The sequence below is a fragment of the Euleptes europaea genome, chromosome 10 (assembly GCF_029931775.1).
Source record: "Euleptes europaea isolate rEulEur1 chromosome 10, rEulEur1.hap1, whole genome shotgun sequence".
NCBI lineage: Eukaryota > Metazoa > Chordata > Lepidosauria > Squamata > Sphaerodactylidae > Euleptes > Euleptes europaea.
This window is the reverse complement of record NC_079321.1, coordinates 80,498,588-80,570,676: the sequence shown is the minus strand read 5'-3', so window position 1 is coordinate 80,570,676 and position 72,089 is coordinate 80,498,588. Positions and strand designations below refer to the sequence as shown.

General features: G+C 43.3%; 2 protein-coding genes across 2 annotated transcripts; one reads left to right on the top strand and one right to left on the bottom strand.

Annotated features, from left to right (window-relative positions):
- The first annotated feature begins 11,743 nt into the window (after positions 1 to 11,743).
- Positions 11,744 to 38,029, top strand: SLC2A12 (solute carrier family 2 member 12). The gene is made up of 4 exons (XM_056856518.1): positions 11,744 to 13,069; positions 20,678 to 20,800; positions 32,181 to 32,313; positions 37,912 to 38,029. The coding sequence occupies exons 1-4, from the start codon at positions 11,749 to 11,751 to the stop codon at positions 38,009 to 38,011; spliced, it is 1,677 nt and encodes a 558-aa protein (XP_056712496.1). The 5' UTR covers positions 11,744 to 11,748; the 3' UTR covers positions 38,012 to 38,029.
- Positions 38,030 to 48,728: 10,699 nt separating this feature from the next.
- Positions 48,729 to 59,575, bottom strand: TBPL1 (TATA-box binding protein like 1). Its single transcript, XM_056856668.1, has 7 exons — positions 59,563 to 59,575; positions 54,440 to 54,626; positions 52,357 to 52,439; positions 52,196 to 52,259; positions 50,480 to 50,583; positions 50,283 to 50,377; positions 48,729 to 49,261 (listed from the first exon to the last, which is right to left on the bottom strand). Exons 2-7 carry the CDS (start codon positions 54,572 to 54,574, stop codon positions 49,182 to 49,184), a joined length of 561 nt encoding a protein of 186 aa, XP_056712646.1. The 5' UTR covers positions 54,575 to 54,626; positions 59,563 to 59,575; the 3' UTR covers positions 48,729 to 49,181.
- Between the last annotated feature and the right edge of the window lie 12,514 nt (positions 59,576 to 72,089).

The window sequence follows — 72,089 nt, the reverse complement described above, 5'->3', positions numbered from 1 at the left end:
AGAACTGCTGCCATGTATTTTTTGTTTCTCTGAAGAGCATCTTTCTTTTAAATACATTTGAGCCCTCATGCTTTGCAGGGGGAATTTGCTCAGTCCCATTCTCCCCAGACACATTTTTTTCAAATATGTTTTCATTAAATTAAACATTGAGTAGGGGATGGGAGATACCAGTTTTTGAAGGAGACCAAGAAAACTTTCAGGTACTGTAGCTTACTAATATTATTCTCTTGAAAGCACTTGTGGTGGGTGAGGGCCCTTGGTTACTGTTTGCAGTTTTTTGCAGGGTTGGGAGTTCTGACAGCAAAACCCCACTGAAGCCCCATACCAGGGAGTCCCATAAGCCTGTGTAGAATGTGTGGTGCCTGTGTGTGTGTGTGTGTGTGTGTGTGTGTGATTCTGGATGCAGCAGGAGCTGCACCAAACAGCAGGAGGATTTTGGCTTTGATTCCTGAGCACAGCAAGATTAGTACAATTATTCCTAGAACAATAAAAGGCCTTGTGACCTTGTGACTGTTGCTTCACTCCATTTATCCCTTCCATTGTACATTCTTGAACTTCTAGTGAGTTCCAAAAGTAATACAGACACCAGACTACCCAGCGTTACCTATCCATTCAGAATGTGCTGATGCAGAGGTCGATGGTAATCCACTGATCTGGTGAAATTTTCCCATGACAACTCAAAGTGGATTGGGTCCCTGGCATGCTACTTTTGTGCAAATGTTGCAACGCCACAGTCTCAATGTAGGAGCTTTTTTCAGTGTAGAAACAACATATGAAACTGCAGGAGTGGATAATCCAAAAAACAAGTTAAGGCTGCATTCATACAGCAACTATTTTGTGTGTTCCTTCCATTGTGTTTAGAGTGGAGACCAGCCTGAAGGGGAGGAACACAAGAACGACACAGACACACCGGGCTGGGAGAAAGTCAGGCCACAAAATTATGGACTCCAGGTCCCTTGGGGGCCATGTTCCCGGCTAGTGTCTAAATGCCAGCAGCCAGTTGTGATAGTTAAGCCCATTCAAGAGGATGATCAAACATATGCACAGTATACACTTATGTTGGAAGGAAGACAAAAACCCACAAGGCCTGTTAGCCAATTAGAACCAAGGGTAACATTCCTTCCTGGCTCTATTAACCCCTCACCCCCTTGCAGATATGGCAAAGGTCAGTACTAACAGAAGAAATAAAATATGATAGCCTGGGTGATCGGGGGGTGGGGGGTTTGCTGGCAGGCTGCTCCAAAGGCCCAGCCTGCCTCCAGCCCTTGTTTTTTAAACATGTAGTGTGGACCAAATTGGAGCCTGACCATCAGGTCTGCTGGCCGTGCACCTTCTGCAATGTGCAGCCGGCTGACTTATAGCTGGCCAAATAAGAGTAGGCTGCAGAAACAGTGCGAGAACCCTTAGCTGAGCCAATAATGCTGGGCATGATTGCTCAGGATCTCCCTCCCCCTCTCTCTACCTGGTCACAATAATTGCTCCAGCTTAAGGTTGGGAGCAGGCCTTGGATCCAGAATGGGGACAAGCCTGAAAGGGTGGGAGAGAAGAGCAACACAGACACACTGGGCTGGGAGAAAATCAGGCAACATCTTTACAGGTTCCTCAGGTCTTAGTGCAGAGGCTGGGAACAACAGGTGCAGCTGACAATCTGACTGCTGACAGCAAGCCATTCCCCAAACCGCCTGTTGAGGGTAACCAAAGAGACAATGGGTGACAGCCTGGTGGGTGAGTGACAGAGAACCTCCCAACATGCCTGTTGTGGGTAACCAAGGAAAGACAGCTAGTCTAAAGGCCAGAAGTCGGGGAGGCCTCTGTTCCCATAGGTGTAAACTATTGGGGGGGGGGGCGCTGAGCCAACATGAGGGGCTCTGTTTCAATGGCAGCTGGAGCACAGTCCTGTCCTACCTTCCTGTTGTATCAAAGTACAAATTCCATGATTCTTTGGGGCTTTGTTCCTGTTTGCTAGTATGTAGTTGTGTGTATATTGAGAAAGGCACTGCTGACCATTTTAGCATCAGTAAGGTACCTTGCCTGTCAGGGCATTGTTCTGTGCAGTGGGGAGGGGCCATGGCTCAGTAGTAGAGCATCTGCTTGGCATGCAGAAGGTCTCAGGTTCAATCCCCGGCATCTCCAGTTAAAGGGACTAGGCAGGCAGGTGACAGGAAAGACCTCTGCCTGAGACCCTGGAGAGCCGCTGCCGGTCTGAGTAGGCAATACTGAATTTGATGGGCCCAGGATCTGATTCAGTATAAGGCAGCTTCATGTGTTCATGTGTACAGGCTCTTGTAAAGCATGAGGAGCCAAGAGAACTATATGTTCATTGTTTTGCACTTGTTGTGAATAGGGTCGTGCAAAAAAAAAAGAGAGGTAAATTTTGGGTTCAGGTTTATTGTGCCGAAAGTGTTTAAACACTTCCAGTAGGCAGAGAACATAACTCTGAGACACTTTTGCCCCACTAGGTGGATGTTAGAGAAGCTTCCTTACAGTCAGTGGATTCAAATTATAGGGTTGGTTGTTCTTTGAGAATGTATCACAAGAAAGGCCATGCTGGATCAGACCCAGGCCCATCAAGTCCAGCGGTCTGTTCACACAGTGGCCAACCAGGTGCCTCCAGGAAGCCCCCAAACAAGGCGACTGCAGCAGCACCATCCTGCCTGTGTTCAGTCACACAGAATATAACAGGCATGCTCTTCTGATCCTAGAAAGAATAGGTATGCATCATGACTAGTATTCATTTTGACTAGTAGCCATGGATAGCCCTATCCTCCATGAACATGTCCACTCCCCAAAGAAGAAGAAGAGTTGGTTTTTATATGCTGACTTTCTCTGCCACTTAAGGGAGAATCAAACCGGCTTACAATCACATTCCCTTCCCCTCCCCACAACAGACACCCTGTGAGGTAGGTGGGGCTGAGAGAGTGTGACTAGCCCAAGGTCACCCAGCTGGCTTTGTGTGTAGGAGCAGGGAAACAAATCCAGTTAACCAGATTAGCCTCCGCCGCTCATGTGGAGGAGCGGGGAATCAAACCTGGTTCTCCAGATCAGACTCCACCGCTCCAAACCCACCACTCTTAACCACTACACCACGCTGGCTCTCCCTTAAAACCTTCTGAGCAGAGATTTTGGGGAGGTAAGAATGCGGAACTGGGGCAAATAGTGGCAAAAAGGCAGGAAGTCCTAGAACGTCTACACAAACTACAAATTAACAAGTCACTGGGACCAGATGGTATTCACCCTAGAGTTCTTCAAGAACTCAAATGGGAAATTGCTAAACACCTAACAATGATATGTAACATGTCCTTTAGATCAGCCTCTGTACCAGAGGACTGGAGAATGGCCAATGTAACACCCATTTATTAAAAAGGGGAGGGGACCCAGGAAATTACAGGCAGTTAGCTTAACATCTGTTAAAGGTAAATTAATGGAAAGCATTATTAAAGATAGAATTGTCAAGCATATAGTAATAAATAAATAATAAATAAATTTTATTTGAGGCTAATAAAACAGATAAAACAGAAACTGACCATACAGAGTAGATGTTTACAACCAAGGCCAACAAAATGAGGAATCACCCAAGCATATAGAATGGCAAGCCCTGCTGAGCAAAACCCAACATGGCTTCTGTAAAGGTAGGTCCTGCCTCACTAACCTCTTAGAGTTTTTTTGAAAGTGAATATTTTTTTACATGCTTTTCTGCCTGATGGTCCTTGTCTTACTGACTTCACCATCTTGAGGTGCAGGAACGAGGAGGAAGCGCTTCCGAGGTGGAGCTGGGCGTGTGCACGGGGCCCAGTTTTTCTCAAGCAGCGTCATCTTTTCCAAGAAAATATGCCATTGCTGTAGGCAGCTGGTATTCCATGCACAAGCACTGGACCATTGGAGGCTACAGACATTAATAGAAACAGGAGAAATATTGGGGGGGGGGGTTCTGCTTCCTGCCGCCTCCCTCCTGCACTGTCACATGTATTTGCCTCTGATTGTTGCTCCATCCTCCCACGCTTCTGCTGGCGGTCTGCTTTGCTTCTGGTTATTGTCAAAGTGCCTGCATTGGTTGCTCAAGTAAAAGTTCAGCCATTTACTATTTGTATGGTTCTCTGTTTTTCTACTTTACAATCTTCTCTGACAATACATGGGAGATGTAGCTTCATGTCTGACAAAGGCCAACCAGTTAGCACTGTACACAGATATGTTTTGAAGGGGTGCAGGAGGTAGCGTCACAATTAAGACCAGGGCCAGCCAGTTAGCACTGTGCAGAGCCAGCTTCTCAGAGCAGAAAAACAGGTTCCTCTTCAGTCCCCTCCTGGGCAGAAAATGCCACATGTATTGCAAATGCAGTGAAATGTCATACCTCTCTACTCAGTCTTAGAGGCATTTTCACCCTGCCCCACTGCTACTGGAGTAGGCTGATTAGGTGTAGGGGCAGCAGAATGGGGGGAGGGCTAGGAAGTACAAGGGGCCAATCAGAGATAGTGGATAAAGGTGGACGAGGAAGCTGACCAAGCGGGGGCAGAGACAGACTTTTCTTAGGCTGGGGACAGCTAAGGCCTTGATCTGTGCAATACCAATAGAATGCCAGGAAATCTACATTTTTATAATTCCATGTAGGACTATATAAAGTTGATAGAGAACAGCAGGTATCTTTTTAAATTCCTATGAGAGGCCTTTTTAGATGGCCAATTAATATCTCACCTGTGATCACTATATTTTGTTCTTGCACATACAACAAGTCACACGAGTTGAACAAGCAGCTGGAGTTCACTGAAGCCTTGTGGTCTTTTTCTAATTGAAATATATAAGTTATAAATGCAGGTAAGGAATATTTTACTTTTTCCAAGTTTATAGTTTTTGGTTGTTAGATTTCATAGTATTTGTAGTCCATGTGATTGTTTGTATAATATTAACGAATCAATATAGACTGAAGCAGTTACCCTAACGAAACGTGTATTAGATCTGGATTACATGTCTCATTGATGGCTCTTGATGAGGGTCTACGTTCATTTACCACCTAAAAGCTTAATTGCTCCATCTGTCATAACCTCGGCATGATATTTCCATTCGAGTAGAACTCAGGAATCGCCACACCACGTTTTCAGCATGCTGCAGACTGATATAGTGGTTGAAGAGCACCACATGTTGTTTTGCTTCCAGCGGACTATATAATTGTGATAGTACTTATTACGTTATGTATGTAGGTTGTTGTTATGATATCTAATATGAGTTTCTTGTTATTGTCTCTGTTAGTGTAACAGTGTCTTGTTTATATATATTAGTAAGTTAGGATTCACATATATGCACTTAAATAGAAGTTAGATTATAATGTATGTGTAGTAAAAATGGAGCCATCATGCTGATTTCTTTATTTTCTGTCAGGAAATCTACATTAGCCATCCCAGACACCTGGGCTGAATCATAGAATCATAGAGTTGGAAGGGACCACCAGGGTCATCTAGTCCAACCCCCTGCAGAATCAGGAATTTCACAACTACCTCCCCCCCACACACTCCCAGTGACCCCTACTCCATGCCCAGAAGATGGCCAAGATGCCCTCCCTCTCATGATCTGCTTTAGGTCATAGAATCAGCATTGCTGACAGATGGCCATCTACCCTCTTCTTAAAAACCTCCAGTGAAGGAGAGCTTACCACCTCCCAAGGAAGCCTGTTCCACTGAGGAACCGCTCTAACTGTTAGAAAATGCTTCCTAATGTCTAGACGGAAACTCTTTTGATTTAATTTCAACCAGTTGGTTCTGGTCTGACCTGGAGCAACAGAAAACAACTTGGCACCAATCCTCTTTATGACAGCCCTTCATGTACTTGAAGATGGTTATCATATCCTCTCTTAGTTTTCTTCTCTTCAGGCTAAAAATTCCCAGCTCCTTCAACCTTTCCTCATAGGACTTGGTCTCCAGACCCCTCACCATCTTTGTTGCCCTTCTCTGGACATGTTCAGCTTGTCTACATCTTTCTTAAATGTGGTGCCCAGAACTGAACACAATCGAATCATAGAATCATACAGTTGGGAGGGACCACCAGGGTCATCTAGTCCAACCCCCTGCACAATGCAGGAAATTAACAACTAACTCCCCCCACATCCCAAGTGACCCCAACCCTCCCCCCGCCATTCAGGATCCCACAATCAAAGCACTCCCGACAGATGGCCAATACTCTAGGTGAGGTCTAACCAGAGCAGAGTAAAGTGATACCATCACTTTGTGTGATCTGGACACTATACTTCTGTTGACAAAGCCCAAGATTGCATTTGCCTTGTTAGCTACCACATCACACTGCTGACTCATGTTCAGTGTTTGGTCTAGTAAGACCCCAAGATCCTTTTTGCACATACTGCTGCTGAGACAAGTCTCCGCCATCCTATAATTATGTATTTGATTTTTCCTACCTAAATGCCGAACTTTACGTTTATCTTTGTTGAAATGCATTTTATTAGTTTTAGCCCAATTCTCCAGCTTGTCAAGATCATCCTGTATCCTGGCTCTGCCTCCTACCATATTTGCTACCCCTCCCAATTTAGTATCATCTGCAAATTTAATAAGCATCTCCTCTATTCCTTCATCCAAATCTTTTATAAAGATGTTGAACAACACAGGGCCCAGGACAGATCCCTGAGTAACTCCACTAGTCACTCCTCTCCAAGTGGATGAGGAACCATTAACAAGCACTCTTTGGGTGCGATCTGTCAACCAGTTTCAGATCCACCTGACAGTAATAGGATCTAAACCACATTTTCCCACTTTGTCAACAAGAATATTATGGGGAACTTTATCAGAAGCCTTACTGAAATCAAGATAAACTAGGTCTACAGCATTCCCCTGATCCAGCAAGGTAGTAACTTTCTCAAAAAAGGAGATAAGATTAGTCTGACATGACTTGTTCTTGAGAAACCCTTAATAATCTTAATAATCAGATCCATCCTTTCTAAATGCTCAAGGATGGATTGTTTGATTATTTGTTCGAAACCTTTTCCCGGTATAGAAGTCAAGCTGATGGATCAGTAGTTACCTGGATCCTCCTATTTTCCCTTCTTGAAGATGGGGATAACATTGCCTGTCTCCAATCTGCTGGCACCTCAACTGTTCTCCAAGACTAATAAAAAATAATGAACAGAGGCTCAGAAATTACATCTGCAAGTTCTTTGAGTACCCTTGTGAAGCAGATCAATTACTGTGATAAGTGGCTCGATTTTGTATTTCACTAAAAATGTTATCTTACTTAACCAGCCACCTCAAGTAACAATACAACTTTGAATTGTGTTAGAATTCTTTTTATTATTAGTGCTTCAAGATTATTAATGTAAAGGTATCCATTATCATTCGGGAGAATCAACCCTGTTAAAATACCTACTAGAAGACCCCTATTGGACCGAACGTTCTGAACGGACAATCAAGATAAAAAAGAAAATTGCCCACATAGGCATCGAACTGGACTCCCTGTTTCTGTCCAGCGAGAGTTATATCCTAATAAACCAAAGACTAGCCGATCACGAGTTCTAGCACAAATTTCCTTTAACTCCTCCAATTTGCTCACCTCAATACTTTGGACTTCCACCTAATTTCTGTCTAAGCTACCTGGACCGGCTTGACAATCCTAAATTCAGGAAAGTCTTTATGCAAGCTAGGACTAACACATTGCCTTCGACAATCCTGCATGGCAGATTCCTGAAACCACCTTACGCTGAAAGAGTCTGCAGATGTGGCATAGGATGTCCTGACTCCCTGTCTTATCTTCTGGACTGCCATCTTCTCCAAGAGGAAACCTCATAAAACCTATAGTTTCAAACTTCTCAAATAACACGAAAATACTTCACAAACTATTAGCTGATAAGAATCCTGAGATAACCGAAAACATGGCAAAATTTCTGACGATAGCAGTCAACCAATGGGAATCTAGTCGAAAGTAGAATCACAACATTAAGGAATGATTCATATTAATTTTATTTTCCTTTAACCTTTATCCTTTTATATACTGCAAATTGTACTATTCCAATAAAGGTATTTGAAATTTGAATGTAAAAGTAAAAAACAAACTAATATATATGGAATATATGAAAGTTAGATTACATGAAAAAATCTAACAATAATGACAGATCTGAATACAGTAAAAATATAATGAACAACATACAAGGATTACATACCCATTAATGTAACATGTCGGGAAAATTCTTATATGGACAGCATACTGGCAGCATGTCTGATAAAGAATTTCCAACCTCTTACAATTTTAAGTCTCTATATATACCCTTCCAGAGTGCAATTGTTACGAGAACCAGTGAAATATTGTTATGAGAATATTGAAATATTCTCAAGCATCAAAAGACATAAAATGTATGAATAAGACAAAATTTATCTTAACAAGCCTTTATCCTTAACCTTGATCTCATGTCAGATGAAGAGATGACATAGGAAATAACATATAAACATAGATACCAATATGCATTCTCAAAACAAGTTCTCAACCTTCAAAGTCTTTCTTCAAAGTCAATTAACCACAAAGACAAACAATTCATTATTAAAATTGTATATAGTTGCACTTATATTAAACTTAAAAGCAAGAGAAAAGGCTTAAGAAACCACAAAGGCAGAAAATTCCCCTCCCATTCTCTCACTGAGGGTGAAACTCACAGCCAAATGTTAAGGGTACTGCTTTTGATTATTTTTTTCTGCACTATGAAATATCAACAACCTTATCTCATTGTCTGGCTTTGTTCCCAGACTTCAGCTCAGCTGACTTCTGCTTTGTGGCTTTTCAAATTCCTTTTAGGCTTCCTTTTCTGTAAGCAATCCACTTTCTCAGGTGTCACTCTCCCGTGCAAACCCAAACTTAAGACCTTAAAGTTTAAATCAATGCTGCAATTTGTCAATATCTATTCTTTTAAGCCCTATATACATTGAAAACCACAACACTTGGATGCAACTCATCTGGCCCCTAGGACTTTGTTTCATTTAAAGTAACTAGGTGTTTGTACCCCAGTGCCAAGCCTCAGCTGCAAATCCTTTCCCTCATCATGTGTTCTGTTTATACCATGTTGAGCACCGCTTCCCTCACAAGAAAAGACTGAGGAAAAGTAGGCAATTTAGCACTTCTTCCCTCTCTTCATCTGTTATAATTTCACTTTCCGTTCCCCGCAATGGGCTTATCATGTCCTTGTTCTTATTCTTACTCTGTACATAGGAAAAAACCTTTTGTGTGTGTGTGTGTTTAGTATCTCTCACTAGCCTAAGCTCATACTGAGCTTTAACTTACCTAACACTCTCCTTTCAAGCACTAGTTATTTGTTTATATTCCTCTTTGGTTATAAGAAGCATAGAGTTGGAAGTAACCACCAGGGTCATCTAGTCCAACTCCCTGCACAATGCAGGAAATTCACAGTTACCTCCCCCATACACCCTGAGTGACCCCTACTCCATGCCCAGAAGATGGCCAAGATGCCCTCCCTCTTATGAACTACCTAAGGTCATAGAATCAGCAGATGACCATCTAGCCTCTGCTTAAAAACCTCCAGGGAAGGAGCACTTAACACCTCTCGAGAAAGCCTGTTCCACTGAGGAACCGCTCTATACTGTTACAAAATTCCTAATGTCTAGACCAGTGGTTCCCAACCTTTTTTTGACCAGGGACCACTAGGACTTTTTGGTTCGGTGCAGGGACCCCAAGGTTCAAAATAAAAATTCTGAGAATTTGAAAATAAACTTTAATCGTAACTGTTAGTTAAACATTAAACTTAGAATAATATTTGAATATATTTTTATAATAGAGAACTTTTAATTGAAAATATTATTATGGGTTTATAACTTTGTTTCGCGGACCTTAATTTAGTTCTCGCGGATCCCTGGGGGTCCATGGACCCCTGGTTGGGAACCAGTGGTCTAGACGGAAACAACTTATTTTCTTCTCCCTTCCCTTCAATTTTTTTTGTACTAAACATCCAGCCTCAACAAGAGTCCTGGAGAATTTGGAAATGTGTACCTTATATATAATTGTTGATCCAAGTAAAATGTATAACAGAAATTTTGCTTTTAGAATTGCCTTATCGGAGGTCCCAACTGTCCATTGTTAGCAATTCCAGTCACTAAATCCATGTTCTCACACGTAATTAATGTTAAAATATGAAAAATTAAGTTAAAAGCTGTTTCAACAAAGATTTTTTTCTACAGAAACACTAGTCTGTACCCATGACCTACCAAATTCCTTCAGGTTCTGTCAACTTTCACTCCACTGCCCAATCCCATGTTCACCATGCTTCACTCCTGACCCTCTATACTATGTGTGTGTAAAGTGCTGTTAAGTCGCAGCCAATTTATGGCAACTAGGGTTTTGAAGGCAAGAGACATTCAGAGGTGGTTTGCCATTGCTTTCCTTTGGATAACAACCCTGGCATTCCTTAGTGGTCTCCTATCCAATTACTAACCAGGGCTGACCCTGCTTAGCTTCTGAGATCTGACAAGATCAGGGTAGCCTGGGCCATCCAGGTCAGGTGCCTCCGTATTATAACTTGCTAGTTTTGCCCCCCACTTCCCAAGAAGATCAGTATTTTTTGAAAGCAAAAATCATCAGTCTTCATGCCTTATAAGTGCCATTTTGCCCTGACCCAGATGGCCCAGTCTGCCTGACCTTTTGAGATTTCAGAAGCTAAGCAGGGTCAGCACTGGTTAGTATTTGGATGGGATACTACCAATGAAGTCCAGGGTTGTAATGCAGAGGTAGGCAATGGCAAACCACCTGTAAATGTCTCTTGCCTTGAAAACCCTGTGGGGTTGCTGACGGCACTTTCCTTTACCAAGTGCTGTTTTGATAGATGTCCACCCTTTTAAACTTGGTCTGTTTGATCTAGTATACTTCTACCATTCCCTTCTTCCAAGTAGCTCAGGGCAACATACACTGTTTTTCTCTTCTCCATCTTACCCTTATTATAACCCTGTAGGGAGGTTAGTCTGGGAATGAGGGAGTAGTCCAAGGTTATCCTGCAAATTTCATGGCAGGGTGGGGAATTGAACATGGGTCTCTGGGGTTCCCAGTGAGATTCTGTAGCGCCCACCAGTACCTTTCAAAGTGCCAGCCGAGCATTTTTAGAACATGGGCAGAGCCAGATAGGGCTTTTACCGAGCAGGGTTTGTGATTAGCCATTGGAGATCTGCACAGCTTAAGGATCTTCACTATGTGACTGAAAGTAAGTTGTGTAAAGATAAAGGTCCCCTGTGCAAGCACCGGGTCATTCCTGACCCATGGGGTGATGTCACATCCCGACGTTTACTAGGCAGACTTTTCTTTTATGGGGTGGTTTGCTAGTGCCTTCCCCAGTCATCTTCCCTTTACCCCCAGCAAGCTGGGTACTCATCTGACCGACCTCGGAAGGATGGAAGGCTGAGTCAACCTTGAGCCGGCTACCTGAAACCAACTTCCGTCGGGATCGAACTCAGGTTGTGAGCAGAGCTTGGACTGCAGTACTGCAGCTTACCACTCTGTGCCACGGGGCTCCTGCAAGTTGTGTAAATGCAAGAAAATATTTTAAAACAATATGTTTATTTTAACAGGCATCCTCTGCATAACCTCCTGTGGCAGCCATTTTGCTGTTGTGCCTCCCAAACTATCAGAATCCCAAAGATGCCCGCAGACTCAGAATGGGTGGAAATCCCTGCCCTAGTCCAACACACAACATTGGCTCCCGACGGTGATGGTGACAGTAACGATGAATTAACTTGATTCTTTTCATTTCTCTTAATTCCAGGCTGTGGAATGCTTACTCTTCTGTCATCAGCCATCGCTGCTATCAGTGGACTTCTGATGGGTTATGAACTTGGAATAATCTCGGGAGCTCTTCTTCCGCTAACTAGCATATTAGCCCTTTCATGTCAGCAACAGGAAATGGTTGTAAGTGCTCTTCTAATTGGCGCTTTGCTAGCTTCATTGACCAGCGGGTTCCTGATAGACAAATATGGGAGACGAATTACCATCATAATGGCATCTTGTTTACTTGTTCTAGGCAGCCTAGCCTTGATACTCTCTAACTCATATGGACTACTTATAATAGGACGGATTGTGGTAGGGGTTTCAATTTCATTCTCCTCAATTGCAACATGTGTGTATATCGCAGAGATTGCCCCACCACACAGAAGAGGCTTGCTCGTGTCTTTGAATGAACTCATGATTGTAGCGGGTGTTCTTTTTGCTTATATTTCAAATTATGCATTTGCCAGCTTTTACCATGGCTGGAAGTATATGTTTGGCCTCGTTATTCCCCTGGGCACCTTGCAAGTCATTGCTCTGTACTTCCTTCTACCCAGCCCTCGGTTCCTGGTTATGAGAGGCTTTGATGAAGCTGCTAGCAGAGTACTTGGAAAGTTGAGGAGAACCTCAGACATTATTGAAGAACTGGCTATGATCAAATCTTCCTTGAAAGATGAGCACCAATACAGTTTCTTCGATCTATTCTGTGCAAAAGACAACATGAGGGCCCGAATGCTGATAGGAATCACTCTAGTGTTTTTCGTACAGACAACAGGACAGCCGAACATCTTATTTTATGCATCAACTGTTTTGAAATCAGCTGGATTCCAGACCAATGAGGCAGCCAGTCTGGCCTCTACCGGTGTTGGAGTGGTCAAAGTGATCAGTACAGTCCCAGCTACTCTTTTTGTGGACCACATAGGAAGCAAGACATTTCTCTGTATTGGTTCATCCCTCATGTCTGTGTCGTTAGTCACCATGGGAGTAGTGACACTTAACATACACATGAATTTCACTACTGTTTGTAAAAACCAGTCCTTGGAAGATTCCTCATCCCAGATGGTACGAAAGCTAGCCTCCACAAATGAGACTCTTGAGGACCAATTTGCCGGCATGGCTGCATCTAGCAGAATTTCACAATGGAAGGTTGAAACCGCCAACAGAGGGGAGCGGAACAGGACAGCTGTGGCGGGAGGCCCAGCCTCTGCCCCCAGCCCGGCTGAGTCCCAAACAGAAACAGGAGCCGTGGAGGTCCCAGCAGCACTGCAATGGCTCTCCTTGGCCAGCTTGCTTGTTTACACGGCTGCTTTCTCCATAAGCCTCGGACCAAGTAAGTGTGGCAGACGTTGTTTTTAAACTTACTTTCATGTTTTGGCTGATGCCGTAAAAATAAATTCATTCATTCATTCAAACTTACTTTCATAAGTTATTTGACTGCTGACTAAGCACTTAAGAAACACCTGGGGCTTGAAAGCTCAATGTTTACATCAAAGCCAATGCAGAAACAAAAATATTATTTGGATGTCCATAATAATATACCATAAGAAGCAAGACTGACAGCAGCTGTAGTGTTGTGCAATTTGGTAATTTTTTAAAAGCCTTTTAAGGGGCTGAAAGGGAGGGGGGAATGGGGTGCTGCCATTTTGAAGGTGGAGTTGAACTCTGCCCTGATGCTCATGGTTAAGGTTGCCAGCTCCAGGGTGGGAAATACCTGGAGATTTTGGGGGCGGATCCTGAGGAGTGCAGGGTTTGGAGAAGGGAGTAGGGTTGCCAGCTCTGGGTTGGGAAATACCAGGAGGTTTTTGGGGTGGAGCCTGAGGAGGGCAGGGTTTGGGGAGGGGAGGGACATCAATGCCATAGAGTCCAGTTGCCAAAGTGGCCATTTTCTCCAGGTGAACTGATCTCTATCAGCTGGAGATCAGTTGTAATAGCGGGAGATCTCCAGCTACTACCTGGAGGTTGACAACCCTAGAAGGGAGGGACTTCAATGCCATAGAGTCCAATTGCCAAAGTGGCCATTTTCGCCAGGGGAACTGATTTCTATCGCCTGGAGATCAGTTGTAATAGCGGGAGATCTCCAGACACCACCTGGAGGTTGGCAACCCTACCCATGGTGGCTATAAGGCAGTGTCCAGATGGATGCTTCACCCACAGCTACCCCACAGTTTTCACTTTGGAAAAGAATGAGGTTTATGCTTTCTCTGGAGTAAATGGGAGAAATGGAAGCCAGTTGCCAAATCTAGCTTGGCAAAAAACTATAGAGATTTGTGAGGGGGGGGCAGTGCTTGGGGAGGGCAGAATTTGAGGAGTGGAGGGAGCTCAGCAGGGATATGATGGCATAGAGTTCACCCTCTGAAATAGCCATATCCCCCAGGGGGATTGATCTCTGTTGTATGGAAAGCAGTTGTAATTCCAGGAGAACTCCAGGCCCCCTAATGAGGTCAGTATTGAGGTTAAATAGGGCATGATATCATGTAGACATCCCTTCCCTTTACTGTGGGGGCTTCTTGCTGTCCACGGAGACAAAAATCCTTGTGGGGAAGCAGCCCAGCAGGTGATAACAGCTTGGTGTGGTTTACTTTGCAGTTTTCATGGAGCCGTTGTCTACACAGTTTTGGCATTCCAGCAAATCAGTGCAAACTGCAAAAAAGAGAGAAGGTTTAGGGGAGCATAGTGAAATTCTCCAGGGGGGATATGCATGCTCGGTTTTGTTTTTGGTTTTTTGCTTAATTGATTTGAAATTTATATTTGTACATGTGCATGCTTGTGTGGTAGTCCTATGCTTGAGCAGAGCTGAGAAGGAGGATACAAGTTTAAAAGAACAAATTTTGTATAATTTCATATAGATTAGATTTCATGCAAGCTTGTACTTTTTTTTCTAACCTAAGAGTCAAAATACTATTCAAAACCATGTCTACTGAACAAATTAAAAAACAACAGCACTGGTTTAATACCATTATCTCTCTAACAAACCCTGGGAATTGTGCTATTCCAGCCAAGGCTGGGTTTCTCTAATTGAGAATGTTCAGCTCCCTCATCAAACTACAATTCCCAGGATTCTTTGGGAGAAACTATCACTTAAATTGACACAAAACCAGTATATTTGGAATAGTAACGTGTCCCAATTACTTTATAGCTGCCATTGGAATGAAGACATTGAACTTAGTTGGGGGCTCCTTGTCCTTTTCTTAAAACATTAGAAGCAAATTTATCTTGCTTTGAATGACTTATTTTCCAATTTTTATCATTATTAATATTGATCAAAAGCTTACAGACATCACAGAGAGTGGGTGTACAAGAGAAAATAAAAATTAAAAGATCAGTGGAAGCCGTTCCTCTCCAATCTGTACCAAACACAATGAGCTGCCAACTGACATTAAAAAAACAGCTTTTTTGTCTATTTTGCAATAATTAAATCTGATTTAACACAATTCAACATCCTATTTGCTATCTGTTTCAATAAATTACTGTAGTACATGATCAGTGTAATAAATAAATGTTGCAGTATATTTTAAAAATTATTCTGCTTGCTTTGCTTCAGGCAATTTGGTTTATGTGTCCTAAAATCCCCCTACTTTTACATTACCTTTTGATTTCACTGTCTGGTGTTTAGAAAATCACCATGGAGTAAGCTTCCCCTACTAGGAATAAGCAACAGAACCTCTAGCAAAGACTTATAAGTTTATATTCTTTATATATGCAAGTCATCCAAAATAACTGCTAGGTTCTACATCTGTAAGCCTGACTGTATACTGAAGTCTTCATATCTCTGTTGAGGAAACAAGGAATCTGTACTTTTAACACTCTTTCATGCTGCTGAGAGGCACCTGCAGGCTACCCGGCAAAGATCCCTCCCACCCCCCGCCCCAGGGTTGGCACTGGGGTTGCCAACTTGTGGTTGCAACCCAGCAGGAGACGGGGGTGAGGGTGGGGTGGGGGTGCTGTCACGTTGACAGCATGACATCATGTGCAGTTGGAGTTTATTTTTGATCAGGCTGTTGAGAATCATCATGGACTCCAGAAAAAGATTCACTGTGATACCTTTCATTCTACCCAGACCCAATCAAATCAAAATTTCATAAGTAAATGAATCACATCCAATGACTTGCCTGGCTCCATGGGCTCCATAGGATGGCACAGCCCACCCCCCGGATCCCCGCCCTTAGTCCCCTTTAGGTACCACCTGCTCTCCACCTGTCTGTCGTCAGTTTAACCATAAATGGATTAACTCTCATGGCAACATCTGATCAGTGGTACCTTCTGGGTTCCTTTTTTTGGTTGTTTTAGTTTCATATATTTGGCATCTCAAAAAATTGTGCCTTCATTGCTTGAAAGATAATTCCTTCCCTTATTTTCATTCAACCTGGCATCACTTCTTAATAATCCATTTCTTTCATAGGCTTTTATATCACTGACCTCATTCATTTCTAAACTATAAGTCTCTCTAATCTTCTTTTTCTGCTGCATACCTTTGAAATCCAACAATCACTTCAAGTACTTTGAACTCTACTTTTTTGAAACCAGCTTCTAATGGGTTGAACCCGGCCATCCCACAAGAGTCAGAAAATGGTCAGTTAAGTTAACCGTTACCATATTATTTAGATCTCAGCCGTGTTGCTCAGCTTATAGTGACAAGTGGTCAAAAAGGGAAGCTCTTAAAAGAATATGCCCGTCCTGTTTCTATTCAGGAGACCTTGGTGGATCCGTCCTTAACAGCTAGTAATACATGGGGCTGCATCACGTCAGTGGAGACTTTAGCTCAGTAGACATTTGTTCAGTCGCTTGGGGTTTTTTGTCTCTGTTTTGGAGCTAGTTCTCCAAGTCTATGGAGAGGAACAGTTTGTAGTGTGGTGCATAAGAAGAAAGCCAGAGAACTCTGCATGTAAGAATTGGAGCAGAACAGGCTAGTTAATCAGATTCACAATAGGAAGATACTACATCCCTCCCAAGTTTATTTGACCTAGTAAAGTAATTGTGTGGGTCCAAAGCTAACTATTAAACCTAAGCATAGTAATATATCCTTTTTTTGGCCATCAAGTCACAATGGACTTCTGGCGACCCCTGGTGAGGTTTTCAAAGCAAGAGACATTCAGAGGTGGTTTGCCATTGCCTGCCTCTGCGTCACAACCCTGGTATTCGTTGGAAGTCTCCCATCCAAATACTTGCCAGGGTCGACCTTGCTTAGCTTCTGAGATCTGAGAAGATCAGTCTAGCCTGGACTATCCAGGTCAGGGCAAATAGATACTAATTCATCCCCTGATCCCCTTCCCTTATGGCATTCTGATATATGATTAAAAGCATCTAATAGATTGTAATATGAGCCCCGTGGCGCAGAGGGGTAAGCTGCAGTACTGCAGTCAAAAGCTCTGCTCACGACCTGAGTTTGATCCCGACGGAAGTTGGTTTCAGGTAGCCGGCTCAAGGTTGACTGTGCCTTCCATCCTTCCGAGGTCGGTAAAATGAGTACCCAGCTTGCTGGAGGTAAAGGGAAGATGACTGGGGAAGGCACTGGCAAACCACCCCACTGGCAAACAAAGTCTGCCTAGAAAACGTCGGGAAGTGACATCACCCCATGGTTCAGGAATGACCCGGTGCTTGCACAGGGGACCTTTACCTGTAATAGATGCTTTTAATCATACATCAGAAAGTCACATGGGAAGGGGTTAGTCTAATCTTGTTCTTAAATATAGCCTCTCAGATGAATGGAGGTGGAAGGCTCAGATATTGTGACAGAGACCATCATCATCTTTTGTTGAACTGAAAGCTAGATACCAGTTGATGGTTCTTGGTTGAAAAAAAAAGAATCATAACAATGCCAAGGAAAAAACAAGAAGCATCAGCTGTGGTTTCTGAAACATTTGATTTATACGCCTGCACTACCAGAATATGTTTGCTTTGACAGGACTCTATTAATTTCTCCTCCAGGCACATAATCACCAGTCAGATCAGAGTACATGATCACCAATATTCACATGAAGCTTGTGTTCTAAATCAGTAGGGCTTCCTCTCATGGGTGTTTTACAGTATCTACCATGTTCTCCTGGAAGTGAATTTAAATATTTCCAGTACAAGAGTTAGGTGCTAGGGAGGAATTTAGCCACATGCTTAATTAATGAATCATAAGAACATAAGAATGGCCCTGCTGGATCAGACCAAGGCCCATCAAGTCCTCAGTCTGTTCACACAGTGGCCAACCAGGGGCCTCTGTCCTGGGACTGCTTTTGGTGTGCTGGGTGCCCTCAGAGCAGTGCTGTCCCCAGAAGCTACCTGGCTTTCCTATATGAAGCACTTTCCTGTTCAGATGAAGCAAATAAATTCCTTCCATGTAATGTTGAAGGCTTAGATACTCAGTCATTATAATTCTGAACTGAACCATAGATTATATGATCACTAGTTTTGCAAAACAGAACTAGGGACAGATGAGGGATTTCACTACAAAATTGGAGGAAATCCCAAGTTTGCAGAAAAATCTGAAATTAAAAAAAAAAACCTCAGGTAATTAATTAAAACTCACCAGAATAAGTAAACTTTAAGTAAATAATGCCCTCTGAACTCTCAATGGCCATTTGGAGGGTTGCTAGGCAACCACAGTAATATTGTCAAGCCTACAAGTGCTGGTTTCTGTAAAGCAAAGTTGTGGGTTAAGGGAGGCAGGGGTAAACTGGGAGGCCAAAACAGCCCTTTCATGTTCCCTGATGGATGAGGACTAGGGTTGCCAACTTCCAGGAATTAGCTGGAGATCTCCTGCTATTACAACTGATCTCCAGCCGATATACATCAGTTCACCTGGAGAAAATGTCTGCTTTGGCAATTGGACTCTATGGCATTGAAGTCCCTCCCCTCCCCAAACCCCACCCTCCTCAGGCTCCACCTCAAAATCCTCCCACCGGTGGCAAAGAGGGACCTGGCAACCCTAATGAGAACTCATGAGGCCCAGGCCTGGCAATCATGCAACTTTTACAACTTGGCCAGACTTTTCCTGGGGAGAAACCACCAGAGGGAGGCAAGGAGGGAAAGCTGGAGGGCAGCTAAAAATGGGTTAGTTGGTTGGTGGGAAGTACAGAAGGAAGCAAGAAAAGGGAAGAGACTATTGGGGGCTTCTGAGAGAAAGAATAAATGGGGGAGGGCAATACATAGAAAAATGGGATGCCCCCAGGAGGGTTGCCAGGTCCCTCCTGGCCATTGGCAGGGGATGGGGGGTAGGGTTGCCAGATCCAGGTTGGAAACTCCTAGAGATTTGGGTATGGAGTCTGGGGATGACAGGGACCTCAGTGGGGCACAGGGCCATGGAGACCACCCTCCAAAATATCCATTTTTTCCAGGGGAACTGATTTCTGTAGTCTGGAGATGAGCTGTAAATTCCAGGGGATCTCCAGGTACCACCTGGAGGCTGGCATCTCTACCCCCAGGCCCCACAAATCCTTGCAGGGCCTCTGCTTGTCTCTACTAATCCCCAATTATTTGTGATTTAAAACAAATTGAAGAAGAAGAGTTGGTTTTTATATGCCAGCTTTCTCTATCACTTAAGGAAGAATCAAACAGGTTTGCAATCACCTTCCCTTCTACTCCCCACAACAGACACTCTGTAAGGTAGGTGGGGCTGAGAGAGTGTGACTAGCCCAAGGTCACCCAGCTGGCTTCGTGTGTAGGAGTGGGGAAACAAACCCAGTTCACCAGATTAGCCGCCGCCGCTCATGTGGAGGAGTGGGGAATCAAACCCGGCTCTCCAGATCAGAGTCCCCCGCTCCAAACCATTGCTCTTAACCACTACACAATACTAGCTCTCTAAACTGGAATTGTGGAATGATGCAACATCTTGGCTAGTATTGAAATGCCAGGATAATAATATTGTTCTTTGATGCACTGCCAGTGGAGTACTCGTTGTACTCTACCCTAAACATTATTTAATGTAGGTTTTGGTAAATATGCTACAATTCAAGGTAGTGCTACATTAGCAAATATTCAGTACATATAAACCTATGATGCTACCTTACACAGACTAGATCTGGCCTCTTGTCCTCTGCTGTGTGACTAAGGGGGGGCTCCTCAAGGTCTCTGGCAACAGTCTTTTCCAGACCTGCTTTCTGAGATCATTTTGTCGGTGATACTGAGGATGGAACCCAGTATCTTCTGCATACAAAGCATGTGCCCTGCCAGGGAACTAAAGTCCCTATACCACCAAGTGCACCCTGGGCCTTGCTTTTATTTCTAACCTTCAAAGTTCAGAGCTGGTAACAACAGTACAAAATGGAGAGACAAGCAGGAGTGTAAGTAGGGTTGCCCAATCGCCTGGACACACACACAAAAACACCCTGTTCCTTTAATAGAGGCTTTAGGTAAAGGTCCCCTGTGCAAGCACTGGGTCATTCCTGACCCATGGGGTGATGTCACATCCCGACGTTTCCTAGGCAGACTTTTCTTTTATGGAGTGGTTTGCCAGTGCCTTCCCCAGTCATCTTCCCTTTACCCCCCAGCAAGCTGGGTACTCATCTGACCGACCTCAGAAGGATGGAAGGCTGAGTCAACCTTGAGCTGGCTACCTGAAACCGACTTCCATCAGGATCGAACTCAGGTCGTGAGCAGAGCTTGGACTGCAGTACTGCAGCTTACCACTCTGCGCCACGGGGCTCTTCAGGGATGTTATTTACCAGGTAATATTATTTACCTCTAAGCTTCTGTTGTCCATTCCCACACATTAAAGGGACAGGACATTTTTCTCCAGGCCAGTTTGTCAACCCTAAATAGCCAGGCACACCGCCCTTTTACTCCTGCCCTGGCCAGACATAAATGCTGACTCCCACTCCCACATGTGGCACCAATCTTGCAAGCAGGCCATCCATGATTTCATGGCACAATCTGGTCTTTTGATGGGTAAACCTGGATTCTTATCACTGAACACTGTTAAAGATTGCGCGTGTGTGTGTTTTTTTAATTTCAGTGTCCTGGCTGGTATTGAGTGAAATATTTCCTGGTGGAATCAGAGGAAGAGCAATTGCTCTAACCTCTAGTGTGAACTGGGGTGTAAATCTCTTGATCTCATCAACTTTTTTGACTATAACAGGTAAGGTTGGTATATTTTATTTGGACTTAATACAGCTGTGGGTATGATGAACTTCTCCTGCACATAGATAACGATCCTTTAAAATGCAGAAATAGCAGCACTTGAAATATTCAATAATCTGGAAGGGACTCAGTATATCATGCATTAATAGACATGGCAATAAATGGTTTTTGTCTGACAATGTAATTACTTGCAGATCACAGTGGTTGCCTGGCAACCATGGTGTGTTCCCTCCCTTCTTCCAATTGTAGAACCAAAAAGTAAGAATGGCTCAACATTTACCAGCACTCTGCCTCAGCCATGGTGGCATAGATAACGATCCTTTCATATGTCCAACAGACAGGCTTACAATAATCAAACCCGGACCAATTCTCTCAGCAATGATCCTTTGAATGGCTGTCATATTGAGCAAACCTTCTTAAACTGTGGTTGCGTAACTGAATGTGGGGGTCATGAAAAATTTGTCAACAGTAAATGATAAAATTATATGCATACTAAAGAATTGTTTTAAAATAAATTTCTTTATGATTTATTATCAGTAAATGTTTGATTTGTATACCTATTTTATATACCTATATACCCACAGTTGTGTAAAAATTTCTTGGGCAAAAAAGGGTCACAAGTGGAAAAAGAGGGTTGTGCTGAGTTGTTTTCTGTTGCCTCAGAAGGTCAGACTAGAACCAATGGGATGAAATTGAAAGAGTTTCCCGCTAAATATTAGGAAGAACTTTCTAACAGTTAGAGTGGTTCCTCAGTGGAGGAACATACATACATAAGAAAACAATTGTTTAAAGTCCCACGGTTACAAGTAGAAATGTTGTAAGTAAATGAATTTTTTTCAACTTCTCCAAGAAGATAAAGTTCTAAGTAAGAAAATTGCAGGTAAACTTGCTCAGATGTAAGAAAATGCAGGTTTCCAACTTCTCTAAGAAGGTAAAGTTCTAAGTTGTAGAAATGCAGGTAAGCTTATTCCGAAGTACAGGGAAATACAGGGACGTGATCTCCAGATGTTAACATTGCACATTTCGAACAAATTACTTCCTCAGCCTGTAATTAATGTATATTATTACTAACTCACAGACTATGAAACATGCTGTGAAACTCATGCGATTACAATAACAATTTTACACAAAATACTGCCTCACCTGCGTATCTTATGCAACCTTGAAAATAAGACCTCAGAAGGTTCAGTTGGCAATTTCAACAGTCACGTTCTTTGATGGTAAGAATCTTTAAACTAACAGTAGAAACATATAGCCCCAAGGAGAATGGGTAATGCCCTAATTAACAAAGAGGTGTGTCTATTCCTTACTGTGGGTTCCCTCTGTTTATAGATTTAAAGTGATGCCGCCTGTTGCCTACTACCATTATTCTGTCTGTGCGTTTCCTCACTCTGTGGTGTTAGAAAAAACCAGAAAGATCAAAGTCAGTATTCAGACCTCACAGAGTTAAGGTCTGAAATATATGGATAAATTTCATTTCTTGCTGTATTAGGATATGTTGCACGTCCGTACTGTTAAACTGGTGTGTGCAATACTGCCAAAGTATAAAAAAGGATAAATCATTATCATTGTGCCTCTTTCCCCAGCTTATTGTTGTTGCTACCCAGTCTTGCATTAAAATCCCCACCCATAAGTAGTGCTGCCCCGGGATATTTATCCATCAGGATTGTCGTATATGACTCTGTTTCCCAAAGGGATTTATGATTGTTATCGGCAATGATTGGTGGCATCATGTACATATTAACTAATAAGATCTGAGAGTTTCTAACACTTAGAAGGAAAGCTTGGGCAATCGGAGGATAATCCTCCAACAGTCTTACATTTAGACTGGCTGAATTGTTGATCAAACAGCATAAGCAGCCTTAGGTCTACCCTTTGTATTGGATTTCAAGGCCGGTAATACATAAGAGGTGAATCCGTTAAATAAAATATTCCTGACCCGCCAGGTTTCTTGGATCAAGATAATATCAAAGTCTTTTGCAAACTCTATTAAGTCAGGATCATTCTCTTTATTGCCCCAACCAGCAATATTCCAGGACATGAGATGAATGTACTGACTCTGTTCCTGGTTGCAGGAATCCAGTCAGTCCAGTTCCACTATTAGGTTTAAGGTCTCACTATGTTCTGGGCAAATACAATCATTTGATGGAACTTTGGTTGCGTTGCCTGATATGGGGTATGCTACAGTCCTTGTACAAGGTGATCCCATTAAATCCCATTAAAGGGAAATTTGGGGCACTTTTTGGGAGGGGTCGTTATTAATATCACACAAGTTAGAGCACTGAGGCGAAATATTTAGAGGATCTTCAAGCATATGAGAGTCGCTGCTAACCTGGGCGATAGAATTAGGCACACTCTGCCTTTCTTTATCTTTAGGGGGCTCTGAAACCGGATCTAACAAGGGGGGCACAGACCCCAGTGTCTTAGCACCATCCAGAGGTGCCGCTTTCTTCTTTTGGATCTCCCTCACTCTCTGGGTTACTAACTTAAGTCTATCAACAATTAACTGCTGGTTTTCAAATGGCAGCGCCCCAAAAGAACTCAGGAGATCTTCTTCCACGTCATTAGCCAGATGAGCATGTGCTGACTGAATCGCAGGAGTCGTGGCTTCCGTGGGTCCTGTGTCCACTTTTGGACTCTCCAGATCTAACTGCTGAGTGGTGGTACTCTGTGGGGGTTCAGTAATAAGAGGGATTTTGTCCCAGTGCATTAGGTCTCTCTGATATGATTCCGTTTCTATTTGCCCTGATCTGATTGAGCCTTTGGGCACTGACTGCCTTTCCAGAGAGTGCTGCTGTTTGGATGGGCACAGCATGGGGGACACAAGGGGGAGAGGGTCTACTTGGAGTATTGCCTCATCTTGTTTTATCTCCGAATCCAGATGGCCTCTTCTCTGTATGTCTTTCAGAGCCCTCCCCTCACAAAGTCTCTTACGCCACAGGGGTGCTATTAGAGCATTCCTAAACACCTGAGCATTCCTCTTTTGTGCAGCCACCTTTTCCTGTGGTGAATCAAGGAGGGAATTCTGGTGGAGGAGAAGCTCAATAAAATCATTTGAACCTGATTTGGGGAGGTTAGAAGTTCAGTCTTCGCCAAATCCACCTTCGGAACACTAATTCCAAGCAGTGCTGACAAATGCTGCTTGGAGTGGTTCTTGTAGGTTATCCGGGCTGTGTAACCGTAGTCTTGGTATTTTCTTTCCTGACGTTTCGCCAGCAGTTGTGGCAGGCATCTTCAGAGGAGTAACACTGAAGGACAGTGTCTCTCAGTGTCAAGTGTGTAGGAAGAGTAATATATAGTCAGAAAGGGGGGTTTGAGCTGAATCATTGACCTGCAAAAAGTATCAAAGGTAATGTGCTAATCATTGTCCTGTAAGTATCAAGATAATGTGCTAATGAGGGTGTGGCATGTTAAAATGGAACCATTGTATCCTGAAGTGATCTGTTAATGTGTGAAATCCAAAGGTAATCTGCATGGGGACCCTCCCGCCCGGGAAAAATGGCGGCGGGGGCGGGGGGGCCTTGGGCAGCCATCCTGCGGCTGCAGGAGGCTGCCCAAGGCCCCTCCCGCCCGGGAAAAATGGCGGGGGGGGCAGGGGGGGCCGGGGCAGCCATCCTGCGGCTGCAGGAGGCTGCCCAAGGCCCCTCCCGCCCGGGAAAAATGGCGGGGGGGCGGGAAGGGCCGGGGCAGCCTTCCTGCGGCTGCAGGAGGCTGCCCAAGGCCCCTCCCGCCCGGGAAAAATGGCAGCGGGGGCCGGGGGGGCCGGGGCAGCCTTCCTGCGGCTGCAGGAGGCTGCTCCAGGCCGCTCCCGGCGGCAGGAAGCGGCACGGGCCCGGCGGCGACGGCGGTAAGTTTCCCCCCTCCCTCCTCCCTCCTCCCTCCCTTCCCCCGTATTGACCCGCGTATAAGCCGAGGCCGGCTTTTTCAGCCCATTTTTGGGGCTGAAAAACTCGGCTTATACGCGAGTATATACGGTAGCTATTGACGGTGTGCCCATGGAAACTCCTTTAATCTGCAAAAAAAATGATATTTATATCTAATAAAAATGTGTTCAAAAATGATATCCAAATTATCTAATAAAAAGTGTGTAGTGGGATCCTGCTGGGTATACGAACGTAGCCTGTATTTAATTATATCCTGTGCTTTAGCTAATGGGATGATGGTATAAAGTGCTGACACATCCAGTGTTGCCAATATACCCTCCTCTGGGATGTCTAAGTTCTCAAGTTGGACTATAAAGTTCCTAGAATCAAGAACATAAGATTCAGTTTTAGTTGTGAAAGGTTGTAAAAATGAATCTAAATATTTAGCTAAAGGTTCCAGCTGGTATCTTATTTCAGCTATAATAGGGCGACCTGGAGTTGGGTGGAGTCCTTTATGTATCTTAGGTATAGTATAAAATACTGACACCTTAGGATGTTTGGTAATAAGAAACTCCGCTGTTTGTTGGTTAATGTACCTGAGGGACAAACCTTCGTGAACTACTGTGCGGATCACTAATGCGACAGCTTTCGAGGGATTAGACACCAGTGGAGTATAAAAGGTGGTATCCTGCAGTTGTCTCATATTCTCCGATTCATAATCAATAGTATTCTGTATAACAAAAGCTCCCCCTTTATCTGCTGACTTGATTGTAATCAACAAGTCTTGAGCTAGATTATTGATGATTTCTAATTGTGCAGGTGATATATTGGGGCTATTTTTGATTTTATGCTTCTCTAATTTTTTAGATTTCACATTACCAAGAATTGAAAGGAACTAATAAGGTGGTTATTGCTGCTGGGATTAAATGTGGATTTAGGTCTGAAGGCAAGGGCTGTATACATAGTCTTTTTAAAATAGCCCCTTATTCTAATTTGCCTGAATGATTTGAATAGGTCAACTCGAATTTGAAATGGAGAGTACTTGGGGTTGGGCATGAATCCTAGCCCCAAGTTAAGTACTCTTCATTCTTCAGTGGAAAGTACCTGTGAGGAGAGATTGACCACTAGGTCCTTCTTCTCTGAAACAGTATGTGGGGCTGGGAAGCACGGGGAAATTTTTTCTCCCTGCCTACTGATCTCAATGAGTATGACCTGCTAGAATTGGAACTACCACTAGAGGTAGTGATGCTATCTTGATCCATTACTCTCGATCTGGTGCTGATACTCCTAAGGAACTGGTGCTTTGCCTGACATCTTGGCGAGTATCATTATTAACCCAAGAGTAGACCCGATTATGTGCATAATCATCTTTATCTCTGTTATATTTATGGATCTTATATGCTGTGATACTTGCAATATAGTTATTCAGTCCTTGTTCTAGTGTTTCCAACTGTGTATTGAAAAGTTCCTCTGACATATTTTTCTTCAGTTCTTCCTTACTAGCTTCCACTTCTTTTTTTACATTGTCTAATTCCACCACTGACTGTTCTATGATGAGCAGCATAAGATCCATAGAGCATCTATTAAGAATGGCTGCCCATTTGTTCTTAAACTCCTCATTACTATGGAACAGGGCTGGGGCTTTTCTTAGACCCCTAGGTATTATTTCTGACTTAATGTAATCCGATAGAGAGGCAGCATGTAACTCATATCTCATCCCTTTCTTAGACAAATTCATCAATTTAGAAAAGTCTTGTATGCTAGTAGAATTAATATTCTGCAGGGAAGGCACTGCATTTAAAATTCTATCTGTCTTCTCTAGAGTAACTAAACATAAGTGACAATTGAGACATAGTTATATATTAGAGAAGCTGAAAAAAACCATTACAACATTTCTACTTGTAACCGTGGTACTTTAAACAATTGTTTTCTTATGTATGCATGTATATAACTTCTGTATTGTATTTGAATTCTGTGAATATTGTGTTCATACATTAGAATTACTTGGGCCATCATGCTATTTTTTCTTTTGGAATGTATATTGGTTCAGCATAGGTTTTTCTTTAGCCACTGAAAAAGTGCCAGAACATGTGGGTTCCTTTTTGCCATGTGTTTGAGGAAAGGATGTTTGGCAAAAGAAAAGAACACATGTTCACAGTATATCTGTAAAATATACCAATATGAAACAGTAGAAAAGAGCAAGAGTCCAGTAGCACCTTAAAGACTAACAAAAATATTTTCTGGCAGGGTATGAGCTTTCGTGAGCCACAGCTCACTTCTTCAGATACATTCTAGCTGTATCTGAAGAAGTGAGCTGTGGCTCACGAAAGCTCATACCCTGCCAGAAAATATTTTTGTTAGTCTTTAAGGTGCTACTGGACTCTTGCTCTTTTCTACTACTGCAAACAGACTAACACGGCTACCCACTGTGAATTATCAATATGAAACAGGTCACATTAGAGGGGCTCTTTCCTGAGCCAGAGGCTGTCTTATTGAAGAATTTGTGATCCCATAAGGGAGCTCATTTATATAATATTAATTTATCAGGGACTCAACAAATTCTGTCTTTTCAAGCATTGCCATTCCTGGAAGTGCTGCTGTAACTTTCTATTGTCGGCACTATTCCTCACATCTATGCTTGTTTCAGATCTCTGTAGTCCTAGTACATTGCTTATTAGGTGTCTTATCTTATTGGTCTTATTAATCTGCTTTGAGTCTCAGTAAGAAATACAGATTGTGAAATAGAGAAATAAATAAACAAAACATTTGACTAGGAACTTTTGCTATTGTAATAATCTCACATACACATATATACTAAGTCACACCTTGGTCTATCCAGGTCAGTATAGTCTACTCAGTAGACTGATAGCAGGACTCCAGGGTCTAAGGCACTAATACCTGATCCTTTTAATTGGAGTTATGCTGGGGATCTTCTGCATACAAAGGAGATGCTCTACAACTGAGGCATGCCCTGTGATGGGGTTAAGTGTGTTAAGTGCCATCAAGTCGCTTCCGATTCATGGCGATCCTATGAATCAATATCCTCCAAAATGTCCTATTTTGCTCAGGTCTTGCAAAATGAGGGCTGTGTCTTCCTTTATAGAGTCAATCCATGTCTTGTTGGGTCTTCCTCTTTTCCTGCTGCCTTCAACTTTTCCTAGCATGATTATTTTTTCCAGTGACTCTTGTCTTCTCATAATGTGACCAAAGTGAGATAGCCTCAGTTTAGTCATTTTAGCTTCTAGGGTCAGTTCAGACTTGATTTGATCTATAACTCACTGATATATTTTTTTTGGCAATCCACAGGATCCATAACACTCTCCTCCAACACCACATTTCAAGGGAATCTACTTTCTTCCTATCAGCTTTCTTCATTGTCCAGCTTTAACACCCGTACATAGTAATAGGGAATATGATGGCATGAATTAACTTGATCTTGATTACCAGTGACACATCCTCACACTTAAGAATCTTTTCTAGCTCCTTCATGGCTGCCCTTCCCAGTCTCAATCTCCTGATTTCTTGGCTGCAGTCTCCCTTTTGGTTGATGATGGAGCCAAGGAATAGAAAGTCTTAAACAATTTCAGTTTCCTCATTATCAGCCTTAAAGTTGTGTAATTCTCCTGTAGTCATTACTTTTGTCTTGATGTTCAGCTGTAGTCCTGTTTTGGCACTTTCTCTTTCAACTTTCAGCAGTAATTGTTTCAAGTCTTCGCTATTTTCTGCCAGTAATGCAGTATCATCGGCATATCTCAAATTGTTAATGTTCCTCCCCCCAATTTTCATTCCACTTTCATCTAAATCTAATAGTTTTCCTCATGATATGTTTTGCATACAGATTGAAGAGATAGGGAGATAAAATGCATCCTTTTCTAACACCTTTGCCAATTGGAAACCATTCCGTTTCTCCATATTCTGTCCTAACCATGGCCTCTTGTCCAGAGTACAGGTTGTGCATCAAAACGATCAGATGTAGTGGCACACCCATTTCCTGTAAAACCAGCCATAGCTTTTCGTGATCCACACACTCAGAAGCTTTGCTGTAAACTATACAAGCTGATTTCCTTTTGAAATTCTCTCGTATGCTCCAGTAACCAATATAAATTTGCAATATGATCTCTAGTGCCTCTTCCTTTTCTGAATCCAACTTGAACATCAGGCATTTCTCATTCCATATATGGTCACAGTGTTTGGCAATGTTAAGAGTTTCCTCAGTTATCCATCAAGGCTTTTCATTTCTTTTGGCTACAGGAATAGTATTTGCACATTCTTCCTTGATAATATCTCTAGTTTCCACCCATCGTTCTTCTGGTTTACATTCACTTGAACTTAGTAATGCAATTCTGTTCTTTACATGGTCTTTAAACTCTTCAGGAATGTTGCTTAGATTGTATTTTGGCGCTGTGAATGTTTTGGTGTTTATCTTCAGCTTTATCTTAATTTTCGATATTAACAATTCATGATCTGTACCACAGTCGGCTCCTGGTCTTGTTGTAGTCAAGCGAATAGAGCTTCTTCATCTTCTGCTTCCAATCATGTAATCTATTTGATTTTTATAAAGTCCGTCTGGTGATGTGCATGTATACAATCATCTGTTTGGGTGCCTGAAACATGTTTGCAATGAACAAATTGTTGTCTTCACAGAATTCTATGAGTCGTTCTCCTCGCCTACCCGGTGCTATGTCTAGGGTTGGGATTAAATCTCTTAGTGTCTAAGGCAGGGGTGGGAAACTTTTTCCCCGCCAAGGGCCATTTGGATATTTATAACATCATTTGCGGGCCATACAAAATTATCAACTTAAAAATTAGCTGACAAAGCCCCAAGCAGGCAGCTGCCCCAGATGGCCCCTCCTCGCATGGGCAAGCAGGCAGGCATCCAACCAGTGGTGCACTCGCCCACCTGGTGGCCCAGGATGGTCTGTTGCACCAGCCAGGCATAGCCATTCAGCCACATGCCGGAGTTGCTCCTGCTCTGCATGGTCGGGGCCAGATTCTACAGCCGGCTCCTACTACCTCTGGCTGCAGGGGTGAAATGAGGACACACTGGCTAAGAACTGCCCCCCCCCGCCGCATTCTGACCCTGCTTCTTTTAACCCCTCCATTGTCGCCACTTCCGCCCCAAGCCCTCTTTTTGAACAGAGGGAATACGTTTCTCCACGGCCCAAGTGGGAAAGGGTTAACACAGTTTCTTGGGCGGTCTTAGCAGCTCCATAGCTAACGACTCTTCTGCAAAGGGGAAAAAAGGTTCCTTTTCTCAGCAAAACAAACTCACATCCGCCTTGAATAGATGGTATTCCTGTCTGTGGGAGGGGGCGGATTGGCAGTCTTAGATCCTTCTGAGCTAGAGATCTGGCAGGACCCACAAAGGGCCAGACCAAATGATTTCACGGGTCTTAAACGGCCCCTGAGCCTGATATTCCCCACTCCTGGTCTAAGGCATGGTTGTGTATATTTAAATTCTGGCTCCGCTTGCATTTCAGAGCCACAGAGGCAAGTCTGGTTTGGCAAATGCTCTCCGACAGTTTCTAGTCAGCTTGGAGAGCTCCTATTGCTCAGAAAATCAAATCAATAGTTCCCTTTGAGTCCCTTTTTCTCTTAAATGAAGTTCAAGCTTTTAACGTGCTAAAACAAAAGATTTTAGATATTGAAAGTAAATCGTATATTCTAATGCTGTAAGAACATGTTCACCACTGTATTTTGGCATTTACCCTGTTCGAGACAAGCTACCAGACTATTTCTCAAATTTGACCTCTCCAATGCTAAGACGCCAGTTTATGCTGGGCCCGCTTAAACCTACTCCCGACAGCTATGACTAGAGGCAGATACACCAAAACTCCTTATAAAGAGAGACTCTGTGTTTGTACAAAGAGACAACCCAAATCAGTAGCCCATGTCCTATTACACTGCGACATCCATGTGCTCCTGCGAGGGAAATATCTGCTACCAAACAGATGTGGGCTTAGTGCGCTACCTATTAAGGGACAGGGGCGTGTGCACATATAACACTGATGGGAGCACGACTCCTGGAAACCTCCCTAGGAGCGCTGTGCCAAGCTCCTCCACAAAGCTAAGCACTATTAAATGAACTATATAGCACTTTAAAAATTACAGATTTTAACTATTTTATTGATATTTTATCATTTATATACTGTATTTAATGACTGATTGATGTACTTGGGAGATCTGTGCCAATAAAGGTTTGAATGAATGAGTCGTTTTCCTGCTTCATTCCATGCTCCTAGCCCAAATCTGCCAACATTTGATTCTGCTTTGTTTCCTACATTTGCATTCCAGTGACCTATGATTATCAGCACATCTTGTTTAGGTGTGTGATCAATTTCTTCCTGAACACTGGCATAAAAACTTTCAGTTTCTTCCTCATCAGCAACTGTACTTGGGGCATAAACTTCAGTGATGGTTATGTTGATAGGCTTTCGCTGAAGTCTGATTGATATTATTCTGTCAGACTTTGCATTATAGCTCCTGACTGCCTTTGCTACATCACTATTAAAGCAACTGTTTCTTCTGTTGTTGTCATTCCCCAAGTAAAACACTTTGTAATTTTCTGATTGAAAATGTCCTAATCAAGTCCACTTTAGTTCACTTACTATCAGGATTGAAATGTTTAAACATTTCCTGTTTTACAATGTCAAGCTTACCTTGATTCATGCGTCTCACATTCCATGTTCCCATTATATGCATCAAACAGCTTTGGACTTTCCTTTTGCATCCATTCACGTCAACCACTGAAAGTCTTTTCCACGTCAACCACTGAAAGTCTTTAGTCCAATCATGTCATTAAGAACAGCGCAGAAGGCGGTACTGGTAAACCACTTCTGACCAACCTTTACCAGTTTTCAAGGTAAAGGTTGGTCAGAAATGGTTTACCAGTGCCTTCTTCTGCGTAGTACTAACCAGGGTCAGCCATAGTGGCCCTGCCGCTGTCTACAAAAGGTCCTCCTCCACCGGTGCCACCTTCCACTACTGTTGCTGCTTAGCAGCTAGCCTCCAGGGATTCCTCTGCCCCCATCAGCATTGGAACTGCCTGTTCTCTTCTGCAGATGCGGCCATTGATCCCTGAAGGAGGGGGTGGACACATCTTCGTCTGGTGTCTCAGCTGAGACCATTCCGTCTTGAGTGACTCTGCTAGGAGTTTAGTCTCTTGATAGAGTCTAGATCCCTTATGGCATTGCTCCCAGCTTTGCTGAAACACTGTTCGCCTTACCACCATTAAAAACACAGATGGGGTAAATTAATTGCAAGAAGAAAAGTTAAACGTATTTAAGTACACTGGCATATTTTCATCAACGCCTACCCATGTTATTGGAGGGGGGGGGGAAGGAGCGATCTAAAAATAAAGTTTGTCAGACATCTTGAATTGTAGTTCATGATGTGCATGTATGTTTAATTTATGTTTAAAAGCAACCTATAGAAAGTCCACAATCGCCGACTCCAGCCCATGATGCAACCTCTTGTACTATATGGTCTTAATGATAACCTTTCTTTTCTTCTTAGACCTAATTGGCTTACCATGGGTGTATTTCATTTATGCTGTGATGAGCCTAGCATCATTAGCATTTGTCGTTGTCTTTATACCTGAGACAAAGGGGTGTTCCTTAGAGCAAATATCCATACTACTGGCAAAACAGTAAGTACAAGACAATATTTGAACTGTGTGCCGGGTCGCCTTCCCACCCGGGCTCCCGGGCCGTCCCAACCTCCCCAGCCCCCGGCAGCAACCCCCGAGAGGGAAGGGAAGGGCTCGGGGAGCCTCACTTACCGGGGAAGGGGGCAAGAGGGGCGGCATGCCGAGGCGGGCCCAAGCCTTCCCCCCGCGCCTCGGCAAATGGGCTGGACGCCCCCGCAGCCGCCGATGGCCCCGCGCATCAGCTGGGGAGCGGGAGGAGAGGCGCAGACGGACCCCGCCCAGTAACCCGTGTGGGGCGGCAGCCGCCGCGCTACGAGGGGCCCGGGCCAGCCAGAGAGCCGGGGCCCTGGGAGACCTCCCGAAACCCCACCCATCAGCTAGCCGACGGGGGGAGGGCCACGGGAAACGGAGCCCCCAGGGCGGCGCACGGGCCAACACGACTCCCGGCCCAGAGCCCAAGGGGAGTCGGCGGAGGAGAGGGGGAACAGAGCGGGCACGGGGGAGGAGAACTGGGGAAGAAGGCCCACCCTGAGCACGACCGGCTCAGGGCGGGCGGAAGAGCCAGGGCAGGGCAGAGACGAGGGCCGTGCCCCCAGGAGGGACTCTCCGGCGGAGGAGGGAAGATGAAAGTGGGAGGAGTCATTTGTAGCCTCAGGTTGAGGCGGATGGGATGGAGCATGGGTGGTGGCGGGGTATAAAGCAGCATGGGTGGAGGCCAATGAGGAAGGCTGGTGTATCACACTCCCTGCTTCCGGAGAGCTAGCAAGCTGGCCAGCTCAGGGGAGGAAGGGTCGTCCTCCTCCTCTGAGTGGTCTGAGGCTGAAGAAACCTTACCTGCCGAGAGAGGGGTTCAGTCAGGCGGTGCTTCAACAGGGGAAGTCCCACCCAAAGGGGCCGCAGCCCCGGCCGGGACGCGACAAACTGGTACTGACACTGTCCTGGTGTCCTAACATAACCAAGGAGTTGTTCAAATGTACAGAAACAGCACACGGCACAGCCTGTCTTGTACCATTTCAAGTTGCAGGTGGATGAGAAGGAAGGAGGATTGCAGGTTCAGAACACCGTCATGTCAGAAACTTTCTGTACAGTGATATGATATAGCAAAGGCTCATTTCTAGTATGGTGTTTTGTGAGTGGAAGGATTTCTGCCCATGGAGCATGGCTTTCTCCCTTCCCCTCCCACTGCAGCCTAAAATGCTGTTCCTGGAGGCCCCCTGGCTCCACCAAGAGCAGCACTTCAGGGGATGTGGGAGGGGGGGCAGGTGAGACAGTAGGTTGCAACTATGGTGAAGTGAAAACCGTGTGTCCCAGCCAATGATCACTCAATGTAGTCTTTTATGAATTTTATTTAAAATCACTCTAGTTACTCTTGAACAGATTAAATAATCCAGAATCACAGTTATATAGAAAACGCTAGCATATGTAAATGAGAGTCAGAACAAAAAGCATACAGGTCATCCCTTCTGGCCTGCATTTAAAGATAAATCTTACACAATTGTATGAGCCTCAAGACATCCTAAGCAATGATTTAAAGTTAAAATCTGCAACAGGGCAGTATTCAAGCCTGAGCGCCCCCACTCCACCCCCACCCAACACAACTTGGTATTTTCTTCAATTATGAGCAATAGAAACCCAATATTAACAGTGGGGAAAACAGTACCCACCCACCCCCCGCACATGGCCACTCCTCCCCTGCACTGGGTTCCTGAACCAAATTGGGGCCTCGGGGGCACTTGGGAGCTTCAATTCCCCAATGTGTTACATATGACTGCAGGTTGGGCCAGGGGATCCCCCCTCACGTCACACATATTGTCTAGTGTGGCTGTCAGTGCAGTCAGGAGGGCCCCTTATGGTGGACGGAGGCATTCTTTCTCTCCTAAACCGGATGGAAAAAACCCTTATTTTAAGAGAATTGTATACATTTTAATTGTTGCTCTGTTTATAATGTCTGATTTTATTGGTTGTCAGGGGAAACCAGGATTAGGCTACAACAAAATCTCAAGCTAAAGAATTCAAAGCAAGTATTTCATAAGAAAAAATCTAAAGTTACATCCCCTTTAAAAATACTGCACGTAATATGTACAAAAAAGAAAGACATGCCGTGACACACGCAGTAGCTCCTTTGCTCCAGGACACAACGAATTGGGAAGAATACTTTGAAATCTGACATTCTCTGAAAACACAGTTGCAACAACAACAACAACAACAACAACTTATTTACAGCTATTTGCCAGATAAAACAAAGACAGACCTTGCAAAGAGTGAATTTACAAACCAAGACTAATCTCAATATAAAATATCGGGTTATACATTTTCCGAATTAGATCAGGGGAATACTCTGAGGCGTTGTTCCTTAAGTACAACTGCACAATATTTAGCCACCTGAGAGGTAATTGGGGAATTATCACCCAACCAAAACCTTTTGTCCAATCACCTTCTCCACCAGTGACCATTTTCAATAATTTTGGAACGGGCCGTCTTGTAAAAAGGGCATCTGAAAAAGACATGTGCAGTGGTCTCGTTCCCCTGCATAACAGGGGCAGAAAGACCTAGGGACCTTCTTGAATTTCCCTTCTAGGATGGCAGAAGGTAAGGCTGCCCATCTAACCAGTGTATCAGCCCTCCTATGACTATTGATTTCCAGGGAGTACAAGTAGGCAGCTGGTGTTAAAATATGCCTGGAATAATAGGGAGCTGTAAATGTATGGCAACTCACCAGGTCCGTTTGGCGCTCAATATCTTTCCACAGTTCCAATATATAAGGGCTTCTCAAAATATATTTTTTAATTGGCCAAGTAAGCTATATTTTCAATGACTGACAACATTTGGCTTGGACATATTGACACAGCAACTTTAAACCACGTTTGGAACCAAATGCTGTTTATTCCAGTGCTATCTCCACAACAATGTGTTTTGAAATGCAATATTAATTTCCATCCTAAATGTGTGGTGATGGTCTTTAGATGGCGAGAAAAACTTTCCTCCACTTCTGGAGTCTCACTGTAAATAGGGCTGCTGGGTCAGTGAGTGGACGGTTCTCTTTTAAAAAACCAAGGCAAAACCTGCCACCTAGTGGGCAGGTGCTGTAAGAATCTCAAGCGAGGGCAAAAGAAACCATGGCCGGTACACACAATCCTTAAATGCAGCACAAGCCAGGTTTAGGGTCCCAGCCATGGATAACAACCCAGTGAGCTTTATGATTGAGGATTTGAACCTTGACCTCCCAGATCTAGTTTGACACTGTGACCCAGTAGTGGCTCAGTCTGTGCCTCATGGAGAGCTACATTCACATTTACCATCAACCAAGACAGCCACATGACTGCAGTAGGGCCCCGAGTGACACCCAACACACACACACACACACACACACACCATAATCTAAGATATAACTTAATATTAAGCATGTTACAACCTTTCAAATTACCAGGGTACCTCTGAGCATGAAGGGTTCTCTCTCACCACCACTACTGAACCTTAGCTAGCCCTTGTGCTTTGGGAGTGAGGGTAACAGTGTCCCTTTCTGCCTTCTTCCTCTCTCCTTGGCATGAGGCATAGTAGCTCAGGCAAGAGAGTGGAGTGAGATTGCCAAGATGCCCAAAGGAGAGCAAGCTGGCCGGGGAGGAAGGAAATCACCACGACCCTATTGTGCCCAGCTTCCTCTTTTCCTAGGTGGCTGCGGTTGGGGGTGGTTTTACTCTCGCTTCTCTGCAGCCAGCTCACTCTCCTCCTGACAGCCACTTGGGTGCTGGGATTACAGCACAGAGGCTGACGGGAAAGGGGCAGTGGATGTTGTCAGAGAGGATGGGCCTGTCCTTCCAACCCTGGCCCACAGATCAGGGAGGCTGGCTGCTTCCCTGCCTTTCAGTCCCTGCAGTGTATCAAGGTAGCAACCACAAGCCGTACCATGCAATGGCCTTGCCCACTTTCCTGAAACATGGGGTTCCACATTGGAGAGCACTCCTGAGCCACTGAGTAGGGGGGTGCAAAAAAAATTTCCGGTAAATTTTGGGTTCAGGTTTACTAGCCCTGTTTTTTTTCTGGGTAACCTAAAAAAAGCCAAATACCCATACCAGTAAATGGGTATTTGGCTTTATTTCCAGGTTTCTAAAAAAAATAAAAATGGGTTCATTGTAATCCATGGAATTTATTTTCAAGGTTCTGTGTGTGGGGGTGCTTTTTTTGAGGTAGAGTCACCAAATTTGCAGCATAGCTGCAAGGGACTCTCCTTAGATAGACACCGAAGTTTGGGACAGGGAGTCCACAATTTTATGGGCCCGCAAAGGGGTTGCCCCCATCCTCTGGGCATTTGTGAGAGCCGAGCTATCAATCGGTTTTGAGGTTCAAAAGGTCAACATTGTCGAGGACTGGTGGAGCCAATTGGCAGGCTGGTGCCTCAGAGTCTGGGGGCTCCATTTGTATTTGCAAATTCGTATCAGTCCGTGCAAATTAGCTTCCAAACTCAGGGAAATGGCTTAAATGCAAGAAAAATAAGGCACAGAAAACATTTCTTTTGGTGGCAAATGACATTCTGTGAACAGTCCTTTATAAAGTCATCAATCTGATTTCAAGAGATGGTCACGGTACAGGATAATGAAGCCACTACTCAGGGCAATTTTCAGTTTGAGAGCAGGTTTTCATGAGAGGGGTAGTGTTGATATCAGAGCCAGCCAGTTTTGACTAAGGCGGCTCTTCTGAAGGAGCTTGCTCATCCACACAGGTGAGGAAGTCTTCAGAAGCCAGATCAGCAGCTGTTAAAGTTGGTGCTTTTAGTTGGAGGGCATACCCTTTCGACCGGGACTGGGTGAGCCTCGTCTTCTGAATGACCCTACTGCTATGCAGATGTCTTCTGTTGGGTGAGGTACCTGGAAAGTTGGTCAGACCAGGTTGGCTCTGATTACACAACCCCTACCTCAAAAGGGCCCCAACTGTGGGGTTCTAACAAAACCAGTCAAAGATAGAAACATGGGAGAAGGTACAGAGCCGTGCATCTGAGCAAAGGTGAATAGCCGAAACCCGAAAAAGCCAAATATCTATTTGGCTTTTTGGGAAATCCTTATTCAGCTTCAGACGGATTCCCAGGTTTTTGTATTCGACCAAAAATAAACCTGAATATTGCCAAAATGGCTAATTCCGGTCTTGTTTTCAGTTCAGGTTTACCGATATGCACAGCCCTACCATTGAATATCAATGCTTTAACCAGTATACATTGGCGCTCTCTCAGCCAGTACTTTGACTATGACTTTGGACTTTCTAGACACAATATGTAGCACATTGCTATGGAGAATACTGCAACAATAAATAGCTTGTACAATCCTATGCTAGAATGAAAGTTTGACAATAACCAATGTTTCAAACTTATTCTCTGTGAGTTTAATAATTGCTTGCCCAGTTCTGGTGGTCACCCTGTGTTTGATGACTAGTGTACCTTTCATTCAAGTGAAATTCCATTCCATTTAATAAATGATAATAGCTACTGGCCTAGACCTATTTCACCAATTACTGTGTGAAGTTATAACTGACATTAATGTTACCCAAAGGGGGCAGAAATTGTTTTAATAAATAAATAAATATTGCTTTGATATGCTTACTTTTTTCCAGAAAGCATAAAAAGAGTACCCTTTGCGGAATGAGCCAGTGCCAGGATCAACTGATGTCTATAGAACTTTCCAACAAAGAACCGCATGAACAATTTTACTAGAGAGAGGCAGATGCTTGTAAACAATGGCAAAAGAACTGGTTTTCTGAAGAGGACAAAATAGCTCAGTGCTTACACATGCTGTCACTGTGTGAATATGCTTATAAATATGTTTTTCTATATTCTATTTTATTAGAGGACTTTTTTTGGTCAGTAGCAATTATAAAAGTACTGTAAACAAAGTTTTGCACATAAATACAATCCTGTAATTACCTGTGCATAGCAACTGTTATAATAAAACCTTACAAATGTTCTACAGTATATCAGCACTAGAAAGTTCTGAGGACTTCTTTTGAAGATTTCAAGGCAACATAAAGAGTTGCTAACATCAGATAGTCCATTAAGCACATCATGGTCAATTATGCTTAATGCTGGGATCCATCCTAAGGTCATATCCCACCGCAGCCTTTTGTACCTCCACAAATCAGAGTGTTTTAGGGGTACTATATCAGGCCAAAATGTTGGGGATGAGCTTCACAGTCCACTTGTTTGAAACATTATGCAAATATGAGCTATGGCTGCAGAGCAGTTAGCAGTGCTTTCACAACCAGTATGATTGACAGTATTTCATCACCTATGTGTGTATTAAGTGCCATCAAGTCACTTCCGACTCATGGCGGCCCTATGAATCAATGTCCTCCAAAACGTCCTATCTTTAACAGCCTTGCTCAGGTCTTGCAAATTGAGGGCTGCGGCTTCCTTTATAGAGTCAATCCATCTTTTCTTGCTGCCTTCAACTTTTCCTAGCATGATTGTCTTTTCCAGTGACTCTTCTCATAATGTGACCAAAGTACAATAGCCTCAGTTTAGTCATTTAGCTTCTAGGGTCAGTTCAGGCTTGATTTGATCTATAACCTACTGATTTGTTGCTGTTTTTTGCAGTCCATGGTATCCACAACACTCTCCTCCAACACAACATTTCAAAGGAATCTACTTTCTTCCTATCAGCTTTCTTCATTGTCCACCCACACATAGTAATAGGGAATACGATGGCATGAATTAACTTGATCTTGGTTACAAGTGACACATCCTTACACTTAAGAATCTTTTCTAGCTCCTTTATGGCTGCCCTTCCCAGTCTCCATCTCCTTCTGATTTCTTGGCTGCAATTTCCCTTTTGGTTGATGACAGAGCAAAGGAATAGAAAGTGTGGAACAATTTAAATTTCCTCATAAAGTTGAGGAAGTCTTTTGTCTTCTTGATGTTCAGCTGTAGTCCTACTTTGGCACTTTCTCCTTTAACTTTCATCAATAGTCAGTTCAAGTCTTCACTGTTTTCTGCCAGTAATGTAGTACCGTATATACTCGTGTATAAGCCGAGTTTTTCAGCCCAAAAAAAGGGCTGAAAAAGCCGAACTCGGCTTATACACGGGTCAATACGGTAGGAGAGGGGAGGAGGGAGGAGGGAGGAACTTACCGCTGCCATCGCCGCCTCGCCCGGGAGCCTTTCTCCTGCCGGCAGGGGCCTGGAGGGGCCGGCAGGAGGTCCCTGCCGGCTGCGCCGCCGCCACCCACGCGCCCAGGCGCCTTCCTCCGGCCGGCAGGGGCCTGGAAAGGCCTCCTGCCGGCCCAGGAAGGCCGCACCGCCGATTCGCCGCGTCTCCCGGTAAGTAGGGGGTTCAGGGACTCTTCCCCCTCCCCCCCTTGGATGGCACTGGGGTCGGGGTGGGTTGGGGTGGGTCGGGAGGGCCCGGGAGGCCGGCGGGAGGGCGACCTGGGGCAGGGGCCCTGCGCTCTAAAATGGCGGCCGGCATTTTAGAGCGCAGCATTGCCGGTAAAGGGAATTTCTTATTGACCCTCGGCTTATACGCGGGTCAATAAGAAATTCCCTTTTCTTGCCTCAAATTTGGGGGGTCGGCTTATACCCGAGTATATACGGTATCATCGGCATATCTCAAATTGTTAATGTTCCTCCCAATTTTCACTCCACCTTCATCTAAATCTAATCCAGCATTCCTAATGATATGTTCTACATACAGATTGAAGAGATAGGGAGATAAATATACCCTTGTCTTAACACCATTGCCAATTGGAAACCATTGTTTCTCCATATTCTGTTCTAACTGTGGCCTCTTGTCCAGAGTAAAAATTGAGCATCAAAACAATCAGATGTTGTGGCACACCCATTTCTTTTAAAACCAGCTGTAGCTTTTTGTGATCCATGCAGTCAAATGCTTTGCTGTAATCTATGAAACACAAGCTGATTTTCTTCCGAAATTCTCTTGTATGCTCTAGTAATCAACATAAATCAACATAAAACGTAGAGCAGTATTATCTCTAGTACCTCTTCGTTTTCTGAATCCAGCTTGAACATCAGGCATTTCTCATTCCATATATGGTAACCTAACACACCTAGCATTACCTAGCACAGTCTTTTAAAGAATGGTTGACTACACTTTTATTTTTTCTAGTAACATTTTAAAAACACAAGTCAAAATATTAAACCTGTAATCATAATGGCCTCCAAGTTCCCAATCCTATCCAGTCTTGGATGTATAGTGGGCCAGGCCCCAACTAGTATCTTGATTGGAAGCAGCTGGTGGGGGGGATGCAATGTCTGATACAGGGACATGCCCATAGTTTGGACAGTACAAATTTAGCAGGTACACAATGTGGGTCAGAAGCATTTAATAGGTCTTTGTCCATTGTCACTGATCACTAGCATTATATCTCCAGCTGCTTTTCTACACCATGATGGTGACATTAACACCTGCAGATCAAATCTAATCCAGGAATACTGGCAAGTATGTGTGCTTCTCTCTATTCCAGCAACTCTTCCAGTGTCAAGACTCAGGAGTTCGTCCCCAGCAGCCATCAAGCAAAACTCGTCCAGGCAAGGTGCCCTAAAGCTGTTTAGACTTTATTAGGAGCAAGTAGACAAATACAGAAGCTGACTGCCTATTGGCATGGAAGGCTAATAATGGGGAATCGGTGTGAATACATGGTAATAAAGGCACTGTAAACCTAAAGGAAAACAAAGCAAGCAGAATTGAAGATAAGGCTTCCCAGCAAACGAAGACACAACACGGCTGCAGCTGTGGAAAACAGGATAGGCATTACTGTACACAGACATGAGAACCAGTGACATGTGACCTAGGATCTTGATGGTGAGCCAAACTCTGGCCTGCTCTTGTCAAGAGCCAAACTCAGGCTAAGAAGCAAAGTCAGGCCAAGGTGAAGAGCCAGGGTCTGACATCCAGCCCCCTTCTTGGGGTCATGGGATTCATGTGGAGGAGCAGCTATGTAGCTGGAGTGAAAGGGGACAAGGAGAAATCAGTTCCTTTCCTCATCAGAGCAGCACTTGCAGAACAAGGAGTGATTTCACCCCTTTTTTTCCTTCACACACACACACACAGGTATTCCTCTGCACCTGTAAACAATCTTTCCAGGAGGTACTGAATCTGAACAAGAAAGTTCAGTTGAGACTCTATGGGTAAAAATAAAAGGAGTTAAGAAATAATCATGATATCATGGTGGGGGTCTGCTATTGACCACCAAACCAGGCAGAGGACTCTGCTAAAAACACAAGATCCAATAAATTTCTGACTTGTCTTGCTGACAACTTCCTTTTCCAGAAGGTGGACAGGGAAACAAGGGGATCTGCTATCTTACATTTGATTCTCACAGACACGAAAGAACTGGTTGATGAGGTTAAAGTAGTAGGCACCCTAGGTAGCAGTGACATGTAATCTTGGAATTTACAATCTTGGGGAATGGAAAAACTGTACATAGTCAGACATACAGGAGAGCTAAGCTTAAACTTATGCTGGGTAGAATCCCATGATCAGAAATACTTAAGGAGAAGGGAGTTCAAGAAGGGTGGAAGTTTCTTAAAAATGAAATACAAACCATTCCTATGAAAAAGAAAAATGGGAGGAGCTTAAATAGGCCAGGGTGGCTCCATAAACAGCTTCTTAAAGAGTTGAGAAATAAGAGACTCATTTCCAGACCCAATTATCTGACACTGTTTCCTGAAGGAACCGCTAGGCTAAGCAGGCCCATAAAAAAGGACTCATTTAGGAAGTGGAAGGAAGGCCGTATAACCAAAGAGGAATATAAACACATAACTAGTGAAGGTTCCCAACCTTTTTAGAGTCGCGACCCTGTTTTACAATTGCCAAGTAACCTGCGACCCCCGCCACATTTGCATAAAGCCATAAAATGACATTTTCAATAGGATAAAGAAAAAAATAGATTAAAAAAATACATTAAAAATAGATTGTTCAGAATATTATTCCAACGTAATATTTAATTAACTAATTTCATTACATAATTAATATTTAATGCGATGGTTGTGCTTGCATCTGGGTAACCAGCTTCAAAATTCGTGGCTGAGTGTTTGTTAAAGCCAACCTCATGTCATCCTCAACATTTAGTCTCTTTCTTGCCTTTGTTTGATATGAAGAAGCGTTGAAAATCCACTCTCGCAGAGATATGTAGAGGCAAATGGAATTAAAACTGGAAAGGCGAGCATGGTGACATTTGGATATGATTGATACATAGCACACCAGAACTGAGTCACAATTTTGATCAGAGAATTAAGTACCGCTTGCAGAGGAGCTGGAAGAGTCTTACTGGCAAGACTTAATATATCGCTGGGAATACATAATGTGAGGCCACTTATGCCTGGGAGGTTTTGACTTTTGGATTTGCTGCTCTCTAGATGCGCGTTTCCCCTGTCTGAATTCTCAAAACTCTGCACGGGGGCTGATTGTTGAGTTTTAAGAATCCGGATGGGGGAAACGTGCATCCAGAGAGCGGCAAATCCCAGGCGCAACCTCCCCGGCATAAAAGGCCCAAGACGGAGGAGCAGAGGAGGGAAGCAGAAGGAGCGGCGCCGTTTCCTGAGATGAGTCTGGGGCAACGTCAGGGCGAACGTGGCAGAGCCGGGCGCACCCTCCCGCCCCCTCCCACCTGTAAGGTTCCCCGCCCGGCTTGGCTTTCCCACCCTAGCGGTGGGAATGGGAGAAAGCAGCGTTGGAGCCGGCCAGCATAACAGCTGCTGGGGAAGGGGGGGTAATGGTTTGCCAACTCTAGCGAGGGAAGCAGTGCAAATCTGAGTTTGGTTTAGGAATTAAAACTATGTTTGCTTGTTTCCAGGTATTTGGAATGGATCCATTCTGCAAGCAATTATTCATCACTTTTAAAAGATATGGAGAAGTTTGTTCATGAAAACTTTATAATAAAATGTTGTGAAACTGTCTGGACCTGGTGCTTTATTCAATTTACTTTTACCGATTACTACTTTTAATTCCTCCATAGTTATATTAGCATCTAATAGTTCTTTATGTTCTTGTAAAGTTCCTGTCCATTCAAATTGGTTTAAATACACCTCAATTTCTTTTTCTGAAACCTCTCCTTGTCTATATAAATTCGAGTAATAATCTATAAAGGTTTCTACAATTTTTTGCTTATCTGTTGTAGCTTTACCATCCCTCTTTATTCTTATTATGGGTAAATTCTTTTCTTTATTTTTAAGTTGCCAAGCTAGTAATCTACCTGGTTTATTTGCATGTTCAAAACATTTCCGCCTATTATACATAATTTTTTTCCTATTTCCGCATTTATTAAAAATTCATATTGATATTGCAAATTTTTAATCTTGTCCCTCTGTTCCTGTTTGAGCAGTTTAGTTTGTATTTTTCTCAACTGGCTCTTCTTGTTTAATTTGTTCTAATATATTCTTCTTTTTACCTTCTCTCTCTCTATACCATCTCGCATTTTGTTGTATTAATAAACCTCTTAATACTGCTTTGCCTGCATCCCATACAATATCGTCCGGTGTCCCTTTATCTATATTTTCCAAAAAATAATTTTGTATATCTATTTTCAATTTATCCACAATTTTCTTGTTTTTAAGTAGATATTCATTCACAACCCAAGATTTATTTTTTTTAGTGCCTAAATTGATCCTAAGCAATAATGCATTATGATCGGAAAACACCTTGGGTAAAATTTCAGGGGCATCCGATAAACTTATAATATCTTTAGACAACCAAAACATATCTATTCTTGAATGGAAAAATGTCTTGATGAATAAAAAGTATATCCGTTTTTATTGCCATTCATTAATCTCCATATATCAAACATTTCCCATTGATCTATTATCTGATTAAAAATACCAGGTAGTTTACCTTCAGATTTACTCTTTTTTTTCTTTGTTGACCTATCCAGTCTTGGTTCCATTACCCCATTAAATCTACAACTTCTCCTGAAAATCCTTCGCATGGTGGTGTGGACAGAAACGTCTCAATCCTTTATCCTTCTCCACGGCCAATCTTCTGGATTTTCTTCAGGATGCTGTGATGCAGAATCTCAAGGCTTCTACCTTGTGCAGACAGTTGGCGGCGATTGCTATAGTGGTCCCCTTGCTGGACGGCTATCCGATTACCAGACATCCACATATGTCAACCGTTTTCAAGGGGGTGGTGGCCACCTCATCACCTGTAATTCATCGTTTTCCCACATGGCGTTTACATGTGGTTCTTCAGGCACTAACAAAACATCCTTTTGAGCCACTGGAAGAGGCATCCTTAAATCATCTCAGGATGACAGTCCTATTACTCACGGCAGTGATTTCGGCGAGGAGGGTATCCGAGTTGGGAGCTCTATCTTCCAGAGAGTTTGTGTGTTTTCCATGCCGATAAAGTGGTCTTGAGCCTGGACCCAACTTTTAGGCCCAAGGTGAATACTAAGTTCCATAAACAACAGGAATTACACCTTCCTTCATTTTGTCCTCGACCATCTCATCCAAAGGAGAAAAATTGGCATACCTTAGATTTGAGAAGGGCACTAACAATCTATTTACATCGGACCAAGACATTTCGACGTTCAGAATCTCTCTTCATATCCGTTTCTCCACCTAACAAGGGAAGCAAAATGTCCAATGCATCCATCAGCAAGTGCATTCGCCAGTGCATCCAGCTTTGCTATCAGTACAGCAATGTGCTGGTACCGTCAGTGATTACGGCTCATTCAGTACGTAGCACAGCCACTTCAGCATCCTTTGATAGACAGGCTTATCTTGAAGAAATTTGCAAAGCCGCAACTTGGTCCAGTCCTTCCACCTTTGTGAAACATTATAAGATAGACTCCTTCTCGTCATCCGAGGTGGCCTTCGGAGAAGGGTTCTTCAGCAAATGGCTACAGTCGAATAATTCTGGATCCAACCCGGGTTAACACAGCTTTTGAACATCCCGCTGTTGAAGATGTCCTCCGAAATCAGGGGGAGAATGGAACCTTGGCTTACCTGTGAAGGTTCCCTCTACCTGATGGAGGAGGACATCTTGCCTGCCCTGGGTGAAGATTTGACAGGAGTGAAGAGTTCATTTCAGATGAGCAAGAACGTGACGTTGTTACAGAGGGATGAGAAGCAATTTTCCTTCTCTTTCCTTCCCATTGTTGTCATTTTGTACTTGCTGTTACTAATTGCTGTTTACAGTTCTTATCGTTTCAGTAGCAGTTCTGCCCCTGGGCATTAAAAAAAAGTTCAATTGTATATAGTTATGTATCTGCTTTGGAAGTCCTCAAACTGGAAGTCAGAGGGCGGTCCTAGCCCAGGGGACAGGAAACGAAGACTTTTTAGATCCTGCCTCCCTAAGCATAGGACGGAAATCCCGCTGATGAAGATGTCCTCCTCCATCAGGGTAGAAGGAACCTTCACAGGTAAGCCAAGGTTCCGTTTTCCTATGTACAGAGTAAGAATAAGAAAAAGGACAAGATAAGGCCATTGCGGGGACCGGAAAGTAAAATTATAACAGGCGATGAAGAGGGCAGAACTCCTCAATTCCTATTTTTCCTCAGTCTTTTCTTGCGAGGGAAGCGGTTCTCAACATGGCATGGACAGAATACATGATGAGGGAAGGGATTTGCAGCTGAGGATTGGCAAAAACACCTAGTTTCTTTAAATGAAACAAAGTCCTCAGGGCCAGATGAATTGCATCCAAGGGTACTCAAAGAACTTGCAGATGTAATTTCTGAGCCTCTGGCCATTATTTTTGAGAATTCTTGGAGAACAGGTGAGGTGCCAGAAGATTGGAGGCGGGCAAATATTGTCCCCATCTTCAAGAAGGCAAAAAAGGAGGATCCGGGTACCTACCGACCCATCAGCTTGACTTCAATACCGGGAAAATGTTTTGAACAAATAATCAAACAGGACGAAAGCTCATACCCTACCAGAAAATATTTTTGTTAGTCTTTAAGGTGCTACTGGACTCTTGCCTTTTTCTACTAGTCAATCCTTGGGCATTTAGAAAGGATGGATCTGATTACTAAGAGCCAGCATGGGTTTCTCAAGCACAAGTCATGTCAGACTAATCTTGTCTCCTTTTTTGACGAAGTTACTACCTTGCTGGATCAGGAGAATATTGATTTCAGTAAGGCTTTTGATAAGGCTTTACTGTCAATTGTCTCATTATACTCAAGGTAGCCACTGCGACACCCTAAATGAAAGTTCTAGAAAACTCAAGCATTCCTAAAATAAGGGTCTCTGTCAACCAAATGATATTATTTAATTCAGGATTATATTTTTAAAAGCTTTGCAGTAAGTCTTACTGTACCCCATCATGTGTAACAATACATTCAAATTGCCAGCCCCACAGGTGTTGTGCACAGTGCCAAGCTGCTTCAAATGGCAAGGTTTTTGTACTTGCCTGAAAATTTGCTGCAGCAAATATACTCACCAACTAAGGTAACTGTCAATGTGTTTTAAATAAACAAAATGTATGTTTTCCTTTTTAGATAAATGTTCCACTAACATTTCATTTTTAATTTTATTTTTGCCTTTACTAGCTTACCACCTCCTCCCTTTCTATAGCAAGTGCCCCACATACTGCCATTTTCACACGAGAAGCCTCAACTGTTCTCAGGGCCATGCCTTCATGAAAGTAACATATTGCACGAACCAAGTGTTAGGCTTAAGGCTTTGGCCAATAAAGCCATACCATTAAAGGAAAGGCATGAACCAAGTGATGATGGCTTCAGGCATATGCAATTTCTGCTATTGCTGGGAACATTTCTTCCAGCTGCCACCATTTGAATCGCTGCTGGCTATAACTAGGCTAACGTGATCCACTCATTACTATCTGTTTTAGTACATACTAGGCTTCCTCCCTTAGTTCCTGGAACATTAAATGAGCAAGTCTTCAGGTACCTATACACACACACAGAGAGAGAGAGAGAGAGAAACTCCTCTTGTGTGCATTTGCCTCATGCAGCCACAGTGCCTATGTGCATACGAACTGAATGCACATGTGCTCCATCCCTGCAACTGGAAACGTTCAAACAGTATCTGGTCATGGAGCCAGATTCTATACAGTTTGTACTCAAGTAGGCACTGGGCCTACGTAAGGTAAACAGGTGTAGGAAGAGGCAGCCAGCACAAGCAGTCCCAAGCTGGATGGGACTAGCACACTCAATCCTCTTTTTAATACACAGATCTTCTGCCTGCCCACTTGAAAACATGTAAGTGCCAGAATAACATTGCTTTAGAGCCAAAAGGAGAATGATGCTGGTAATCTTTCACAGGGCAAAAAGTGGCAGGAGAGATAGACTACAGCACTACCCCTATAATAAAGGCTAAGTTGGGGGAAGGTGAAACTATAACATGATTTAAGCCACTTTGGTCAAAACGTGGGACATAAACATGAAAAACAAACATCTGTAATTACACAGGGCCCACTGGGACATATCTTGGAAAGGAAAACAAGGGGTACAAACCTTACTACAGGGATGAGTTTTATATAGCACTTTTTTGGTTGGGGTTGACAAGTGTCATCCTGCTTACATGAGGAGTCTCCTCCTCCATCCATGCAATTTTAACATTTTCCCCACAATATTTTGTCAGGATATACAGCACCTTAGAAAAAATACCATGCTTTCACCAAGATTTTATTTATTTACTTCATTCAACTGAGATTTCAATATGAAGTGCAAAACTAGGACCTGAACGCATGTTACTTGCAGTATTTATATACACATGCAGTTCCCTTCCTGAGGCTTACATACGTGAAAGAGACATAGGTGCAGTTTTACATATTTATTGTAGATGGCGAGAACAGCATTTTAATTATGATTTACCTCTCATCTGTTCCATATGCAAATATACTGAGAAACTCAAAATAGGGTTTTCAGTCTCAAGATTACATGCCAAAGCCAAGCTTTCGTGCTTGTTAGCAATTTTTGAACTGTATAACAGTACTATAGTAACATTTGGCAAATATGTGGATAGTTGTTTTAGAAGATTAAGACTGAACAAATACGAAAGACGGTCTTTTCTGAAAATTAAGATCAGTCAGTGGAAGTAGGTCATAGCATGGCTTCAAAAAACAAAAACAGACCTTGCATTTGGAATGCAGGCAGGGACACAGCTGATTTCACAACCACAAGTGCTTCAGAACGAAAGCTTCTCTCTTCATTAATCACATTCTTCACTATAGTCCATTATGACGCACAGCACATTTTCATTTAGCAAGGCGGGAAGGCAATCCTCCAAATTCTGCATTTAGTTACAAGGAAAAAATACAGCAAGCCAAAACCTGCCCTCAGAACTTAAGTATCTGCCAGTTTCAGTCTAGTCTGCTACTGATCACTTTACACACACACACACACTAGAACTGGAACAAAATATAAGCAACAGATTACACATACAGAATTCTAAACCTACTTTGCCAATATACAATGGTTAACAGAAAAGGAAGAAGGAATGTAACAGAACAGGTATGAAGAGAGATTTTGCAGACCTTTATTTGTGCATGTTTGTCAGGTGAAAAAGGGTAATGTCTACAGCTTCTTTGGTGCCCAACAGTCAGCGTACAAAAATGTAAAATACTATTCACAAATAAAACACAAGCTCAAACTAAAGAAGTGTTTCCAAAGTTAGTGCAGATCGTGACAATTCGGCTTATGAACACACAGAAATCACTGCAGAAATAAATAGAATGTCTTGTAAAAAGCAGCAATTTCACCTCTTGTAAACTTTTGTTTTTACAATACAGCACTGTTTAAAACAAAATCCAAAAAGGACTGGAGTTTATCACTGTGGCCAAAAGCTTGCACCTCCTCAGCTGTGTTGGTCCAGTTGTCCTTTCCCCACCCTCTTGTTTTTGCTTTCAGTCCAATGTGCAGCAGTCTTATAGAAGGTGCTTGGTTAGGCTGCCTAACCACGAAGAGCCAAGTTATAAAATTTCTTTCCTGCTTTCAAACACAAATGGATAGATCTGTTCCACTGCAGTGGCAACAGCCTTTACATTTGGTCCTGAGGGTAAATAAAAACAGAACATGAGAAAGTATCAGCCTACACATAAAAGCGAAAGCCCCACTCCCATAATCAGGGCTATATTTGAGCTCAAGACTTATCCAAACCCTCATTATAATTTTTAAAAACAGACAATTTATTTACAATGTTTTTATGCTGCCTATCCACCCAGTTCAGGGTCTCCCAAGGTAGTGAAATGTCAAAACAAATTTTAAAATGCATATACATAAACCAATAAAAACAAAACACGAACATATGAGCACATAGACATAAATGGGGAGTGTCAATGAGGGAATGCAAAACTAAACAGAAAAGTCTTCACCCACTTGTGGAAGACAGTGACAGAGGGGGGCAAACAAATCTCCCTGGGGAGGGAATTCAATATTGTGGAACAATTTTAAGCAGTACTAACTAAAGCAGCAAATCCCTCCTGGGCATATCAGTATTCATTCGTTTCATTCCCATCGCAACACACCTCACACTTTCACTTCCTGGGTTGATCTCCAATCGACCCAATTGAAAACCAAGGAATAGTGGATTGATTTGATAATGAGGTGCACACAACAGAGGGACACACAAATCTTATAATGCTCTTTTCTTTTCCAAGGACTGCTTCCCACACTTTGCATTTGAAAAGCAGAGGCCTGGGATATTCCCAAATAGTCACTGGCAAATATAAACGCAATCCACAATCCAATCCAATAATTTAAGGTTTTGTTGGTTGTAGCAGATGCAAATCAGCTTAAATTGGGTATAACTGTGTGGGACCCATTTGCGAGTATATTAGTTCATCCCATTCACAGACCACAAAAAAAGTTGTATTTTCAATTGTAGTTTTTTATCTATTAAACTTTAATGTACTGTTATAGTTCCTGTCACAGCCAGATGGCATCATTCATACCAAAATGGTATTTCAGCACTTTAAACAAGGAACCCCACATGTGCTGATGCCTTCTTCTAAAAAAGCATTTAATTATGTAAACTCCTACACAAAGTTTCTTGTGAAAAAGTAAATAAATACCTGTAACTGTGATACTTCCTGTTGAAAAAATCTGTAACGTAGCTCTGAGAGATTTTATTCTGTAGCACACTGCAGGATGAAGCTCAGGTTCATAACTAAAAAGTTTAAAGAAGCAGCTCTCACTAAAAACAGTTAAGAGAACATATGTGGGAAACAAGAAGCAAGGTAGGATTTAAAGGATTTAAAGTCTACTATACCTAGCATGAGGCCTGTTGTTTTTTGTGAATTCTGGCAATCTGATTTCAAAGGGCATGCTGCATACTGCTAAAACATTGACAACTTTAAAATCTGTAAAAATCACCTTTTTATAAGGAAAGAACAAGAGGAAGTGTTAGATTTTCAATTTAAAGATCAATTGCTCACTTATTTTTTTGCTTTATCATCATATAAAAAGCCACTTACAATACTAATAAAATCCAACTTTCTAAAATCATGACAGGTTTCATGGCAAAAAAGTCGGGCACTGCTGCACCCAGCCAAAGTTGAGCAAGTGTCATTGATTTCAATGGGAGAGAAGGTGATGGCGGCAGCCAATAGATAATGGGAGCCAGAAATGCTCGACTTTGATAGAACTTGTCCTGCGTTATTAAAAAACTTTTCAAAAAGGATGTCACAATTTCAGCATCACTGAAATGTACTGACATTCAATCAACGTGGTGTAATTCCTTCTACTTGCTGAAATGCAGTCAAGAATCACCAATGCTACTGAGTGATGAGAAGTATTTTAAAGTTGTCTTTAGAATTATGCTTCATTGCATTTCAAACAAACGATTACCCCAGTAGTTTTCTCTTTAGAACAGTATTTAAGTTCTTTTGATCTTTTCAGCAGCTGATCGCCAGTGAGCAGGCACAGAAGGAAGTTATCAGAGCAAATGAGGAGCTGAGCTGGACAGATTGGTGTGGAGCACTAGCAATGACTTTTGTTCCTGCTCGTTTGTCTGCTTTGAGCATGGCTAGCAAGATGACGGTAAAAGTCTGCACTTGCCAGCTATTGCCTGGAATTCCAAAACAAGCAGAAAAGGTCTCCTGTCTCCAGTTCATTCATCAGGACAATGAACAAACCAAAGCCAAGTTACAAGATACTTGCAGAAAAAAGGGGGAAATATGTTTCCCTGTCAAACAGAAACTCTGTCTACCCATCAAATACCCATCAAACTGCACTCCATTTGAATATACAAACCATGATATGGTGTTCCATTAACGTTATTTAAAAACTAGATCAAAATGGGAATATCAAATTACCACATTCATCACATACTGCAAATGAAATATGGATCCCAATTTTACATTAAACAATCTCAAAGTAAGGCAGGGGAAAATAACAGGGGTTGGAATTTGTAATCAATTCTAAATTCAGCTGCTTTGCCTTTTATTAGGTGCACCGTTGGGCCACAAAAAAAGTGTTATGCTGTGCTAGCTAGAGGAATCCAAAAGGCAAAAACAAAATATAGGCTTAAAAACAGCACAAATGCAAAAATGCACCTCAGTCATAAGAACTTTCAAGATCTGCTGCAATCCCGTCTGGATTTGTCAAGTTATTTGCTGCAATACTGGAAACAACAGGAGTCACCAGAAGTCAGTTTAACAGACACCACTTTCCATGCTGGTTTTTATCATGGCACAAGCTGGGGGGGGGGGCACCTTCAGCCAATACTGTTAAATTGCTGTATGAAAGCTTCATAAAATTGTTGACTGCAGTGATCTTGAAAACAGTCTGCATTAACACCGGCACCCTGACATAACCTTTATGTCTACTTAAGCTTCCTCTTTCCCTTCATTCTCTTTGTGGTTTCCTGGAAGGGAAGTGCGTTTGCTGGAAGCAAATCTACTAAAACAAAAATTCACTAAATTCAGATGTTAACAGACACATGCCAACCAATAAGCCAACTATTTGTTTTCACTGGAATAATTACCTGAAAACCTAATTTTTGCAGACTACGGGCTAATCGTCTGGCTCCAAATTTAGCTTCTTCTTCACTAGAGTTGAAAAAAATAAATGAGCAACTGGTTAGAAAGTTACAGAATTGTTCAAATTCAAGAAGAAATAAGTAATAATAAAAAATATGAAGTGTACCTTGTAGCCCCTGTGCAAATTACTTTCCCTGAGGACCAAATTGTTGCTGTAATCCTGGGCTTCCTAAGCTTCATTAATACTTTCTGAAATAATAAAAAAAAGAGAAAATTGATTTCAGATGGAGAACTTCCTAAGGTAAGAGTAGAACAGAATATTTAACTACAAGTCTTACTATCGCCATCATTGGACTGAAACTCATCATACTCATGTATCATTATGTTCAAGCTAATGCTGTGATGTAACCTGCTGTACACCCTCTTTCTAGATAAATGATCAAAACTTAAGCAAACGCTTGCCCGAACGATTCCTCTCTTGATTTGCTAACTTCATCTCTAACTTTCAGGTGCCAATTTTACTTCCATGATTGAAGTGTTTTTTGTGAAAATCTGTTTTAAAGCTCTTCAGTTCTTGAACCATGTCCAATAACCAGTATTTTCATTAACCCAAACAAGATAAAAATACAAATATTTGATAATGGCATACACATAATGGTAACCTCTGTAATAAAACTGCTATATACAAAATGCAGATTAAAATTCAGTTGTAAGTGTGATACATTGCACATCTACTACTCATTATTTGTTAACTGATATTATGGGGCATGTTTGATTATGTACAGAATGTTTAAGTAACCAATGTTAACACAAATAATTAACTATGAGGACTATTAGGCCTGAATTTTTTAAAATTATGCTAAGGACAATGGCAGTTGTTACAGGTTTTTGAATAATTAAATTCCCAGGCCACTCTAAGTGCAGTATGCTGCCCAAACTCCTATATATGTCTTTCCCCCTGTAAAAAAACCCATTTAGCTCGATCTGGTTTTCATTGTCTTCCGATCTTACCAATATGCTATGTATGTCAGTATCGCGTTTTCCTCAAAGTATTATATATATAAATATTCTATTATTGAAACAACTCTCAGACAAAGCCAAAGGATGCCTTGAGTGACAAGGGAATTTATACGTAGATCAGGACCGCAGTAAACAGAAACTAGGCTTTCTCTGTCTCTTGTAGTATTACAAATTATTTCCATCCTTGTTTTTTGAGCCAGCGTGGTGTCATGGTTAAGAGCAGTGGTTTGGAGTGGTGGAGTCTGATCTGGAGAACAGGGTTTGATTCCCCCCTTCTCCACATGAGCGGCGGAGGCTAATCTGGTGAAATGGATTTGTTTCCCCGCTCCTACTCATGAAGCCAGCTGGGTGACCTTGGGCTAGTCACAGCTCTCTCAGCTCCACCTACCTCACAGGGTGTCTGCTGTGGGGAGGGGAAGGGAAGGTGATTGTAAGCCATTTTGATTCTCCCTTAAGTGGCAGAGAAAGTCGGCATGTAAAAACCAACTCTTCTTCTTCTGGTAACGATATTGCTTAATCCAGCAAATTTGACCAAAGACTCCCAGGTAATTGGTTCTTGTAGGATATCGGGTTTGTGTAACCGTGGTCTTGGTTACACAGCCCGGATAACCTACAAGAACCAATGAACTCTGACCGTGAAAGCCTTCGACAATACTCCCAGGTAAACGTAACAGTCATGGGATAAGGGGGATGGAGAGAGTTGACAAAGAGAACTTTTTCTCCCTCCCGACAATACTAGAATTTGAGGGCATACATTGAGGCTGATGGGCAGCAGATTAAAGACGGACAAAAGGAAACACTTCTTTACACAACAAGTGCTTACAATGTGAAATTTGCTGTCAGTGGATGTAGTGATGGCCACAGGCATAAATGGCTTTAAAAGAGGATTGGACAGATTCACGGAGGATAGGTCTATCAGTGGCTATTAACCATGGTGACTAAAGGGAACCGCCACGTTCAGTGGCAGTAAACCTCTGAATACCAGCACCAGGAGGCAACACAGAGGGAAAACCTCGGCCTCAATGTCCTGTTGTTGGACCTCCAGAGGAACAAGGTGGCCACTGTGTGAGACAGAATGTGGACTAGATGGACCACTGGTCTAATTCAGGAGGGCTCTTCTTATGTTGACAGAAGCCCTGCTTACAATTTATACTAAAATATTGTTACACATAGAAATGAAACAACACAGACTATGCCTAATAAGCACAATGTTGAAATACATCACTTACCCCAACATCACGCTTGTATATTACATTTGCTCCTTCTAAAGCAATCTTTCGCAGGTTTAAATGACATCTTGTTCGGAAGACACATACTACATTTGTGATTAAAATGTCCAATGCAACATCACTCTCTGCATCCATTGGGGTAATTTAAAACTCAGATTTCCACCACGACACCATGAAGATCACATCCTGGAAAAGAAAGAAAAAGAATACCGGTCAAAGAATTACCTAGAAAAAGCATGTGTGCCTCAATGACTTAAAAGACAACATCCTTTGAAAAGCAGAATGAAAATACCAAGTGCACACAATATATATATTATGCAATGGGATTCATGAAAATATCATGCATCTTTAAAGCCCAAGTAAAATCTTTGTCAAAAGGATTTTAATATAAGCATATTTTTGGTCCAAGGTAGTGTGGCATCTAATTGCTACAAAGGTAAAATTAAGAGAGTGGGCTTCAGCTGTACAAACACTGTTATCCTCTGAAGGAAGAATTTCATTCCCTTTTAATGTTTCCTTAGGAACAAATTGTGCACATGACCAACTGCATTCTACATGGTACTAAAGCTCCTTTTGTACCCTGTGGTTACAAATGTTGTAGTTTCTATATTTAGTTAAGTGTAGATCAACATTTGTAATACTCTGTGTTTCTGAGGAAGCCTGTAGACTAGAACTAGCCCCTGAAAAAACTGTGCCTGAAGCAAAGGAACTTGGCTCCATGGCATAGTCAGCCTGAGAGACACTGCTGTGGCTTGCAGTCCTGATCTAAGGAGCTCTCTGAATGTGATCAAGAAGCAGAAAAACACCTAATATAAAGCATTCAGATTTATTAATTTCACCATGGTGAGCTTCACAAGTCCCAGAGAACTTCTATTAAAGAGCCACAAGGAAAGTCAGACTATTTTAAGTAATAAATAACGCAGCGAACTGAACGTTTATTCCTGTTACTCTGTGCTAAAAAACTGTACCACTGCTTTTGGAACTAGCTGAAGTATGTTCATAGCTGATGGTGTGATGCCCCATAACTGCGGTACAGACTGGAGAAATAGAAGTGCATTAACAACGATGGCATAATGTTCCTCTGGGAATGGATGAAATCTATTGATGTTTTTCAGATTACAGAAACATTCCTTGTGGGTACTACAGTTATATCTATCATCCAGCATTTGACTATCCAGAATGTCCTGTTAACCAGTAACACCCAGAGGACAAGCTCCTCCCCCTTAGCCACCATGTCTTTGGGACCATGCCTCTCTTCTGCCTCTCCAGCTGACCATCTTGTTGTCTCTGGCTGTTGCCAGGCTTCTGACAACTGGCACTTCCCGATGACATCACCCTCAGGTATCCCCCTCAGCTGTTGGAAGTAAGCTCTGCCAAAGAGCTCCTGGGCAGCTGGTCTGCTTGTCTGTATACTGAACACGATGGCTCTGGGGAAACTGTCCCACCAGGTTTTCCCAGGGAGAGGGTCATCGACTGCACTGCTGGTGTGCTGACCCCTTCAATTTCCCCCAAATGTGTGAAACTCGACTGAATAATTTGTGGCATTCCCAGTGGAGTGGGGGTTGATCATTGCAGATTTCTCTGGGAACGATCAGGGCAAAGAAATAAGCATGATTATCTGGAACATTTGATTAACCAGCAACCCCCATTACCCACAATCCCTGCTATAATACAGAAACAGGGTTTACTGTATTATGTCAGCTTAACAATAGCTAGCAAGGAACGCTTAAATTACACAACCTATAGGAGAATGCAGAGTCATTTTAACATATTGACCATTTCCCTTCATTTTACCAACATAATCCTCTAATGTTCAATTTCAAACAGCTGTTCAACGGCAAGAAATATCTTGTCTAGGAATTCTGGCAATATGCAGTAGTATGCATAAATGACAGAGGCCACCACATCTTTATGGCTGAATCTAGATGTGAGTGAAAGAATTAGCACTGTTTCTATTATCAGTTCAAAAATGGAACATCTCAAGAGAAATGCAAAATATTCCTCTGATTCTTTAAAAGGCTCCAGATTCCAGCTAGAAGACAAAGCAAAAGTTCTTTATACTGATTTTTCATTGAGGAATGTGATTAAAAGTATTCTGTGGGAAATCTCAAAGCGAAATTCTCAACTTCTTCTGAAAGCTAGTGGCAGATGAACTTCATAACAATGGTTCCTGTAGGTTATCCGGGCTGTGTGACCGTGTTCTTGGTATTTTCTTTCCTGACGTTTCGCCAGCAGCTGTGGCAGGCATCTTCAGAGGAGTAACACTGAAGGACAGTGTCTCTCAGTGTCAAGTGTGTAGGAAGAGTAATATATAGTCAGAAAGGGGGGTTTGAGCTGAATCATTGACCTGCAAAAAGTATCAAAGGTAATGTGCTAATCATTGTCCTATAAGTATCAAGATAATGTGCTAATGAGGGTGTGGTATGTTAATATGGAACCATTGTATCCTGAAGTGATCTGTTAATGTGTGAAATCCAAAGCTAATCTGCATGGCTATTGTGGACTGTAGCCTTTGTTAGTCTGGAGGTTTTCAGGACAGGAAGCCAAGCCTTATTCATTCTTAAACTCTCTTCTTTTCTGTTAACGTTGTGCTGATGTTTATGAATTTCAATGGCTTCTCTGTGCAATCTGACAAAATAGATGGTAGAATTGTCCAGTCTTTCAGTGTCTTGGAATAAGACCCTGTGTCCTGTTTGTGTCAGTCCATATTCAGCCACTGCTGATTTCTCAGGTTGGCCAAGTCTGCAGTATCTTTCATGTTCTTTTATCCTTGTTTGTATGCTGCGTTTTGTGGTCCCGATATAAACTGAACATGGACTGACACAAACAGGACACAGGGTCTTATTCGAAGACACTGAAAGACTGGACAATTCTACCAACTATTTTTGTCAGATTGCACAGAGAACCCATTGAAATTCATAAACATCAGCACAACTTTAACAGAAAAGAAGAGATATTATCGAAGGTTTTCACAGTCAAAGTTCATTGGTTCTTGTAGGTTATCTGGACTGTGTAACCGTGGTCTTGGTATTTTCTTTCCTGACGTTTCGGCAGCAGCTGTGGCAGGCATCTTCAGAGGAGTAACACTGAAGGACAGTGTCTCTCAGTGTCAAGTGTGTATTAAGAGTAATATATAGTCAGAAAGGGGTTTGAGCTGAATCATTGTCCTGCAAAAAGTAACAAAGGTAATGTGCTAATCATTGTCCTGTAAGTATCAAGATAATGTGCTAATGAGGGTGTGGTATATTAATATGTCAGATTGCACAGAGAAGCCATTGAAATTCATAAACATCAGCACAACTTTAACAGAAAAGAAGAGAGTTTAAGAATGAATAATGAAGATGCCGAAACGTCAGGAAAGAAAATACCAAGACCACGGTTACACAGCCCGGATAACCTACAAGAACCAAAGAAAAGAAGAGAGTTCAAGAATGAATAAGGCTTGGCTTCCTGTCCTGAAAACCTCCAGACTAACAAAGGCTACAGTCCACAATAGCCATGCAGATTAGCTTTGGATTTCACACATTAACAGATCACTTCAGGATACAATGGTTCCATATTAACATACCACACCCTCATTAGCACATTATCTTGATACTTACAGGACAATGATTAGCACATTACCTTTGATACTTTTTGCAGGACAATGATTCAGGTCAACCCCCCCTTTCTGACTATACATTACTCTTCCTACATACTTGACACTGAGAGACACTGACCTTCAGTGTTACTCCTCTGAAGATGCCTGCCACAGCTGCTGGCGAAATGTCAGGAAAGAAAACACCAAGAACACGGTCACACAGCCCAGATAACATACAGGAACCAATGAACTCTGACCGTGAAAGCCTTCAACAATATTTCATAACAATGCTTCCATTGATTATTTTATATTAGCAGAGGTTCACCTAAAATGTTGCATCCAATACCTAGCTTTAAAAATTTTTAGAACAATGTCTTCTGATTGACATTACTTGCATGTAGTGATAACCCTATAATGTAATTAGTTTTGAAACTACTTAACATTTTCACTTTGGATATTGCTACCACCAAAATATTCAAAGCAGGCTAAATAATCGTTTACCTGCAATGAGTTTCATTTCATGTAGCGACTGAATCATCTGCATAACCTCATTCCATAAAAGCAGTCTTAAAGGTGAAATTGTAATAGTTTAATAAGATTTTAAAATGTAGACAGACCAAGGTTAGTTGTTCAATCAGAATTTTCCCTGATTTTTTTTACCACAAATCACGGGGCTCTGTAGTATTTCCTACAGCCAAGTGATATATATTTTAGTCTCCAAAGATCACTCAGCCTTCTATTTATGTAGGAGATGGCTGAGCCACTTTTCCTGCTGAAAGGCAGGTAGAAATGCAAACGCTCACCTTCAATTTAGAAAAAGCTGGGGAAAAATCCAACCCATGGACTATTTCCCCCACCCCCCACCCCCAATGAAGCACCACCCTACTACCACCACCTCAATTATTGTGGCTGCCATCCAGGAGGATCATTTCAGAAGAGGTGACAAAGTTCGACAAGCCCCAAAGTACAAATTCCTTCCCTTAAAAGAAACAAAACCCCACACACGACTGTTGGATCTGCACTGGAAACATATTAATAGATGAACTGATTATATAGTTTTGGTTATACACATTTACAGCGCAAACTGATCGGAGTAGTATCTAATTGACCCCCCTCCCCCGCCCCCTCCCCGGAAGCCACTCCAGGCGCGTCCCGACACGCCTCTCGGTCCTCCGTCCGGCCCCCCCCGCCGCGGCGGGCCAACGGAAGAGCCGCGCGAGCGAGCGAGCCAGCGGGCCCCGCCTCACGCGCACCCAACGGCACACGGCTTCAGTCCCTGCGCGGCTGCCAGGAAGCGGGGCGAGGGGGGGCTCCTTTCTCCTGCGCCTAAAGCGAGGGGCGCTGTTTCCAGGAGGGGGGGCGAGGGGGCACCGACCAGGCCTCCGTTCCCGCGCGGAGAGGCTGAGAAGCCCCTCCCCGTCCCCCCCCATGACGGTGAGGGATGCCAGAGGGCCGCCCTGCGGCGGAGCGACCCCAACGCGGGGGGGGGGGTTGGGTTGACTGTCCCCTCCCTCCCTCCCTCCCTCCCTCTCTCTCTCACCGGGGGTTCCAGCGGGGCCGCCCGCCGACCCCGCGCGGCCCGGTGGCTGCGCCGCCCGCCTCCGCCTCCGCCTGCTGCTGCTGCTGGTGCTGCTGGTCGCGGGGCTGCGGCGGGGCTGCGGGGGCGGCCCGGACCTCCCCGACACAATGAAACATCACAAAGCCCCGCGCGTTGGTTGGGCGCCCGACGCCGCCACAGACCGCCGCCTAGAGCGGCCGCCGGATGCTCCCGCCAGGCCCCGCGCGCACTTCCGCCTGTCCGGCCCCCCGCTGGCCCAGGCGGCGGCGGCGGCCCGTGAGGAGGCCCGTTGGGCGGGGGGGGGAAAGAGGGGCTGCGCGCGCAGCCGGAACCGCTCGTGTCGGGCTGTGGGATCCCGCGGCCGAGGAGGCGGGGGGCGGGGCGGGGCTCTGAGGGGGGCGGGCAGGAAGGGGGGCGGCCCCGAAGCCCCGCAACTGGCGGCGGGGGGCGCCTCCCGAAGGCCTCCGCGGGGCCGCCCGCTCGCTCGCCCGCCCGCCCTCAGAGGCAAGGGGGGGGGGCGCGCGGCCCTGCAGCCCCGCCTGTGCGGCCTCTCGTAGCGCGGCTTTCCCGGGTGACCACGCCCCCCGCCCCCCCCCCCCGCGGGCCTGAACGCGTGGACGACACAGGTGTGTCAGCAGGACTTCAGGCCGCACTTGGAATTGGTCTCGGAGACTGATCGTGATGGGGGGGAGCATACCTGTGCTGATCTAGAGGGTCCTCATTGTGATCCTGCAGGTTTTGGTTTTTTTTTAAATTGACCCCCTCCCCCCCCCAAAAAAATGCAGCATCCAAGTCGGGGAGGGGGGGGGGTCACAGGCAGAACCACAGACTGAACTGTCAAAAAACACAGATCCAAGACTGCTGCACAGCAACGACGCAAAAGCACGGATCCGAGGCACAGGGTCCTCGTGAGCTCATAAGGTTTTTGCATTGAAACCGAATAAAACCACCATCGTATTGTAGATCATACCTTAGCCCATAGGCAGCACCACAAAAATCACGCTTCCATCACACTTTGTGGCACTTCAATGGCACAAAAACCTCGTTCCAAAGCACCGACCCTTAGGGGTCCTCAGGATTTTTGCATGTGGTCACCCCAGACTCTCCACCACCAAATCACCCATCATATCCATGCCCAGAGACTGCAGCACAAAAATCACACGTCCACCACTTTGTGGCACTGCTACAGCACAAAAAAACATGGTTCCAAAGTATGGGTCCTCATGTTTTTTGCATTGAGTCACCCCAAACTCACTATCACATCACATATGTACATGGCTACACACCACCAAAATCTCACACCCACCACTTTGTGGTGTCACCATGATGCAAAAATGTGAACCCAAAGCACAGATTCCCATAGATGCTCAGAATTTTTGGATTGGGTCACCCCCCAACCCCCAAACTCACCATCAGATCACATATCATGTCCCTAGCCACAGATTGCACCAGAACAATCACGGATCCACTACCTTGTGGCACCACTACAGCACAAAAACATGGTTCCTACCAGGGCTGGATCTAGTGGGGGTGAAGGGAGCAGCTGCCCTAGGCGGCATGTAGAGAGGGGGTAGCAACTGATCCTGCTGGCGGTGGCCCTGGGGCAGGCTTCCCTCGAGAGCTGGAGGGGAGTGACTGTCTGCTAAGCACACTTTGGTTGGCACCTCGAGACTCAGCAGTTTCTTCCAATTGCGCCTGGAGGAGCCCTGCTGCTGGCCGTCTTATGTGCGCACGCTCCACCCAGAGGCAGTCGCCACAGAAGCACCTGAGTTCTGGCCTCGTGCGCCCTGCTTGGCACAGATGTTACGCCAAGCACACCAGATGTTACGCCAAGCACGCCAAGGGGTCTCCTTTATTGGGGGAAATTAGCTGGAGACTAGAAAGAGCTAGTGGGTTTTTTTTTTTTTTAGCTTATTCCGCCCCAGGTGAGCGAACCAATTGGAGAGCAACCCAATAATGAGGAGGCTTTTATGAATGTTAAGGATTTTATTAAAAAGGTAATCAAATAGGGTGAACACACAATTCCTAACTTACACAGAGCTAAGAAAGTAAAGGTTTGAGATTCCCTAGTGGGCTAAAGTTACCTTCCTGCAGAAGCAAGATCCAGAATGGAAGCTGCGAGAGGGGAAGGGGGAAAGGACTGCCTGCCAGGTGTAGGGCTCACATGTTGGGCAAATGGCAGCCGCCAATGGTGTGCAATGGGGCAATTTGCATGACGGTCAATGGGCTGCGGCAGGTCATGACCTGGCGTAACTTTTCAGCAGCAAAAGGGGGCGTTCCCGGGCCGAAAGGGCCTTAGGAGGCCTAGCCGTGGGAACGCCCCAGGAAATGCCGCGCTGTCCCCCTCAGCCAGCTACCGCCTCAGGAGTAACTGGCCTGATGCTGGCACCCAGGCAGTTTGCGCCGGCGTACGGGCCTCCTAAACACTTTTGCCACCCAAGCTCAGGAATGGGCTGTAAGTCGTGATCTCCAATATGATGGTGGTTTTATTTTGTTTCTACATAAAAACATATGAATTCATGAAGATTTGTTTAATGTCATTTAGATCTGACGTTTACCCAGTCCTGCTTCTAGACTACGAGATGCATTTATCAATCACTGGGTTTTTTTTTTTTGGGGTGGGGGGTTTGTGACTAGTGAATTTTGGCATTTTCATTTCACCTCTGGGGAGATAAGCTTTCTGACACATTGCTGATGTCTCTTGAAATTTTATACCAAAAGCAGATTAAGCAGGGGTGAAATGATGTTCCTTCTGGTTTCTTTCTCAATCCCTGGCTTGCCATAGTATACAAACATTAAGTAAAATCGATCCATATGGGTAAATTTGCTTTTTCGTTTGGGATTGCCTTTAAAAAATGTGGATTATTTTAAAGTATATACAGTACTGTTGACTTTTTTACTTAGAACATGTTGCTGCATAGATCATTCAAAACAAAAGCATCTGAAGGTTCTGTGAAACAGCCCACCACTGGCTCGAGTTCAGAAGGACCCCCTCTGCCGCCTGGTGGCCGGCGGCAGAAGTGGAATGTTAAGTTAGAAGCCGCTGAAACAAACCGTTCATTGAAGTGAATCGCTGAGGATTGAATCTGCTTCCACAAGGAGGCTGGGGGAAAATGCCCCTGATGTGGAAGCAGCAGCAGCAAGCAGGGTGGCGGTACATAAGAACATAAGAATGGCCCTGCTGGATCAGACCAAGGCCCATCAAGTCCAGCAGTCTGTTCACACAGCGGCCAACCAGGTGCCTCTAGGAAGCCACTAACAAGACGAGTGCAGCAGCACCATCCTGCCTGTGTTCCACCGCACCCAAAATAATAGGCATGCTCCTCTGATACTAGAGAGAATAGGTCTGCAGCATGACTAATATCCATTCTAACTAACAGCCATGAATACCCCTCTCCTACATGAATATGTCCACTCCCCTCTTAAAGCCCTCCAAGCTGGCAGCCATCACCACATCCTGGGGCAGGGAGTTCCACCATTTAACTATGCGTTGTGTGAAAAAATACTTCCTTTTATCTGTTTTGAATCTCTCACCTTCCACCCCGTGTTCTAGTATTATGGGAGAGGGAGAAAAATTTCTCCCTGTCCACTCTCTCCAAACCATGCATAATTTTACAGACCTCTATCATGTCTCCCCTCAGCCGCCTTCTTTCCAAGCTAAACAGCCCTAAGCGTCTTAACCGCTCCCCATAGGACAGTTGCTCTAGTCCCCTAATCATTTTGGTTGCTCTTTTCTGCACCTTTTCTGCACGGTAGGCAGGAGCGCTGACTGCTGCCCCCACCCTTGCCACCTTTGCTGCATTAGTGTCGAACGGCCAGCACACCAACAATTGCACCCAGCCCCCTTTGAAGCCTGAAAAGTCTCCCTGTCTTCCTTCACAGCTTGATGTCCATTTGGAGCCGCAAAAATGGAGAAATGACTCCCCCACAGCGTGGGGAAACTGCTGGGGCGGGGGGAGGCACGAGCCCTCCCTCCCTCCCACGGCAGTTTTCTGAATTCATTTGGGCTCTCCTTATTTTTTAAAAACCCATTCCCTGAAGCAGCTGTGTGGCTGCAGGGAACCTGGGCCCAACTCATTAAAAACCCAAACATGTAGTTTGGCTTAAAGAAAAAAGCCCTGGGAACCCCACAAGCTATACTCAGTTATATGGAAGCTCCCCAAAGATATAGGGCAGGCAGCATTTCACTCAAGGAAAAATCCCCACCTGGAAGCAGCCCTAGTTGTCTATTTTGAATCACTAGACTGAGCATGAAGACAAATTGAGCTATGCATCCCAGAATTCAATCAAATTTTGTCACCGGTTCTTGTAGGTTATCCGGGCTGTGTGACCGTGGTCTTGGTATTGTGTCACCTTTTGCTTCTGGGCATTCCCCCACCCCCACTTGTTTCACATTATGGAGATTTTTCTCTAAACAGACATTTTAAAAAGACTGTTTACTCCACCAATATTTTCTACAGTATATTTCTTATGAACTCCCAGTTTTTATTGTGAGATTACAGGTTTTTATTACAAGGGTTCATTTGCATTGTTCAGTGGTGTTCTGTCATAGGTAGCCAAGTAGCTGCTTCTGAACATCATTTGTGGAAGTAGAAGCATAATCATTCAAGTATTTGCAAATCAAAAAGGAGCACTGCACATGCAAACTTGGCATTTGTTAAAGAAAAACCCCTCAATTCCTGGATCAAGCTTGATGGGAAGATTGGTTACTTGCTTCAGCTATCAAATCCATGTGATTGTCAGAATCTGCTAGAGAAGCAGGGAGAGTTGTGTCTTGTCTTACAGCTTTTGTGCTTCCTTTCACTGTTGTTCTAGGTGTGCTCCTTACAGTTGGAGCCTAAGGCTGGAATGGTACATTACGGCCAATACTTGACTGGAGTCTAAAGCACCGATGTGGATTCTCCTACTCTCTCCTGTAGCATTCAGTAAAGGAAAACACATGACATGGTGCCACTGATGACCCTCTCCCACTTCACCACTGGCTGCTGTGTGTGTAGAAGGCGGGACAACTTTCGTGTCATGCATTTTGCTTTAGTAGTTAGTGGGGGAGAATTGGTGCTTTTGGTGAAAATGACACATAGGCTATGTACATCTATGTGTGGTTCTAGACTAACAGCATAGTCCTAAACCTCACCTCCAAAGGTTTTAGGACTAAGCCATATGCTCGCATACAGTGTTAGTTTAATATATGCTGTTGTAAGTGAAAGATACACTAGCTTATCTGAATAGATGCCAACACTAAGACACACCACTGCAACCTCACTGCAGGTGTAGAAGTGGGCAGGGTCAAGGGCGTGTGATAAATGCTGTGGGGTTTAGCCCAGATTCTAAGCCTTTCTAGTCCCGGTTGTGACCCTGTTGCTTGTGTAGTGTTATTCCAGCAAGTATCCCAATGTAGCTTTAAACTCCCTCATACATGAAGCCTGAAAAGATTAATGATCTCCCTCAACCACCCTGCCCCCACATAGCTACAAATACCAACTATGTCTGCGGCAAATAAATGCTGTATAAACCCCAGCAGATCACCAATACCATTTCCTGGTTGCTGAGAACTCACAGGAAGACTTTTGGGAGGGCGATAATGCCGACCCTGTGGGAACTCCCTGCCTTTCCACTGCCTTGTGAAAACTCGTGAGAATTTTTCTTGATGGCATAACGTGTTGGAATGTAACATTTTATACTTTAAAAATATTTTAAATGGTTTTATTGTGCAGTGCTTTGAATATGTAAATAAAATGTTTTATTAAATATAATAATGATAACAATAACAGCAGCAATAGACTGCATTTATATTATCAAACATTCAGGCAAACCGATTACTCTTTTTTAAAAGAAAAACATTACCCCTGTGGAATAATCCTCCAGTATTTAGAAGCCCTTATGCTTGCACTTACCGCCTGATTGTGTCCTGGCCACATGGGTATCTGCCTTTTGCCTTTCCCGCATACTTGTAAATCAAGTCACTCACTTGAAGAACTGTCCCTGTAAACCGTTAGTACATTTTTGTCCCGCCCTTCCTTCAGTGAGCTCAGGTTCTCCAGTCTGGCTTCACAACAACCCAGTAAACATTAGGGGTAACTAGCACAACGTAACCGAAGAAGCTACATGGCAGGGGTGGGGATTTGAACCTGGGTCGCCCACACACTACTTTGACATGTTAACCACTACATCGCATTGGTTTTTATCATTTCGCCCTCTGTACATTCACAGACTTCAAGGAATTAACATCGAATTTTATAGTTTAAACCCATTTTTCATTTTGCTCTATCAGAGGAGCCCTGTTCACTCTTAAATAGCTTCATACTTACCTCTGAACCAGTAATTTCCAGCCTTTTGGGAACTATTAACACTCATTATTTGTATAATTCCACAGCACTGTTTTCCTCTTAAACAGAACACAAACATTTCAAATTATATTTGTGGTGGTGAAAAGTGCCATCAACAGCTCATTCCTGAGCCTTGAAGCGGCTAGGGGCCGGGTTTCCCAGCAGCTGCAAGGCTTAAAAGCCCCTTCAAAAAAAACAAAAATACAAAAATGTGGGGGGAAAGCCCCATTGAAAACAGCGATGCTTTGCCATGAAAAACCTGGTGCAGCAGCACTGTTGCTAGAGGGGGTGTTCCCGGGCTGGAGGGGCTTTGGAAGCTGATTACCATCAGCTCCGCCCCCAGGAATGCCCCCACCCCACCCCACCCCACTGGCACCACATTTCACTTCTGGGATTTAGGTCCCGGAGACTATGGCGTTGAAGGAGCAGTGTGCAGCCCCACTGTGCCCAGGCGCCAACGGAACTGCCCCCACCGCCAGCATAAGTGCCTCTTATTCCATGATAAGAGGCCATGTAGGCTGGCAGCGGGGTGACGCCGCCTCCAGAACACTTTCAGCCCCCCATCTCAGAAATGCACTGTAAGTCACAGCTGACTTACTGGTTTTCAAGGCAAGAGACGTTCAGAGGTGGTTCTGCCACTGCCTTCCTCTACATGGGCTGAGAGAGTTCTGAGAGAACTGTGACTGGCCCAAGGTCACCCAGCACGCTTCATATGGAGGAGTGGGGAATCAAACCCAGTTCTCCAGATCAGAGTTCGCTGCTCTTAACCACTACAGCATGCTGGCTCTCGAGTATCAAATAAAACATATGTTAAAATAATCACATCTAATTTAGTTTGGAACATTGCTATTTGTGTAGTATTGCATAAAGCACACATGCCAACCTAACAAAATTCTGTTTTCAGAATAGAACTTTCCAACATCCTGCTTTTCACTGCTGTTTTTCCTGAAATTTAGCTCCGGTGGGTGGGTGAGGTGGTAGCTTGTGCAATGGAACGGAGCCTTACCGTTGAAACTAGTGTATTTACAATTCTGAAAAATGCTTAGAAAATAAGAGCGGTATGGCATATATTTCATATTTGACATTAATTTTGTTATGTGTTTTTAAAATTTTTTTTATTACATCAGTGAGATAACTGGACCCAATTTTCTCTGAGCTCAGTCCTGGAGGGGAAAAAGGTGTGACTAGCATGCAATGAATGTACTAGAATCAGGCTTCTAAGGCCGCAGACCTAAGCACACTTACTAGGAAGTCAGGTCCATTGAGTTCAGTGACACTTATAAAGAAGGCTGCGCAAATTACTTAAAATGACCTTGAAAATCTGGATACATACAGAGGAATCACTTTGCGTGACCATGTTACCCAGTGATACCCTTTAAACATGGGGTGATATGTAAGCACTTAGAAGTTAGGATTCATATCTGTATTCATGAATATAGAAGCAGAATATACCAGCTATTCTGGATTAGGTAACACAAGGTACAATGATGACTTCTTGCATACAGGCTGCCAGATGTGTATTCTGCCATAAGAACATAAGAAAATCCCTGCTGGATCAGACCAAGGACCATCAAGTCCAGCTGTCTGTTCACACAGTGGCCAACCAGGTGCCAACCATATTCACAAGATCATACTCTTCATCTTAATTAAACCAGAATAATAGATATCCCTTCGATCAGGGGTACCACTTAGAGCCCCCACTCTGGGTAACAAATTCCTACAGGAAGCACCACATCGGAATTATTTAACAAATTTGAAACTGGAATGTGGTCTCAACAAATTTCAGGAATTTATAACTCGAACTCCACAGAAAGTAATTACCCTTCTTTAGCTGTTAATTTACATTATTGATCTTTCTATGCCAGTTCGTCACTAGAGGCTGCTAGCTAGGAGAAGCTTGTGACTACGCTGATTAAATCTGCACACACATACAACCATCTCTTGCATTGTTTGCCTGTTGTAAAGAAAATAATTCTCCTCAGTGCATTCCTAAGGAGAGTTATTCCAGTCTAAGCCCATCCATTTCAGTGGGTTTAGACTGGAGTAATTCTGTTTATGAATGCACTGTCTGCACCCAGGGTGTCCGTCTCTACTGTATTCGAGGCTCAGGCCCACATAATCTTATGCTGGAATATATTTGTTAGTCTTGAAAATGCCACAAGACTTTTTCTTGTTTTAATCTATATTAGGTGACCTTAGGCATAGCACCCCCACATTACCATGTCTTTAACAAATTTCCATCATTTATTTACATAACTTGAATTTTGTACAATTCCAAGTCAGACTTTCCTTTTAGCCGGGATTTCTCCTTTTAGCAGGGATTTTTGCCTGCAAAACTGTTATTCTGTGTGTCCCCCATATTCCAAAAATGCAATAAAATACCTGGGTACCCAATTGAACAGAAACACACACACACCCCAATCTATATTGAAAGAGCAATTGAGATGGAAATTTAAAGCCCCTCTGCTGGTAATAACAGTATAAATAACTGAAGACATCTTGTAAACAGTGCGGTCATAACCTTGAAACATTAAACAGTTCTCTGGGATCTGGCTCATCAGCTGCCTCCGGACGGAGCTGGTTCAGGGGAAAGAGCCCCGGTGCTTTCTTTTTATCTCTCAGTTTAATCTCCCACAGAGTAACAAATCAGATCAATAGAAAGATGTTTAAATTAAGAAGCCAAGGCACCATGAGGTTGGACTATGCAGGGGGATCTTCCCATTAAAATAATTGCATTTTACTAGTTTTGCTCAAGTTGTCCCTAGGTACTGCCCTGGACTCCATCACCATATCATATGATTGTGCTACCCTGATATTTTTGCAACAGGCTTTTTGTCACCAGGAGGCCAAGCTGTATTCAACTTGCATCTCACCATGGCTTGGCCCCAAACCTGTTTTTACTGCCAGGACTCAGTGCTGAAACACATGATGAAATATAAAGGAAAGAAGTACACTTGAGCATGTACAGAAAAATGTTACAACTACTCTTCTGGGATTAGGGGAAAAGGATGCAAGGTTATGGCTTGCCAATAAGCTTGAGTCCCAGAATCTTTAGGAAATTAAGCACTGCCTGTATACCATATTAAAATGCAGTAATACACAGAGAGGCACTCTGGGGTAGTGGTTAATATGTTGGACTAGGACTAGAGAAATAAGGGGTCAAATCCCCATTCAATTGTGAAACTCTGGGTGATTTTTCTGTTAACCTAATCTAGTTTAAGGGATTGTTGTGAGAATAAGTGGAGGAAAAGTACCATGCATCCTACCATGAATTCCTTGGAGGAGAGGCAAGGTGAAGATGTAATTCTGCCTTTCCTCCAGGAAACTCATTGTGGGATGCACGGTTCTCTACCCCCACCCCCCAATTTATCCTCACAACAACGGCAGTATTCTGATTTTGTTGCTACTACTTTTAGTGTTGTTAGTGACTTTACAATAAACTAGTGACCTTAAATTTATGTTTCACTGCAGTTTTATGGCTTGTATTGCTTTACTGCTTTTAACTGATTTTTACTCAAGATTGTAAGACACCTTGAGTGTTTTGTATTGAAAGGTGGGGCAAAAATAAATGAATAAATTGTGCTAAATGAAGGCTTGTTCATGTATATATCAGAATGGATAAAGAGTAATTCCATAGCACAGAGAAAGTAGAAAACAGTTGGTAAACAAATAAACTAACTCATACTGATGGTCAGAAAAGTCTAAAAATGGGACGTCCTTACACTTCTAGCCCAAAATTGCATGATACAAAGCCTACTTTATAATTGTAATCAGCTCTCCATCAGACAACAAAATGAGTGACAACCTGACATCAGCTGCCTCTGACAGAGCACAGCATGACCCTTCCCTTTCACATGCTTCAGTGATCCTCATGTGAGGATAAAACAGATTTTCAGTGGCAAACAGGAATGTATTCTATGTGTGCAGCCTGCAAGCAGTATTTATGTGTGTATATATTAAAAAGGTAAAGGCAGTTCAAGCACCGGGATATTCCTGACCCATGAGGTGACGTCACATTATAACATTTACTAGGCAGACTATGTTTATGGGATGGTTTGCCAGTGCCTTCCCCAATCATCTTCCCTTTACCCCCGGCAAGATGGGTACTCATTTTACCGACCTTGGAAGGATGGAAGGCTGAGTCACCCTTGAGCCGGTTACCTAAAACCGACTTTCATTGGGATCGAACTCAGGTCGTGAGCAGAGCTTGGACTGCAGTACTGCAACTTACCACTCTGCCCCACGGGGCTCTTTTCATGTGCGTATATATAGTATAATAAATTGCTAAATAAAACTATAATTTGTTTTAAATTAGATTTATTGCTTGCCCAATCCCATATTTCAAGTGAATGGCAAGCACAAACAAAACAAATAACGTTTTTCTCAAATATATTGAAATGTAGCTATCCTTTCCTAATTTAGCTGAGTTTCAAAGACCAATCCAAACAGGTAGGATTTGCAGTACTTCCAAAAGGTGCTCAGGCACACACAGGTGGTCACCGAAGCCCCCTCCTTTCTTGTTTAATTTTGACACATAAGTGGTATAGTAAAAATGCTGCTGTCTGATTTCAGAGATCATATATTTGCTATTAAGCAATCACCTGCCACATTAATAAATTGCTGTCATGGATTGAATCCTCCTTGGATACAAAATCTCCTTGAATGTACCTCTTCTTAGTGTGTTTAAATCATGTCTAATATCTATAAAACTGTATTTTATATTTGGTTTTACAAACAGTAAGAAAACATAGAAAGCCAGATCCACAGCTCAGCTAAACCAAAAAGATGGGATATAAACTAAGTTCAATTGGATTTATTTACAATTAATGACCTGATCTAAACACCCTATGTGAATATAAATTCCACTGAAAACGAAGCCTACTTTCCAGCAGAGATATTTAAGGCCAGAATATAAATCCCACCGAAGCAATTGAAACCAACACTCCAAACCTAGGCACAAACCAGGGGAAGGGGCTGTGGGGCTCAGTGGCAGAGCATCTGCTTGGCATGCAGCAGGTCCCAGGTTCAATCCCTGGCATCTCCAGTTAAAGGGACTAGTCGAGTAGGTGAAGTGAAAGACATCTGCTTTGGTCCCTGGAGAGCTGCTGCCGGTCTGAGTAGGCAATACGGACTTTGATGGACCGAGGGAGTGTGTGTCTGATTGAGTAGAAGGCAGCTTCATGTGTTCGTGTGTGTTCACCTACATCGCTGTAAGACCCACTGAAATCACTGGCATAATTTCAAATGGGAGTCAATTAATCCTAGAAACAATTACATGAGCATCATAGAAAAAAATGGGACCTTCCATCCAGCTCAATTTTCTATCATGCATTACCAACATTGGGAAGGGATGTTCCATATGGAAACCTTATCTTTTTGTTGCTGTTTTAACTGTTTTTGATTAGTTGGCTTACACTGTCCCTCAGTGGTTCATGTTCATTTTAATTGATTGTGGATTGAGGCCAGAAAGGCAGAAAAGAAATGGTTTAAACAGTTAAAATAAATATGTACAGATTATTTAAACTTGCATTTCTTGGGCTTCTTATTCCATATTAACACTGTTCGTAATTCTTAGAGTGAAAGGCATTTTTAGTATCAAGTGCGAAAATACTCCAAAATCTAGTTCCTTTGCACTAATCAGTTTATGGGGTTAGGCTACTAACTTCACAAGCTGTCCAATTCCCAATGAAACTTTGCTGATACGTGCTTTTGAAACTTGCTTCCTTTGCTGGGGAAGAGAGTGGCAGCCACTGGTTCTTTTCCCCCCATTCTATACCGCACCCACTCTCCCCCAAAAGGACACGGTCCACCTCTCACTTAATTAGGAAAATAAACATTTCACGATCTGACGTCAAATGGTTTGGCATCATGATGCATCATTTCATTTTAAGATTAACTTGCTTGTAGGTGAATCAACAATGCCACAGACTTTCAGCAATAAAATCCTCTTTTTAAAAAAATCATTGCGTCTTATTTTCCTTCCTATTAAGCATTCCTTTTTTTATTCACAAAAAATATAGCAAAACCTATTTGAAGAAAATATATCCATAGAGTATCTTTTAACATAATTCTTTTAGAGATATGTGATTATCAGAATCGATTCTAGGAATCACCGTCTTTCACAAGATCAAGGACAAAAAGGCACAAAAGTGTCAAAGTCTGGTTGAATCCAGCAAACAGCACTTG

What these genes read in the sequence shown, in the direction of transcription:
- TBPL1 (XM_056856668.1), bottom strand. Translation starts at nt 54,574, where the DNA reads ATGGATGCAGAGAGTGATGTTGCATTGGACATTTTAATCACAAATGTA. An exon ending in ATTTGCACAGGGGCTACAAG is followed by an intron (nt 52,260 to 52,356) that starts GTACACTTCATA and finishes TTTCAACTCTAG; the next exon opens with TGAAGAAGAAGCTAAATTTG. An exon ending in TGCAAAAATTAGGTTTTCAG is followed by an intron (nt 50,584 to 52,195) that starts GTAATTATTCCA and finishes CCTTATAAAAAG; the next exon opens with GTGATTTTTACAGATTTTAA.
- SLC2A12 (XM_056856518.1), top strand. Translation starts at nt 11,749, where the DNA reads ATGCTTACTCTTCTGTCATCAGCCATCGCTGCTATCAGTGGACTTCTG. An exon ending in AACTTTTTTGACTATAACAG is followed by an intron (nt 20,801 to 32,180) that starts GTAAGGTTGGTA and finishes TTTTCTTCTTAG; the next exon opens with ACCTAATTGGCTTACCATGG. An exon ending in TCCATACTACTGGCAAAACA is followed by an intron (nt 32,314 to 37,911) that starts GTAAGTACAAGA and finishes ACTTTTTTCCAG; the next exon opens with AAAGCATAAAAAGAGTACCC.